The 72,089-nt window shown below is 40.9% G+C and overlaps 3 protein-coding genes and 3 long non-coding RNA genes across 8 annotated transcripts; 3 read left to right on the plus strand and 3 right to left on the minus strand.

The window, feature by feature from the left end:
• Positions 1-5,333: 5,333 nt before the first annotated feature.
• On the minus strand, positions 5,334-16,350 carry LOC143175328 (uncharacterized). Its single transcript, XR_013000146.1, has 3 exons — positions 15,675-16,350; positions 7,547-7,708; positions 5,334-5,452 (listed from the first exon to the last, which is right to left on the minus strand). It is a non-coding gene; the product is annotated as an uncharacterized LOC143175328 (long non-coding RNA).
• On the plus strand, positions 12,047-13,506 carry LOC143175325 (uncharacterized). Of its 2 annotated transcripts, XM_076374065.1 has the most exons (4): positions 12,047-12,247; positions 12,316-12,678; positions 13,028-13,216; positions 13,435-13,506. In XM_076374065.1, exons 1-4 carry the CDS (start codon positions 12,232-12,234, stop codon positions 13,479-13,481), a joined length of 615 nt encoding a protein of 204 aa, XP_076230180.1. In that variant the 5' UTR covers positions 12,047-12,231; the 3' UTR covers positions 13,482-13,506. The 2 variants fall into 2 exon arrangements, with proteins under 2 accessions (XP_076230180.1, XP_076230179.1); XM_076374064.1 differs by having other exon boundaries at positions 13,028-13,438.
• A 17,110-nt stretch (positions 16,351-33,460) lies between the features above and the next one.
• On the plus strand, positions 33,461-34,848 carry LOC143175329 (uncharacterized). Its single transcript, XR_013000147.1, has 3 exons — positions 33,461-33,516; positions 34,417-34,661; positions 34,761-34,848. It is a non-coding gene; the product is annotated as an uncharacterized LOC143175329 (long non-coding RNA).
• Positions 34,849-43,464: 8,616 nt separating this feature from the next.
• LOC143175327 (uncharacterized) lies at positions 43,465-54,542 on the plus strand. Its single transcript, XR_013000145.1, has 3 exons — positions 43,465-44,140; positions 52,107-52,268; positions 54,363-54,542. It is a non-coding gene; the product is annotated as an uncharacterized LOC143175327 (long non-coding RNA).
• LOC143175326 (uncharacterized) lies at positions 46,309-47,768 on the minus strand. Of its 2 annotated transcripts, XM_076374067.1 has the most exons (4): positions 47,568-47,768; positions 47,137-47,499; positions 46,599-46,787; positions 46,309-46,380 (listed from the first exon to the last, which is right to left on the minus strand). In XM_076374067.1, exons 1-4 carry the CDS (start codon positions 47,581-47,583, stop codon positions 46,334-46,336), a joined length of 615 nt encoding a protein of 204 aa, XP_076230182.1. In that variant the 5' UTR covers positions 47,584-47,768; the 3' UTR covers positions 46,309-46,333. The 2 variants fall into 2 exon arrangements, with proteins under 2 accessions (XP_076230182.1, XP_076230181.1); XM_076374066.1 differs by having other exon boundaries at positions 46,377-46,787.
• Positions 54,543-67,003: 12,461 nt separating the features above from the next.
• Positions 67,004-69,862, minus strand: LOC143175331 (uncharacterized). Its single transcript, XM_076374069.1, has one exon. It carries the CDS (start codon positions 69,860-69,862, stop codon positions 67,004-67,006), a length of 2,859 nt encoding a protein of 952 aa, XP_076230184.1.
• Positions 69,863-72,089: the final 2,227 nt, after the last annotated feature.

Raw genomic sequence — 72,089 nt, forward strand, 5'->3', positions numbered from 1 at the left:
ACCGCTGGTCAGGAGGACGGTGAAGATAGGGGAAGCGACACTTATATCACCCCGCAGCTTCAGGAGGCGATATTCTGAAAACCCGTAAGAGCAGCTGTAGTTCTCAAGGGTACGGAAGATCTCACGTTTAACAACGAAGACAAACCAGGGAACAACGGGCTTACGCGCATACGTAGAAAGTCACCCAATATACGTGGTGGTACAGACGGTCAAGTGAAGCGTGCACCGAAACCGATGGTTTCAGGTGAGGCCGACAAAAATGTGAATGGTACCATCGCGCATCTGGTGGAAGAGATGCACAAAACGATTCGCTTGCTGGCCAACAAAATGGACAAGCAGGAGCAGGAAGCCATTGGAAGGCATTTTGAGACCATTAAGGGAATTGTTTCCGGAATCACCAGAAACAAGAGGAAGTTTGAATTGTCACCGTCCGCGGTGAATAATGAAGAGAAGGGAGCAAGAACTGAGGCAACGAGGGATGAAGAGGATACGTGAACAAAGGTGACTAGCAAGAGAAGAAAGACACGGCGGCAGCACCAGCGGTGGACGGGACGGAATTCCCTCCCTTACCTACAAAAAACGCGGCTAGGGGCACACACAATAACACCGAAAATCGAATGAAGAAGATAATTAATGTGGAAAAAAGCCCATGTGAGTAGGTAAAAAGACCGGCAGGCGAATCAAACACAAGTGTGAAGCGATTGTCATACCTTCTAAAGGTGATGAAAAAAGGTACGTTGAGATCCTTAGGAAATTAAGAGAGGGTAACACGACCTCTTCCCCCTTATACGGGATCAAGAAGATCCGAAAAAACAGAAACGACTCTGCATTACTGGAACTAGAGAAAGAGACCAATGCCGAAAAGGTACTTGAGACGATTAAGGAGAAAGTTGATGGGGTAAATACGAAGAGGCTGCAGCCCATGACCCTCGTGGAATACCGAGACGTGGACCCCACGGTGATTCTAGAGGAGGTCAAAGATGTCGTCAATGGAGTTATTGATCCCAACTCGAGCACAGACATCAGGATTAGGTACCTACCCAGAGGAACCAAGGTTATTAGGGTGATTACGACGACTGTAAATGAAAAAAGAACGCTTGGCTTTTGGATTGACTTCTTCCACACCAAGGAACTTACCAAGAGTGAACAGATGTGTCGGAGTGAACGGTGAAAGATTATGCCGGAGATGCGGTCTGGTCGAACACTACGCCAATGAGTATAGTGCAACGTAGAGTTGCTACATTTGTATGAAAGCTGGACTTGGAGAAAACAGGCTGGTACACCTTGCGGGTGGACCAAGATGTCCAGCCTATAAAGAAGAAATGAGAAGGGCACAAAATTCAAGATAGTCCAGATCAACTTAAATAGTGTAGAGTTGCACATGAGCTGTTGCAACAAGCGATGGTGGATATAGATAGTGACGTGGTGGCCATAAGCGAACCCCTATTCAACAGGAAACCCTAGTGGCACGATAATGGCAAGCACCAGTCGATATGGGCTCCAAACGAGCAATTCAGAAAGAGATGCTTTAAGGAATTTGCCATTGAAGGGGCGGTGGCTATGTTGACTGGAACATACACTACTGTATCGTGCTATCTGCGACCTAGCTTGTCCTTAGAGGTTTACGAGAGCAAGCTGGAGTGCATCGCCACGTGCGCTCCTGAGAGCCATATAATGAGTGACTTCAATACAAAGTCCACCGCCTCGGGATCCTCGCTTACAGACCCCAGGAGTAGGATAATGATGGAATGGGCGGAGCAAGTTGGTGTGATTCCCCTGATTGCTAAGGGTGGACCCACCTTCTCACGAAACGGGCGCTCCACTACAATCGATATCACTTTCACCACTGTTGCATTGTTGCGCAAATGAAAATCTAGCCAAGTCCTAGAGACTTACTCGAGATCAGACCATAAATATGTGGCCCACACGATCGATACCGACAAGATCGCAAACGAACTTGACAAGTGGACGGTGACTCCTCCTACCAACGTGGGACGTGACATGAGTGCATCGAAAATCTTCATTCGGGTTTCGATGCGGCGTTTATACCTGTCCTCAAAGGATTGTGTAACAAGGCGGGCGATCCTTGGTGGAATACAGAGATTGCACTATGAGAGCGAGGAATCTGTACTCTAACGCGAGAAAGAGGGGGATAGAACTGAACTATGACGGGCCGCTATACAGTGACTGTAGGAGAGAAGTTATGATCGTGATCCTTAGGGCCAAGGAGAGGTGGTGGAGGGCAATGTGTGACGATGTCGAGAAAGATAAATGGGGAAAACCACATAGGACGGTCATGAAAGGCATAAAGTCACCTATGCAAACCAAAGACCTCACCTGAGAGGAAGCGGAGGTCGAAATGAGTAAGCTCTTCCGCATTACTCCACCAGATGACGAACATCCTGAGGCAACGGTAGGCACCACTGAACTGAAACTTGAAGAGGACGCGCTGACAGTGATGAGACCGGAAAGTATAGAATTATATTAAAAATGCTTTCAAGTCGATAAGAAGAAAGCACATCTGCGACATTATCGACAGGAAACGTTTCCCTATCTGGCTGAGATGTTTACTCAGAAATTACCTTACAGATAGGGAGATCCTGATTAACACTTTAGACCGAGGGCAGATGCGTCTGGGCGTTTATGCAGGTGTCTCACAGGGGTCGGTCATCGGACCCCTGTTATGGATCATCTGGTACGACGACATACTAAGGCTGCCGATCCCCCGAGATATCACGCTCGATGGGTATGCCGATGATCTGATAGTCGTCATCACTGCCAGGGACGTTCAAGAGGCCATCGCCATAACCAAGAACACCGTGGGACGCATAAGGAACTCGATGACAGGTGCTGGGCTGCAGCTGGCAAGTGAGAAGACTGAGTTGACGCTTTTCACTGGCAGGAAAAGAAGAACTCCTGTATGCATCAGGGTCGGATGCCAAGAGATCGGAGAGGCAAAGGAAGGAAGTAAGCAGGAGCCTCGCCAACCCTAAGGCCAGTTCTACCGGCCTCTTTGCCTCTTTCCCTCTTCCTGACCGAGTGGCTGAGTAATCCGTTCGGCGAGAGGCGACTGAACTGTACTGCTTGAATAAGTGTAACAGTGAATAGTTGTGTGTGTGTGTGTGTGTGTGTGTGTGTGTGTGCGTGCGTGTGTGCGTGCGTGCGTGCGTGTGTGCGTGCGTGCGTGCGTGCGTGTGTGTTGGGGTTTGGTGTTGTGTTTGAACACTGGGACACCAGAAGACAAAGAAGGAACACGAGCAGTAGTGACAGAAGCCGTGTAGGAGGAGGGGGTATTGTTAATAATATCTCTTTCTTTTTCAGAGTTTTTTTCTTTTTCAGGTTCTTCCCGCGGACAGGGTACCAACAGAGCAGCCCAGAAGTAAAACTGGAGGGCAGTACGGGTCTGTCCTAAGGACCAAGGACCAGAGGGGAAAACGCGGAGGTGGTTTAGTGAGTAATACCGGTCTTGCACGTTTCAGCCTGCTCCCCCGCATCAGCGATGGAGGTGGAACCAAACACACCTGGTGAGCCCCACACTATGCCGGTAACCAAAAATTAAGAGGCTGCCAGGGTGTCAGTGCGTAAATGCATTCCTCCTCCGTGTAACAAATCAAAAAAAAAAAATTATAGCGGCGGTTCGACGTGCGGAAGGTGCTCTAACCACTCAAGGAAGGACACTCTTCCAACCTGAGGACCGCGACAGATACTGGACATCCCCACAACCATCAGTCCAGCGATGGATCCGAGACTACGTACAATACCATCATGTACGTATCAATGCCCAGTCCACCAGAATAAGAACATCAAGAGGCCTTCGTGGGAATGGGGCCCCTGTGTTGTGTCTTGCTGGTTGTTCCACCACCGAGACAGCAACGCAGGTAATACAGGAATGTCACCAGACACGCGGAGGTCGAATACTCCGACCCGATGCCATATGCCGGATAGCAGTGTCCGGGTTAAAGCAAAGTGGGTGGGTTGTCAGGGAAAATCCACACTATATCCTGCAATCTAGCTTACAAAAGCCAGATATGGTGGTCTTTAACGACAGTGCTGTCAATATCGTCGACAGCCAGGTCGTCAGCGGCACGACATCACTTAATGATGCGCACGCTTCGCACAAGAGTTTGGTGTCTTGGCAGATAATGTCAAAGTAACACCGATCACCATCTCTTGCGCGGCATGTGGTCGTCGCTATCGGCTGAAACGATCTCCGAATTAGGACTCAGAGGACTCTTGACCTCCATCACAACAAGAGTCCTTCAAGAATCACATACGAACTGGACATGGTGGAACAAGATGACGAACACCATCAGTCATCGGGGTGGTAGAGAGGGCGTTGGGTAGGCGCCTGATCTTGGGGTCACTGTTTTCAGGGCAACCTGGGCCCCAGCATCTTAAAACGGCACCAGGCAATAGAGCCGCAGCTCACATGACCATCAATGTGGGTGATGATGGTCCGATGAAACCCACACACCCAGCCCGCGGATAGAGCGCAACGCGCAGGCCACCGCTATTTCGGCGGCCCGGCTGGTCTTCCGGAAGTCCGTTCCCCCGTTCAGAACCAGTATGTCATCGGCGCAACAAACCAGTTCCGAGTCCGGCGGAAGGGTCTTCCTTAACACTATATCGAACCCGATATTCCTACAAGCAACGTCCAGCGCTGTCCAGCGTGGACCACGTGGAGGTTGAGCCGTCAGTTTACGCTTGATCCCCAGCGGGTTGGCTTCAGCAAGTGCTTTCGCCGTCGAACCCTACAGCCACGGTGCCGAAGCACCGCCCACGCGGGCTGTCAGGACTTTTTTTCACGCCGCCTAGCAGCGTTTGGGGAAAAGGGAAATGTACGAGTGGCCGTGATAACGCCGAGCGCCGGGTTCACGGGGGCTGGGGGGGGGGGCGAATTTTTCCCCGACCGATCCGACCCTTCTTTTAGCTGAAGGATCCCACGGATTACTTCAGCCACGATCAGGAATGCGGTTTTGCATATCATCGTGCCTGGGACTGGGGGCCAATGTTGGTCGTCATGTTTAGGGGATACTTTCCGGAGTTTAGTGCGCTCTGTTCGAGGCAGAACACTGGAAGGTGTGCCTCGGAGTATCTCCCTCCTGCTTGCCGCACCGGCAGTCCGGTCTATTAGTCAAGCCCGCACTATGAAGCTTGTCCGCGAAGTCACCGTGTCCCGTAATGAACTAAGATATGTAGTAGTTCAATGAGTACCATCCCATGTTGTTCACCCGTTTCTGAACGTCCGGCAGGAGGCGGCGAGTATATCTCCCGTAGGGGGAGTTGTTCCGCCGCTCCTGCCACTCTCGCAGCAGGAGCACGGAAATTTGTTCCTCGACAAAATCACCTCCAAGGTTCTGCTGCGCTCCGGTACAAGTTGTGGGTAGCTGGTCCTTCCGCGTTATGTACAGCAGAGTTGCGCGCCTGACGTAGAGGTCAATGAGGAGAGTGCCTGCAAGCATAAGAAGTGCCTCAGAGGAAACAGTGCCGTAGACCTTGATTACACGCAGGAGAGCGTGCCTTTGAGCTGTTAACAGCAGGGAGGTTTCCGAATTCATTAAGGACTACTAGATCTTCCTGGGCAATTGCCCATTCTAATTTTTCGCCTCGCTGGCCAGCTGCGGCGCAATGTCATAGGGTAGACTTCGCTTTGTCGTCGGCCGCGATAATGATTCTACGTCCGCGGAGGGAGCGGCTTATCTGGGTTATTCTCTCAAGGTATCTTTCGATATCATGAGAGTATTTGAAATATACGCTGACGAGGTACAGTTTGCCGACCGCTTGCAGAAACTTAATCGCGAGGAAAATTCTTCAGCGAGGATTACCTGGTGGCGCGGATGATTCAGACTATGAGACCATGTCTGATATCGAAATGCCGCTACCTGGGCTCAGGCCCACCCGGATCCAAAAGTTGACGCGTGAGGTCGTCAATCTCGAGCGTTGTGCGCTGAATATCTGTGCGCACTTGAATAAGAGTCTTCGTGATTGGAGAAGTGGCGTGCGATTGCACTACTCTTCTATTCTTGAAGCGTCTAAACGCTTTAAATCACCTGAGAAAAGGACGATAGTTGAGCTGACTCTGCAGCGGGAGTATCTGCTGCGCTATTTGAAGGAGTCAGAGCTAACACTATGCGTGGAGAATCCAACTGCCGCCACCACAACCTCTGACCTCAATAGGGGCATAGACCCTGTTGAGTCGCTTCGCTACAAAGGTCCTTCTACTCTAGACTCTATGCTCGTGATGCTATTCAGTGAAGACCCTGGGATGGTATTGAGAGCTAAACTTGATTTAGCCTCAACCGAAGAAACGCGATTCCAGTACTCAGCCGATCAGGTTGAGAAGACGCTCGTAAGATTATTACATCTTGTCGGAGCTACAGGCGAGGAGTTTGTACACTTCGCCTCCGGAACATTATCGCGCGTTGGAAGAGCCTCCACCGGCTCACGCTGCCTATGCGGGCTCGGGTTATCAGAGCTTCCTTTCATCCCTATGCATGCCTGTCGCTTTAGAGCGTGGCTGGATGATATTGGACTGTTGTCCAACGGGGCTAGGCCATCATACGTGAGAGGTTCTTTCTCTTGGAAGAACGTGGCTCTTCTCGGAATAACAACATCCCTAGATACGAGGGCTAGATCCCTCGCTTTACCTGCTTCAAGCACCATTACTTCTGGCGTGCGTGAGACTTCTACGTCACAACACGCCGAGCGGCCCTCGTACAATGGTCCTCGCTGAGATGCGACAATTCAAGAGTCGCGAGGTTGGGGTCGCGGATCGCGATTCCTGCAATGGCACGGTTGCCAAGCTTTGCTCCGGTGACCGCCGTAAATTTCGTGAGGCAGATAAATTTGCCCTTCACGTTGTGCGGCTCCTTCGCAGTGCATACTTTGGCTCATTTCGATCGAAGCGATCCGAGAGTCACGGAGATTCGATTGTACGATGCGAAGGGATCGGTTAAGGGTAGTCGAGGGGCGTTTATCAAAGACAGTCGTGAGACTTCCGGGTATGTCGTCCACCGACTAATGGAAGTACACGGTCGCTGAAAGAGAAGGTGTGGGTGGGGCCGGGGAACTTTTCTCGCTAGGACGTGACGATGGCACGGGTGGTGGGGGAGTATCGGCCACTGTGACTTCTTCCTTGCCGGGTCGGGCGAGGAAGTGCTCCTCGCACGCTTCCGGTTATCGGTTCCGACCGACATTCCATCACAGACGGATGTTAAAAAATGAAGATATGTGAAAAAATGAAAATATGCGAAAAAAATTAAACGTGTGAAAAATAATTGAATCATTAAAAATAAATAAATTAATAATTAAAGGAAAAAATAAATAAATTGCCAATAAATAAATTAAATTAACTAAACAAATAATCAATTAATCAATCTATCAATCAATAAATTAATAAATTAATAAATTAATAAATAAATGAATAAGTAAAATACAAGAAAGAAAAAGGCTGAGGTACTCGGAGTTCGAACCCAAACTGGAAGCAAACGCGTAGCATCGCGTCCCCTGTAAATAATAAAAATTCCTATAAAAGTTTGCCACTTACCTTTGCTGTCTTCTTCGCGTACGACACTGCCGCTGGCTCCGGCTGACGCTCCTTCCCGTCAACCGGTATGTCCGGTCCAAGATGGCTGCGCGGGTGTGACAGCCTAAATTCCCAAAAATCGTCGACGAATCATCGATCTATAAGTAAACACCTACATCCGCCCTGATAAGATATGTATTGGTATATATGTCCAACCGAAACCGCGCCTCGCCAGTCTTAAATTCTACCTCGGACCGTGCGCGAGAACTACGCATCAAGTAATATTAACACTATTCCTACCGACACTCCACGTATACCTATTCCTACCGCGACCAGTCAAATGACTGCTCTTTAGCAAAACTTATATTTTTTAATATAGAATGACAATAATAGCCAATTTGACAGTATACAAATATAGTTTCTTCTATTTAGAAGTGTATAATTTACATTTTATTCGTTTTCACCGCATTTTTTACAAATAGGTTTGCCGATTGTACATTTCCCACACACGTACTTTTTACATTTTAGACAGATTTTATTAGACTTATTGTTTGTGCAATATTTTATTTGGCATGGTTTCCGTTCGCGTGAACCTGTACTTGTATTTGTGACGGGTGTTGCTTGATTTTCTTTGCCTAACTCTAGTTCTTTTTGATATTCAATGACAAGTTCTTCTGCAAGTTGAAATAAAAATTCCTGCCTCGAAATTTCTTCTCCCGTGGATTCTTCATATAAAATCCATGCATTTATCCCGGCTAAATCCAGGATATTGAAAAATACCTGTAAAGGCCATATCTCCGACATTTAGATTTTACCGATTTTACCGAGGCCGATAGGCGAGCGAGAACTGTAAACACTTGAAAGTACCGTAAAGCAGTCCCTGAAAGGCACTGTTTGGCTAAAATCATGCCACAACTGCATTACCTTTCGTTTGTAACGACTTTATAATATCGGAATTGAGTCTTTGAGAGAATACTATTACAAAAAGTCAAATGACCGGTCGTGGTAGGTAAGACAGACTACAAATTTTTCTCAGAAAATAAATAATAAAAAAAGATGTGAATATTGAAAAATGATTTATACATATATTTTAGGAAAAGTCGTGAAGTATAAAGGCGAATCAATTACGTTGTCTATAGGAAATTCTAATCGAAATTTTAAAAACAGTCATTTGACTGCTCGCGGTGGGAAGATTACATTATAATCTTGTGGAATAAATAACAGTCGCTTAAACTACGGTTCAACGACTGACATTTTTTTTTATATTTGTCTTGAATATTTTACGCGACATTTTTGGCGATCCTGCCAGGATACTGTTGATCGCTCTTCGGAAAACTGACCAAAATTATCTTACTACGTGTGAAGATTGGAAAATCAGGGCTACGGCTACACCTGAAGACAAAGGACAGTATCATGAACCTAGAGATTACCGGAACTCAGAGCCAATTCTACGGAAAAGTTTACTACGGAGAGTTTACAAGGTAAATACTGGATTCTTTCGTAACATATAGAACGAAAAGAGTAAGCTTCCCTAGTCAAGACTCAAGTTCGACCGAGGGTTCTATTATATCGATACCTATGGTGCAACATAGTAAGAAAGAGATTACCGATTCAGCAAATACTATTGGAGCATCTATGGACAACAATCTGCAAGCTATTCTAAATGCTATGCAAAAGCAGAATGAGAGACACGAAAACAGCATGACAGAAATCCATCGCATGCCACATATGGCTAACGAGGGAAACCACAAAAGGGCAAACGAGATCGAAATACTAGGAAAGAGCCTAGTAAAATTACACGTAGCTGGGAGCCTATCCGCTTTAGATTTCAGTGCTCTCATGACCTAAGATGACAGCGTTCATACGGCACAGACCACTAGAACGACACTACCGCCTAAACCGAAAAAACAACCAGGCCCATTAAAACGAGAGACCTCAGAAGGTGAAGATTCGGAAGAAGAATTACAAAGACCAGAAGACTATACTAATCTACGCCATTCAGCCAAGTACGCTATACAGTTTGTACCAATACTAAAGGGACGTGATGATGGGGGAGTAGAAGGTTTTATCAAGAAAATGCGTAAAATTCGGGCAAAGTGTAGAGAACCAGGGGAACTATTGGATTTAACCACTTGCACTAAAAAGACGTGCCACGCACGTCGAGATGCTTTTATTTTAAAACCGCGAGCGATGTGTACACCACGTCGATAGTCATCGCAGAAATGAAAATAACGTGGTCCACGCGTCGCATAACAACCAGATTGTTTATTTCTCGAGCTACAGCTCCAAAGTGCACGGTGTCTCATAGTAATAGATTTATAGTTTTTTCATCGTATCAACCCATATTGTAAAATGGAGAATAATAGTAAACTCAGTGATATTGTTTCGACAAGTGCAAAGAGAAAGCGATTAGTTATTACATTTGATACTGATACAGATAGCGACTACAAGGAAATTGTTTGTCCTGTTGGGAAGCGGCGTAGAATTATAGTATCTGATAGTGAAGAAGAAAGTAGCAGTGAAGATCGTGAACTTAATTTTACATCTGAAGAATGGATATGGGAAAACAAGGAAAACAATAGCAAAATTTGGTAGTACTCACGGATTCCTGGAATGAACATAGAAATGGCAGAAGGAACCATAGCTTTGCAAATGCTAAACCAAATTTTACCAAAAGACTTTTGGAATATCATTGTTACAGAAAGCAATCGTTACGTGAGTCAAACAATAGGAGATACAGCCCGAAAAATAAAACAATCTGAGGAAAATTGGAGGGATACGAATATTGATGAAATTCATGCTTATTTTGCGTTATGCATCTTGATAGCATAAGTGAAAAAGTCGAATGTCCAATCCTATTGGTCAGGAGGAAGTATTATTGAAACTCCCATTTTTCGAAAAACAATGCCATTACGGAGATTTATGCAACTCTCCCATTTTTTACATTTTTCCAATAATGAAGTTGTGGATAAAGATGATCGTTTGTGCAAATTACGAGATATAATCAGGTCAAGATACAGTGAAAAATTCAATCACCAGTGATTCCGAAAATGTTACCATGTTTATGTGCACACCAATATCCAATTTTGGACACACCTTGTTTTTGGATAATTGGTATTCTTCGCCAAATCTGTTTCAAAAATTACAATCCATAAAAACTAATGCCATAGGAACAGTTAGATGTAACAAAAAAAATTTGCCGAAAGATCTCGCAACAATAAAGCTGAAACGATTAGAAGCTATATCAAGATCGTGCAAGTGTATTTTAGCTGCAAAGTGGAAGGACAAAAAAGATATATATTTCTTGTCCACAAAACATAAAAAAATTCAAATGATGGAAGTGGAAAAGAAGAGATGGAAAACTAATAACATCGTTACAAAGCCCATCATCGTTTTGGAGTATAATGATGGCATGGGTGGGGTAGATCTCCAAGATAGCTACTTATCTTCTTTTTCACTTATGAGAAAATACGTGAAAAGTTATAAAAAAATATTTTTTTACTTAATGGATATTGCACTTTTCAATGCTTATGTTTTATTTTCAAAGAAATTGAATGTATCAAAAAGTAAAAAATACGCATTTTCCAAATATCGATTAGATGTGGCGCAACAAATTTTAGAAAGTCTATGTATGCCTGAATACACAAAACGTGAAAGATTGTCTACTGGTGACATACCACTGCGTTTACAATCAAAACACTGGGGCCATTTTCCAAGGAATATTCCACTCGCAGAAGCTAAAAAAAATCCCCAAAAAAGGTGTAAAGTGTGTGCCAAACATAAAAAACGCAGCGAGACTACTTGGGAGTGCAAAAAATGCCTTGTGGCATTACATATTCCAAAATGTTTTGAAATTTATCATACAGAAGTAGATTATTAATTAATAAAATGCTATTGTTGTCGTGAGTATTCATTCATATCCGTGTAAAGTTCTTTATGCACAAAATTGAATTAATTTAAATGAAAAAAATCGAAAAATATTTCATTCCCACAGGGAACCGAACACCCTGGTCTACAGAGTTCAATTCCAGAACGTTACCCTCACGCCATTATTCAACTTGGTGATTAGTCTGATTAATACTCTACTTATTGACGTGATAAATATTTAATAACGAATATCTAAAAAACTATTGAGTATCTGGCCTTATAATGGTATATATTCATAAACAGGAAAACCAAATCTACCAATATGCAAAGTTTCAACGAAATCAGTGACCCAAAGGCCTTGCACACTCCTTGTTAGGTGCTATCTTGTCACAAGAAAGACATCCTTGCTGTTATATCTTGAGAACACTCAATCCTCCAGAGAAAAATTACTCCACGACAGAGAAAGAGTTATTAGCTATAGTATGGGCAATCAAGAGACTTAGGCAATATTTATTGGGTAGAAAGTTTATTATTCGTACTGACCACCAAGCTTTAAAATGATTGCATAATTGTAAAGACGCATCTTCACGGTTGATGCGATGGAGACCTAAGTTAGAAGAATACAAATACAAAATAGAATATATCAAAGGAAAAGATAATACCGCGGCTCATGCATTATCTAGGATTCACGCGATAATTAAAAATGAAGAATTTAAAGACAAAGTAGTGATTAGTCACGAAATTAAATTTGCAGAATGGAAAGAAAAACATAAAGTACTAAGCATTAAACCAAACGATAAGAATTTTTGTCCAATTAACATCAGAAATTTTAGGTCCTTATGACGAAAATAAATGGTTAGCTAAACTTATAGAATTAACGCAGGAAAATAATAAAATAGGTTTAACGAATTCCTTTTGTGCAGCAGAGAAATTCTTGCTCAAAAGAATACTAACTTACATCAACGATCAAGTTAGAGAAATAACTTTTGCCGATGAACCAATTTATGAATTAACCAACGAAGAAATAGATAGGGTATTAGAAGAAAATCACGACTTAGCAGCTTACCCAGGTATTCAGAAAACATATAACAAGATTAAAGAGCAATTTAAGATTCCCAAACTAATGGAGAAGGTAGAACAGAAGGTTAAAGAATGCGATACATGTCAGACAGAAAAATTAACTAGAGTCAGGAGCAAAGAAGAACCAGTAATCTCAGATACTCCAGAACAACCTAATGACAAAATTGCTATGGACATTTTGGGGCCACTTCCAAAGACTAAACGAGGTAACCAATACATCCTTTCAATCCATGATGAATTAACCAAATACCTTATACTAGTCCCTTTGAAAACTCAGCAAACAGAATCAATTTGAAACGCATTACTAAATAAACTATATTTACATCTTTTCCGCTCCAAAGAAAGTTTTAACCGACCAAAGACAGAATTTTATTAGTGATTTGATGCAACAATATGAAAAAGCATTTAGTATTAAACACATAAAAACTACTAGCTTCCACCCACAGAGCAACGGTTTGTTAGAAAGAACCTATGCAATCACTAAAGACATGCTGAGAACATCTCAGAAAGAGAGGAACGAAGAATGGGATGAAATATTGAATTTCTGTTGTTTAGCATATAGCACAATTATACATGAAGCCACCGGTTTCACTCCATTCGAATTGACTTTCAGTCAGAAAGCCAATCTTGCTTCCTCCGTAACAGCTAACAGTCAACGGACGTATACAAAGTACAAGCTAGAAAAAGAGAATGGGATTCTGAACTGCAACATGCTAGGAAAACATTACAGAAAAGCAAACAAAGGTACAAACGTGATCAAGAGAGAAAAATTATTAAAACTCAAACGATATTCAGAGTGGGCGACAGTATGCTTTTACATAACGATCATAAAAGTAACAAATTGGGTACGGAATGGTTAGGGCCATACATTATTCAGAAAATTAAAACTCCTTATTATGAAGTTCTAATAGATAATAGTATAAAGAAAATCCATGAAAACAAGTTAAAATTGTATTTTCCAGGACAACCAGCTTTTTCGCCATCACCTGGCACGTCTCGTATGGACTAGAGGTGATACCGTTACAAACAAACTGAATATTCCATGAGAAAATTGAGAAAGCCTATCTATATAATAACAATGTTTTGGGTTAGATGTAAACGATATATTTACTAAGCATGAGAATTCAGAGAAATTAGTAGGAGTATAGGAGGAACACTGCAAAGGATCTTGTACATTATCAGATGAAGTAGAAGCAATCAAAAACAAAATGAAGAAATTAGAGAACTTACCGTTGCAGTTAAAAATCATTACACACAGCAGCCTTAGAAGAGGATTGTTAAATGCAATAGGTTCAATATCAAAATCACTGTTCGGTACATTATATGATGACGATTTAACATTAATTAATAAGAACATTGATAAATTATTCAATGAAGAAAATCAGATGAAGCTTATAATTTCCAATCAAACAGCTCTCATTAGGAAAATTGTGGATTCTAATAGCGTAAAACAGATAGATAACATGAGCATAGAATTGCGGACAATAGAGCAGAAAGCTAAACTAGATCAATTTTTGACAAAATATCTCATTAAAACCGAAGCAGCTATATGCGATCTATACTTTTCTTATGACGAACTCTTAAATACAATCACTTTAGCAAAGCAGGGAATTATTAACCCTCAAATCAGTGAACAAGAAATCTTGAATCTTGAATCAAAATCTTCAATACTGCAATTATCCCCAAGAGAGAAAACTTCTAATTCGTTTTAGACATTGCAGAGTTAAATGCGTTCACAGTACATAACAAATTATTCTTCAAAATTTCTATTCCATTGATTCCAAACTTGAAGTGGGATGTAGACCGCTTATGTCCAATCCCAAGCAAAAGGAACAACGTATTCATGATTCCTTTGATCGAGCACCAAGTTTACTTTCTTGCTGGATTAAATTACATTAATGTAGACAACGAATATTTGATACAACACTATAAAAGGAAAGCAGGTATCACTATGTGTAGACAAACCCAACCTATTCAAGCAATTACATGCATATAGGAGAAACACGATACAATGCTTCATTTGAAATCAAAACAAAAAAAATTCCAGTTTGAAATACCTCTGATTTTGGAGCAATATTAGACACTTTAGAAGGAACACCAAAGGTAATGAGTAATATAAATGGATACTAAAGTACTTTAGATCAGTTACAGGATAAAATAAATTCTCTGAATTTCTCGCATAGATAAACTAATATTAAGAACTGGTCTATTTCTATATTACAAGTTATAGGATATGTATCTTTGGCGGTAGTAACCATATGGGGATTATATAAATTAGGAATATTGAATTGTGTAAAGAATTGTATACCTTCAAAACTATGTGTGCGTTTACTTTGTTGTAAAATTAACAACAACACTATAGAAAACAAGATTGAAACCAGTCCGCAACCAATGGCATCAACCTCTATGAACATCTACGCAGAATTACCACAATATTCATCTACTTCCAGCGATACCAATGAAACCATATCGTGTTGGATGCCAGCCTGCTGTGACACATAGTCATACAAACATGTTCGCTTCTGTGACAGTCATCCTCGCAACAGTTGTCCTTTCCCTAAATATTTTCCATTTTTCCTGTTTCTATCTTATCTTCAGCTGCCAAAAACTCTCACCTCCTACTGACTCATCCATCTACCTTGATCCTCGAGTCATCCTCACCCTATCTCATCCCCACTACTCCTATTTTTTCTTTTAAAAAGGACTAAATCGACCCTGCGAGTAGACTTCATTCAATACCGTCAAACCGTAAACATCAAAATTAGATCTTGGTCGTATACACAGTGTAAAAGGCGACCTCACCACACGTCGAAAACCTTTATAATAAAACCTCCCTTGAAATAATGAAATGTTACACTCATTTCCACGACTGGGAATACAACAATTGTTCGAACCAAGGCATGTTAAACTCCCCGAATCTATTCTCAAGAGGAAATAATCAAAACTTGGAGGACCACGTTCAATCTACAAACGGGAGAGTGTGACAGCCTAAATTCCCAAGAATCGTCGATGAATCATCGTTCTATGAGTAAACACCTACATCCGCCCTGATAAGATATGTATTAGTATACATGCCCAACCGAAACCGCGCCTCGCCAGTCTTGAATTCTACCTCGGAACGTGCGCGAGAACTGCGCGTCAAGTAATATTAAATCACGAATGTAAAATTTTCTGTTACATTATAATCTTGTGGAATAAATACCTTTTTTTTATATTTGTCTTGAATATTTTACGTGACACGGGCTTGGCGCCAAAACTTCCCGCTGCAAAGATGGCCGCGGTGAACTGGCGCCGAGAGTTGCCGCCAACCAAGATGGCCGCGTCCTAGCTTCTATGCTGTGACGTCACACGCCTCGCACCTCGAAGTTTCTTCACTGAAAATAACTACAATCCCGCACTTTTGTCACGAAAATCCGTCAGCACTCTGTTACAGCACTTGAAACGAAGCACTGACAGCGATATTCCCGTGCTCGGACGCAAGACGCGAATGATATTCAACGAAAACCACACGACACGCGCGATCTACACGTGGCGTTCACGCTTCCGCACTTATTTCACTATCACTCCTCGGTTAATCCAGTAAATTGTTCTGTTCTTGCACCACAACACTCGCGAGCACTCCCGTAACGCGATTATACACGCAGATTATTTAATTTCGCGACCTTTACCGCTTTTCTTCAGGTCACGTTAGCACGGAGCGACGTACACGAGCACGTTCTTCCTCAATGGCCGCTTCCTTGCTACTGAGCTGTTACGACCCGCGTCGTGACGTCACACGCGCCCACCTCGAGTCTTTTTCACCGAAAGTAACAATAATCCCACACTTTTGTCACGAAAATCCGTCAGCACTCTGTTACAGCACTTGAAACGAAGCACTGACAACGATATTTCCACGCTCGGACACGAAACGCGAATGATATTTAACAAAAACCACGCAATGCGTACGATCTATATGTGGCGTTCACGCTTCTGCACTTATTTCACTATAACTCCTAGATTAATCTAGCAATTTGCACAATTCTTTGCAGGTGACAGTTGATGTATCAAATATAAACGTTTTAATTCACTGCTGAAGAACACGTGGTAAAAATAATATGCACTGCACCTATATAGTTCATTCCACAATTTCATGGAAATGCTACACAGTACCTTCATCGAAGATACCATTGATGAAAGCAATAACAAAAGTAAATGAGTAAACACCATCACATTTTATTAAACTAACGACAGTCACTCTAATGGCACATTATATTTTGAAATTGACTGGCAACGACGAAACGAGTTCTTACTTTCTCTCTAACCTTAGTCTATAGATGATACATAGAAAGGCAAAACTATTGCACAGCTTTTACGCGCGTATTTTCAAAGATAAAAAATATTTTGAAATCTAACAAAAACTTTCTTAAAAAATATAAATGCATACTTATTTTAAAATAAATTGTACTATAATTCGTGTATTAAATAATTGTTATATTAAATGCTAATTGTTAAATTAATGCTTTAGTTACTTTAAACTATATGCATAGAATGTACTTTATATTTATTAAGATTTCATTCGTATGAATCTATCTGTAACAACAGTAATAATGTTATTTAGATGATATGGATGTCAAAATAAATTATTGCTATTAAATATAATTTGTTGCAGTTATTCCGTATGCCAAAGAAGATACATTATAAATGTACTCATTTTAATTTCTTATTCATTAGAATATTACAATAAGAAAAGGACAACATGTTTATGATAAACACGGGTAAGTAGAAACTTCTTCAAAGTGGCTGGTACAACTCAAGAAATAAATTGCAATCTAAATTTAATAATAGGTTTATTTTGATAATAGATTTACCTCTTTTGACTGTGAATTGAACATAATTTAAAAAACTTTTAGAAAATACACATTTTTAAATTATTCAGTAGACTCAGAAAAAATATTAAGGGCTTGAAAACTATTATTATTTTAATGAATTAAAATTGTCTTACAATTTCTATGGAATATAAAAAAAGATACAAGTGATCGTATGATTAGATATCTCATACTACATGATAAAGTACTGACAATAACATTTTGTATAGTAATTCATTTGTTACCGTCTATTCGTTACACCTTGAAAGAATAAAATGAGGAGGCAAAATCATCTGAAATATGTTTTAATAGATTTAGAGCAGCGTGCATATGGTGTTAGCAAACATAATTATCAAAATATATATAAATGTGAAAACATGCAAGAGATTAATGGATAATAAAAAAAATCTACTTAAAACTCCAAATTAATTAAAATTCTTAAGATTCTCTTAAAGTAAAGTATATTAAACAAGTATTTATATTTATTTTAGCCAAAGTTTTATAGAAACTCAAGGCTACTTAAATATTAAACAACTAACAAGGGTAGGAATAACTTTGGTATTTTGACTAAACTATCATAAGGTATAAACAATTTTACAAAGTACTAGGTGCGCATAAGCTTTTTCTATATCATAAACATGTAAAAAGCCCTAGTTTTTAAAAGTTTTATTGCAGAAATCTTTTCCTAATAATAGGAAGTGGAAAGAATGTAATAAAGAAATAGCAATAATACATTATTGTGTATTTGAACTGAATAAATATTTCACCACCTAGGTTGCGATGCCTCGATGATAAGAATATATATGATTTAACTCCAATCATTGAATTCAGTAACTACAGTATATTTCTTGAAAAAAGTGAAAGAATTTCCTAAAATTATTTTAAATACCTTTTCTTACTCTTTAAAAAGGAATTAAAATATCAGGATTAAGACCAATATTGTTACTTATGATGTCTTTTCTTATAAATAGATATTATTTGTATGCGAATGACATTGAAATATGTTGTCGAGATCATCATTCCGAACAACTATTTTCAACACATGTTATTACCTCTAAGCCTTAGTTTGCGAGATATTTGCAAAAATATTGTTGAGACGTAGGACTGCGTTGTCTTCACACGAAGTTAACCCAAACCTAATTTAAGCTACTACAACCATATTCTACATATTATTATAACCTACATATAGGTATAACGTGGAATAATGAAACTATTTTTATAAATATTTTAGAAATTAAGCCTGAACGATGATAATATGTGCATACATGATAACATGATAACGTGGTAACATCTTTCTACGTTTCTACAACATATGACAATTGTATGAAAATTGATAACTTTATTCAGACATTACAATATTATCAAATATCTTAAGTAAATGTTGTTAGAATTGACAATAGTTATTGACATAACAAGAAATTAATGAACTCTTCTTAATCATCCCTACTATTTTTTGATATTAATGAAGCAAGTAACAATTTAGTGTTATTGATAATTTTGTATGACTTTGAAGTATTATGGACTTTTATAGGTACTTTTTAATCCTGGTGTGCAACTTAAAGTTTTGATTAAAATCCAAAATATTATTCATTTTTAATTGTTGTACAATCAAGGACATTGTCTTGAAGATAAAATTTTGGTAAAACTAAAATTTAGTTTACTTTGAAATTTAAGGTAAAACTAATTTCGTCAGGTATTAATTGTAAGAAGCAAATAATAGTATTGCGAATCAAAATGTTAATATCATGGTAAAATCAAATGAAATTTTTTGAATTATGCATAAAACTCTCAGTTAATAAGTTCATTCAGTACACCTTCCTAATTGGAAAATGTTTTACTATCTAAAAAATGCTGTAAAGATCTAAATAAATGAAAATCGGATGTGGCTAAATTAGGAGAGTACGGCGAATATACCAAAGATTCCCAGTCAAATTCTCTGATTTTTTGCTGCGTGATTTTTACGGTGTGCGGTCTTGCATTGCCGTGCGGCAATATGACACTCTTTCTGTTAACAGAAGCAAGATTTTTTTTTTACAATTGTACTGCTTAAATGTGTTAGTTGTTCTCAATAAAGGCTAGCAGTAACAGTATTTCTGGGTATTAAAGGTTTAAAATGAATAATTTCTTACAAATTCGACCATAAATGCAACATTTCATTCGCATGAATATTCAGTTTTTAAGTTGCCATTGGTGTATCGTTTGGATATAATCATTATGATTTCCGCTTTGGATTATTATATGTAACTTATTTTTCGTTCCCTATAATTAAACGATCAAGCAAGATCTCTGCTTTGTGTCTAAGGAGTAACAAATTGCATATAGTAACTCATTTTGCTTGATTGTCTGCACAAGGACATGCGGAAGGGATTTAGAATGCAGCGAGAAAGAAGAAGTCACTGCGGATATCTGAGGTCAGATTTCTTGTCAGAATGGCTGAGTCTGTAGGGTTCTTCCCAGATGAGTGAAGGTTGGAATGAGTCAGAGTGGATGTTGTACATCACTGAACGGATGAGGACGTATGCCTGCAAAACAGTTTGGGAAAACGTGGAGTGTGAATGAAGAGTGTTGGGGACAGAGTGGGTGTTTTCGGGTGACCTGGGTTTGTTGCCTAGAAATTTTGCGTGGCTAAGGGTAACGAGTGAGTAAGTGACTTAGTGTAAAAAGGGATGGAAGAAAAGGGAAAGACAACGAGGATGGGGACAGGGAAAACTTGAGGGAGTTGGCGAGTAACCCTGAGCGAGTGAGCGAGCGGCGTGTTTTCTTTTTAGCGAGTCAGCGAGTTATATTGAAGTAAAGTATTCTTCAGATACTTGTTATTGTTACCCAGTGAGTGTATTTTTTCTTTTTTTATTCCCTACCACGGCAACACGTGGGATTTTTAATAAAGAAATCCTGCCATATGCATATAATTACTATAAAAATTTGTAATATATGTACATCCTTAAGTAGTTAATATAAATTAATACTACTTACCTTTTACCCTTTACCTCCACTGTGGTAACCTTGTCCTAATGTTTTGATCAGGAGCAGTAGAATGACGATGTCGTCGAGGTGATTCTGAGAGTGTGGCTCAAGGGAGAAAGTCTCACTGGTTTTGTAGCACTGGTTTTTTATTTAGTTGAACTGAATATAATATTGGAGTACAGATGCCGAAGTGTCGCTCGTCTACGGAAAATTGCCTCTTTTCTTCCGTTCTTCCTCCGTATTTAAAGGATTTTGTAAAGGAGTGGGTGAAAGGAAATATGAGAGAACTGAGCGCTGCAGCGATTTGGTGAGGATGCAGTTTTGTAATGTTGGAATTTCATCGCGGCAGTCCCTGAATTTTGGAAAAGGTGAATTTTATCACCGGCTGCATAAATTTGGTATTTAAAAGAAAAACTGGACAGCTAAAAGGAAAAAGGGATTTGCAGGATACATAATTTAGGTGCATAGACAGGAGGTTGTTTTAGGTTCAGAGAAAAGACGAAAGATTAGAATGCAACCTCGGAAAGGACCTCCACTTAGTGATCTCTGAATGAGATAAAAAGAGTGTGTGGTGATGCCTATCACAACAACGACAAGCAAAAGTTTCGATTTTTTCATCCGACTGGTTTATTTAAAAGCTTGGGGTATTTTATACATAGGTTGGGCAGAGCAGTAGGGATTTCGTATCTTATCGGCAGAATATGACACTGACGTTGTCCTGCTGAAACGTAATGTCCCTTCTGTTGGCTAACTCAAACCGCTTGTGGTTGATTGTCTGCTTTGGTTCATTTAATTATGAACAGTATAATAAACAATTCTCCTTCAATCCCACTAAGTGCATAACAAAACCTTCTTCGGGTATAAATTGGCTTTCGCACTGGTTGTAGGGGCATCACCGCGCTTGGTCGATGATCTTTTACGCTTAACGTTGTTATAGACAATCCACTTTTTATCGTTTGTAACTATGCGCTTAAAAACTGGATCGATTTCGTTGCGCTTCAATAGAGAATCGCAAACAAACATTCGATCTGTTACATTTTCTTCCGTTACCTCTCGCGGCACTTATACGTCGTTCTTATTAACATTAACGTTTACATTGTTGACTGGTTGATTCTAAAAATTTATTTGATCTCTCAAGTTATTCTATGCATATCACATTCAATTAGCGCCAATATTTCATCGTTATCAGCCTTAATCGTCCAGAACGTGGTGCATCATTAAGATTAAAATTGTTTTCACGGAAATAAAAAATCATAAAACTTTATCCTTTACCATTTTTACTGTTTAACAAACTTTAAATAACCCAACTAAACCACACAATTTTCTTACAAATACTGTCTGGAGTTCCTTTTGTCAAACGCCATCACAACTTTACATGCGTGAAATTGATCTTATTTCGATTTCTCAACTATTATACAATGTATATTTGAATATTTAGTGTAAAGTATTATTTATTTTAACAAGATTTATTTAACTATCTGAAAATAAAATAATATATAATATAATCTAATCTTTTCTTGCAATATACGGTGGTTTTTCTTCCAACATTCATTTGCTATAGTTTCTCAACTATATGGATTTTCCTTTGCTTCTTATTTTCCGTGCTTGCTTTTCTCTTTTCTTCTCTGTCAATACTTCTATCAGCTTTTCATTTTTTATTCCTGTTTCTCATCTGCTTAGTCCTATTACCTCATAAAATGTATCTAAATGCTTCCCTAATTTGTTTCTTTCCATTCTTCCTTACCAGCCGCTTTTCTGCGTGCCTTTAAGATCAGATGCTCTTAATCCGGCTCCTTCATAGACCACCATTCTTTTTTTAATTTTAATTTTCTTTACGGAAAAAGTTCAACGTAAGCATCATTTAAATTACGACATTTTTAAAATCGTGGAAGTGATGATATCGATGAATCTCAAAATGGATAAAAGCTCTACTAAACGGGGTTTTATAATAGTGTGATTGCGTTTAGAAGATCTTGAGTGGTTGAAAGAATGCGAGGATGAGTGTCTGGAACGGAGCGACTGGACTGTGAGGAAAGCGTGTACGTGACTGCATGAATTATGGCTATGAACGAAATGTGCGAGTGAGAAGGGTGCAAGTGGAAGAAAGACAGAACAAATGGGGGTGTGCTTTAACAGTAAGTGGGAATGCGTGGATGAGAGACTATTGCGTGCAATTAGCGAGAGAGCGGGTGGGTGTGTGTTTCGGGAGAGACTTTTGTGCGATACTTCCAGCAGAGAACTTTTGGGCGAGAGTTTGGCGTGTGATTAGCGAGCGAGCGTTTAGATATTAGTCCAAATATATCCTACAAAATTGGGGTTCGTCTGTGATATTTCCCACAAGTACAGTATGGATATCATCGACAGAATAGCAGAAATATAATATTTCTTTTCACCTGTTTCGGTTCTGAATAGGTAAACATTCATAAATAAAAAAGCAAAGCTTTGTCCCAACTTTTGTACTCTTAATTTTCATTTCATTTTGTCTTTATCTTTAAAACTATTTCTTATTTCTTTAATAGAATTATGCAGTGTAATTTGTATTATAAGACATTTAATAAACTAAATATAAAATCCACAAAATTTAATACACACGCAAATCACGCACACGCCAAGTTCTTTCGCAACCCTGTATAGCGATTGTATTAATCGACTTGATTCATTCAGCACACTTGTACACAAATGTATGACAAAATGTAAAATTAATCTTATGTGATATGTAAGAAATTATATTAAAATAAATTTCGTTATTGCATATAATAAATACCTTATTATTGTATGTAATTTGTCTCTGTCAAGTGTGGAAATAGACAAAGATTCTCATTTTCTAACTGAGAAATGAACAATTCTAATTTCATTTTAAGTGAACTGATGTTGTTAACTAAGTTAGGAAACAATTTATTATTAGCTTGCAGTTTTGAATTTAGATCATTCAGATGGATAGTAACATCAACTAAAAATGCCAAATCAAATAGCCAGTTGTTGTTAAATAATAAGGTTCTTTCATCAGATAGTTCATTTTCTTGTTCTAAAAAATTAGAAACGACATTTTTCAATTTCCGAAATCTACACCGAACCTTTCCTGTAGAAAGCCAGTGCACCTTATAATGAAAAAGAAGTTCACCATATTTCAAATCTAACATTTCACAGTATTCTCTGAATTCTTGTCTGTTTAAAGTTCTTGCTCTAATTTTATTCGCACATTTCATTATCGATAACATAATATGCTGCATATTTAAAGTTCTTTCACACAGTGTCTCTTGGTGTATAATGCAGTGAAATTTTAGTACAGGACGATTCAACAATTTTTCAAGCAAAGTTGTAGTTCCATTGACTTTACCTATCATTGACTGCACTTTGTCACTACATACTCTGATGAGTTTTTCATCGTCAAGTCTTGGCTCGGTAGTTCCAGTGTTAATATTTTCCAAAATAATATAGTTTCCATCATTTCTAATGACCTCTTGTCAATATGATGGTAATGTGTGGATGCTATTGTTATATAATGATTCATCTTTGGAAACTTGAGGTAACATAAAAGAAAGCTTGGAAATAATTCTTGTCGGAGGACATAAGGCTGTTGTCGAAGGAACAGAATCAATTAAACCTCTGCCCTATAACTTGATCCAAATATTTTCCATTCTTTGATAATTAATGAATAATTGTTTAGGGATTTTTATGAATAAATCACATATTTTTCTATAACCCTATTATTATATCGATTACAATTAAATTCACTTCTTTCACTGAAATTTTGTCAAATTCAGCAGACGCAGCAAACTTTGTTTCAATATTTGCACAGGTTTTTCGTGATTCCAATATTTCAGAGTTATTTTCAATCGCAAAGGCATTGCGCCAAAGAATCTTTAGAGTCTATTGGATTTTCAGGAAGTTTATTCTATGGACTTTCTTCCGATAAACCTGTCTCTTTCCCATCTAAACATGATTTCTTGGCACTGTTAGAAAACTCCTCATCGAACTTCTTCAATGATTCAAGTTGGAAAATATTTTATCAAGATTGTCAACGTTCTCTTTGTTTCCCGGGTAGATTTCAACCAACTCAAAAGGACAACTGAAAAGAACATTTCCGATAGTTCTATCTCCTGTTATCATCCTGTTCACGAAAGATCTAGTTTTTCCTTACAATCGGTCGGACACGAAAACTTCGTCAAAGTTCAAGTAATTGGAAAGAGAAATTTCGTGTGTCCCCCTCAAAGAGCACCGACATAATGCATCTCACCGGAAATAAATATTTGTTTGGGTGGGCGTGCTCTTCGATGCCGTCTTCTTTAAATTTGTTTTCGAATGAACTTTTAGAAAACTAGTACTCATGGAAATGGCTTCTTGTAAATGAAAAATACTTTTCGATTTCATCGTGAAATTTACATCGTTTTCTTTATCCTTCGCTAAATTTGGCCGCGAGGAATAATCGGAAGCCGCGTCAAAATTCTTCTGACGTTCGTATTTCTGTTCTCTCTTATCGCATCTGTCGATGACTGAAAATTTGCTTTTGGAACGTGTCTTTGTGCACAAAGCTCAAATTGTAGATCAAATTGTTGGTGCTGGACTTAGCGAACGGAGAGGTTAACTGTATTGAATTTATTGTCACTATATTTTAATTCCGTAATATGAAGAATTAGCAAAGCGAAAGATAGAGTAGAAACCATTTTCTACTGATGGAATTTTCAAGCTCTAGGGTTAGAGAAATTTTTCTCATAAGCAGCAAACTTTCGATGGAACGGCACATCAATAAAATGAATGTAATTTATTGTAGCATAGATTGAGCCAAATTGCTTCAGTTCAGATTCAATAGCAAAAAAACTAATAGTTAAAACTTACAAACAACAATTTTTATTATAAATTCGTTATTAATACATATTCGGCTTCAATATCAGTAAAAAAATGTCTAAAAACTTAAAAATCTTCCTTTTATAACCGAGAAATTGCAAAATGAGAAATATCCGTTTCACCCCCATATTTGGAGCGAATCGGATTAGTTGACGCCAGAGTACGTGTTAACACCGCAATACGTCGGCCCTACCTTCAAGGCCATTTCTTTCATAAAACAGATAAAACTATGTAGTAACCTTAGCAGTCAACGCTTTCCCTTTCGCGGATAACTTAAATATTAGATACAAAGGAAAACCTGTAAACAATAGAATCAATCCTTAGGTAACACTAAACTAATTTGGAAAGAACATATGAAGCTATATATACATATATTTAGGAAAAAATTGAAAATAATATTTATATTTTTGTATAAGTAAACAATATTAAGTAGAACAGTCAACTCTTTTTTGATGTAACAAAATTTGTTATAAATTAAATAAGTAACAAAGTTAGTATTTTATAGTTAGTAAAATACTATTTATTAAATTTTCGGTCTGCTTGTGATGACTACGTCGCTCCATGCTATCGCAGATCGCCGAACTGGACCTAGTGCCTGCAATTGGCCGCGAACCGCATGGCCCTCTCACGGTTAAAATATGTGCGCAGTAATTATAATATAGCTGTGACGCGATACATTGGGGAGTCAAGCTAGCATACCATCCTTGCGGCTTACGCGAAGACGGCTGGTCTCCTTTTCCTTATATCTCCAATCGGTACGTGATCTCTTTCCGCGGTCAGGGGTGTCGACAATATCACCAGCACCTCCTCACGTGCCTTTAAGTCGTCGGCGAGAATACTACATCCTTCTCGACCGAATCACCAGTGTATCTTTGAGAACCTAGCGAAGTCTCTCTCCCGACCTGGCTCGATCGTGAGCTCCTCCGTCAAGCGCACACAAGCTCTATCGTATCGCCGCCAACCGTCATGAAGCAACTGTATCGAGAGCACCCGAGCTTCACCGAACGTATCAGAATGCTGCCGAACCGCGACCAACGCGGTAGCGCGTCTATCGAGACGTCCGAACATTTTCCCTGTTTATAGTCCCCCTTTCCTATTTGTTCGTAAGTCATTGGTGAGATTTCCATTGTTTCACTCAATGGAACGGAAACCGTCCTAAGCCGGCAACCTACCTTCACCTCGTCCCTCGAACTCGACAAAGAAAAAATATATTTGTAACGCGTAAAGCGTGAAATCGAAGCTCATATAAAACTCGCGAATAAAACACCTTGAACGAACGGTTACATACATTTGATTGATGTTTTCGAATTTTATTATTCCATTTATCCAGTGAAACTCTTGCATCTAAGAAACCCCCTAATGGAGGGATAGGGTTCAAGTTGGGATTTTGTGCTAGCCATTGGAGTAAATTTGAATCCTTCAAAAATTGCTTGATATCTTACGCAATATGTTTAGAATCGTTATATTATTGATAAACAAATCGCTCCCTGACCCCCATTTTTAAAATAGTTTGCTCCTAATATTCATTTAATATATTAATGTATTTGTCTACATTTATTATATCATCGATTTAAACTGACGTCTCAATCCCGTATTATTAAAAACACCCTTAAGCCATCAATGTTCTCCCGCAAACTTTTGCAGCTGGTGTAATAAACCGCTGTTTGTATGTTTCATTTCGTTTTATTCATACTCTCGTTGCTTCATATGAAATAATTCCAAAACAACAACGGCATATTTACGTATTCTTCAGCAAATGCAGATTGTTTCTTCATACCGATTTTTCCAATATACATATCTGCATTAGATCTCTTAAATTTTCGACAGTAATATGAATTAAATATTTTTTATAAATCTTTACTACGCGTTTAGATATGTGGTACTTCTCTTGGCAACAGTACGATAGCTCATGTTATTACAACAGTCCGAAACAGGTAATCCGCGAATACAATTTGCAATTTCTCCACTTTTCGAAATTATGTGACTATTTAACAAATGCTGTTAACTTTATACAGGCAGAATCGACACTAAGAAGATTGTGTGAAATTAGCCTTTGCAAGTGTTAGGAGTGGATTGCATTTGTTCACATTTTTCGCCTGGCAAGGAGTCCACTTATTTTTGTCCCTCTACAAGTAGATAAATTTCACGCTCAATATCGTTCTTTCAGACAAAAATGTAAATATGAATTTCCATTTTTCAATAAATAACTTCTGTATTGTGAAAGTAATAAATAAAATTTACACATATAACATAAATTTCAATGTGCTTAAAATTCATTAACAAATAATATCATCTTCAGTCCACATAATTTTGTTCCGGATTGTACATAAAAATAGTGAAAAATATAGCAGGAGATGAACATGTTCTTAGGTCTTTTGGCGGAATGCAGAAAATTGCCATCATAACATATAATAAAACTAAAAAAGGTCTGCTCCACCAGGCTAAGTATCCTAAGAGATACAGTAGCAAATATCTGTGAAGTGGACCAAACCGTACTTAGAAACACATATCTAGTACCTATTGAATCCAAACTAAATTATGGGGCAGTCATACATGATTTTGCATGCCGTTCGACTCACAAATTTTTAGATCGTATTCACTATGCAGCAATTCGAACAATCAAAGGCGTATTTAAAACCAGTTCTGTTCTAAGTACTCTTGAGTATTATTAAGCCAATGAAATACCACTCGCAATAAGAAAAAAAATCCTCTGTAGTACTCAAGCTTTAAAAATCTGCACACCTTCTACCAAACGTGCCTACCTAAACACTTTTTCCAAACGTTTCTAAAGAACATATAAACAACACAATATTCACCGAAAACCCTTCTACACCATAACGTCCAACACAGAACAGAAATAAAATATTAACTTCTGTAACACATACTACCATTATGGTTCTCTCAATTTATCCAAAATCTGACACAAAATATGAAACACAGACCTCATTAACTGACCTCACATATAATCTGGTGATTTCAGGAATTTAATGAGCACGGGATATGCAATAATTACACCAGAATTTACAATAAAAATTAAACTCTCAGAAGTTACTTTCATATTCACAGCGGAACTTAAAGCCATCAAACATGCAGTCAGTATAGTTCTAAAGCAGGAATACCAAAAGGTGGCAATAATGTCGGTTAAGAACCGGGGCAAAAGGAGTTCAGACCTTGAAACAAAAAGACGCGCCTGATCAGATATTAAGGAGCAGACACAATAACTGTATAGCTATGTACATATAGGTATAACATTCTTACTTATTTAAATTATTATTACTTATTCTGATAAATATCTCAAACTGTTTATCTTCCTCGTCAACATCGTCTGGAAACGAAAACTTACATGCTGTAAAATGATGTATACGGGAATTATTATTACATTGTTACCTATAAAAAATATGAATGAATAAACGGCTTGCTGTATTGAGCTTGTTGCAATAAAATTTATTAACATATTACATTCTAATACATATACTACGCCTATTACTAGGTAAATGTACCTTACCCTCAGTAAGGGATGGACGTTTTTGGGGAAATCTTTGAAACACTACATTAGCATCGATTCTAACGCGAGGTACAATTTTTTGCACCTGAGGAATATGAAAGAATTTATTCCTTCTTGCTGTCCTAGAGCCGGAAAAAGCAGTTCCTGAAAAGCATTCCTTTACTCTATTATCCACGTATTGTTTATGGTGTCTCGCAGTCCGTCTTAAGGTTCGATTGGAACCACAGACATCCAACCATCTTTGTGACACTTGAGCAGCACAGAGCAGCGACTTGGCATCCAACTTCTCCAGAATCAACCTTGAAACCTCTGGTGGAAGTTCAGAAATGAAGTCCACTTTCATTGGTTGCAACAGTCCGATCACACGGAGGAAAGATCTGAAGTACTCCATATTGTCTGTTTCAAAAGAAGAACTCGAATGAGACGTTATGGAAAAACTGGGAGTATATATACATCTGTGCATGCTTGAACCACCAATCACCGTTCCGGATCAATGGTTCGGCCAATCACGTCGAGGCGAAACGATTAGATACCACGTCTTTAACCCTTTGAGTGCTGTGGATGCACATGTGTCCGGTAAAAGTTATACTGTGTACAATGCGCTACTAGATTTTAATACATTTACCACGAATATTAGTATTTAAATTCACCTTATGCTCACTGTAACCTAGAAGGTCCCTCGTAGGAACGAATTACGTGGATATGGAAGATATCGTGTAAAACCCCTGCCTTAGTGACTCAACCAGTAGGTCGCGAAGGTCTGGTACCTCGGGAACCGGCGCCTGGTACCTAGTGCTGTCTTTGGGGAAGGGTAGGGGGGAACTTTGGAAAGCGAGCCTGGCGCTATGGACAGTCTACCTCCACGGAACTCGTCACCCAGAAGTGGCAATTCTGGTAAAGCTTCGGCCTCGGTTGATTGCACCTCATTTCAATCACTCACGTATGGGGCCGTCTGGTGAAGACCTCTGGATATATACTGGATGCAAAACTCAGACATCCTTTTCCTTTCTCTCTATCTACTTTCTTGCGAAACTACTACCAAGGGAACGGGCTTGGAAAAATTAGAGGAGGAAGAAGATTCTGTTAAATTTGACTCTAGTCTGGTGTGGCGGCCATGAAATACATTTGCGGCGGCGTACAATCAAATCCGCGTGAATTTGTATATAAGATCCCTTAAATACCACTTCAATACACTCATTCTATCTCTCGCAAACTTTTCCAGTTTCATCCATTCTTAGTCCACTCTTAATCTATCTGCAGCTGCTTTACTGGTATTGTAAGGAAACATGAGATGCGTAGAATAGAACTGAGAGATGGTTACATCACCGGTGAAATGCCACTACTTTCATCGTTACGTTACTGATTCAGTTGGGCGGAACGCGTGCACAGAGGTCTTATAACCCGGTTGTCAGGGTATTCTAGAGCCAATAGTGTAAGAGTGGTGTGAAACCAGGCGGCTGGTCGCCGACAATACTCCTGCGTGATCTTATTCGAGAACATTACAAGACGGAGAGTTTGACTGGGACGATAAATCTGTCAAAGAATAACGTAGGTGTACTATGGCAAGCTGAGCGAAGACAGAAACCTCGCATAAAGCAAAAGGGCAACAGCTAGCTTGATCTCGATGTTCAGCACGCATAGTGACTGCGAAAGTATGGCCTATCGATTCTTTTGGCTTGAAGAGTTTTCAGCAAGCGGTGTTAGAAAAGTTACCACAGGGATATCTGGTTTGTGGCGGCTAAGCGTGTATAGCGACATCGATTTTTGATCCTTCGATGTCATCTTCAAACTGCTCTGTTCCACGCTAATCCCCTCTGTCCTGCTCCTCCCAACTCGCGAAACTACGCTCTCTTAAAAAGTCCTTATAATCGTTGTAAGAGAGCGTAGAAAGGCCGTTATGCACATCTTTTGATCGACCCTACGAAAAACCCGAGTTTATGACCTGTTCGGTTATTAAGATGAACGAAATGAAATTCTAAAGCCATTGTATAAAATTCCAAATTACTAAAATAAACCTTACTATCGCGAAGGATAAATGCCGGTTGTAGAAAATAAAACTCTAAAATATTGACGAAGGATAAACACTAAAATAAACTGTCTGTCCCGTTCATGACATAAACCAAACTTCGAGAATCTCTAATTACGATGTTCCGTATAAGACTGAACATTCGTCTTAAATACTAATCCCATCAACACGGGGCATGATTCTGCGAGCTGCCTGCGAACCATCTGAGTTCAAGTGGCCTGGTCGTAACGGTCCGAGTATACTTGTGGTATCCGGCCTTACGCGTCGCATCCCACAATATCATATCAATTGGTGATTCCATATCTTATGTTGTGTTCACCCGTGACGGTATTGAACATTCTCGAAGGTGACGAACCTTGTCGATCAGTATATGGACGATAACTTTTTATTTGAATAGTCGGTTGCGCGTTTTTCAGGATGAGTGTAAAAATTATACAACAAATACTATACCTTTTTAAACGTATGGCAACGATGATACGAACCGTAAACGAATATCGCAATTGGCACAAGCGTTACATCGAATGTTTGAATGAGAAGGAATGAGAAGGAACTTGCACCTGGATACGAAAGTTCATTTAATATCGCTCATGTGTCGTATGAAAATTTTAAACGTACATTTGAACAAATACGTCTCGCATACCGGTGGCAGTCTATACGATACAAATCAAGGTGTAAGAGCATCATCATTCGTTGGGGAAGATATTGAACCGGCATTTAAAAAAGGCATCATGCTCTTATAAATATTTTGCAAAACGACTTGTGAACAGACATATCAGTGACGGTGTCGATGGGTCAGGTAGCGATTCGTTGATATTCGATCTTTCATTGGTAAACATTACTTCTGTATTTTGAACCAGTTGTTTCAGCGGTTCCACGATTGGTCGTAAATTCGACTGCAAGCCTGCCTCGGTACCAATTTCTCCTAGTTTTAATATCAAATACTTCTTATGTATGGCAGCCAAATAGACAGATGAACAGAAAAGTAGACAGATGAACAGTAAAAAAAACTAAATATGCGTTTCCCACCGCTCTCGGCAAGCAACTGTACAGGTTACAACAAGACGAACTCGTTAAATCCACGCCTGAAACGACGTAACTTATGGGGCTGTCTTTATCAACTACGAGGAATCCATGTTTTTGTTGCCAACATTTGGAGCACAACACATTAAATGTTTCAAACGTCATATCGGTGTTTACATGATCGTCGTACATATCGGAGATTTATAGCATCCTGTTTGAAAAGAATCAACAGATTAACGTTATCGCGAATCATATGTTTCGGTATTCTCGCGTACGACTGCAAAAGGTAGAAGCAATCTGTGAAAAGCAATCCCAAAATGTGAATGCCTGCCCATCGCAAAGTATTCTTCATAACATCCTTTTTGTGAGAGGCTACATCGTCGAATATGAATATCGAATTGGGTCGAGTCTCTACGGTCGAGATCACGTCCGTGTTATCCGAGAAGGCGAAATATCCCACATCCTCTCCCAGGGATGCGAACAATTTGCTCAAGTATTGATATTCAGGTTGATACAATGACTTTGAGTTCACGCAAACGTTTTCAAATCGTAAGCCGTTCGCACTCTCCAATATGCTGACCATGACATTCGTCTTCGGACATGCAGATGGTCCTTTTATCATACAACGTACGCTGTTTGGTAACAACGAACCGTGTTTCCTGATCATCTTATAATTATTGAAGCTTCGGGACGTTGGAATGGAAATGTTTAATAACTGTTCCACGAATCGCATTTTCTTTTTATCTTCTCACCGTAAATTGTGGAGAAAACAACCGTGTTTCCGATATCAGTCTGGATCGAGATTTCCAGTTTTGTTGTTTTGCGACCAGAGAATTAATACTTTGGACAAGGTTTGTTGAGAGTACGATACCGAGTATTGGAAACACACTGATATCGAAGAAGATCATAAAGCAGATAAGATTTTAGCTGATCGGGCACTCCAAAGCATAACGTCTAAGGACACTTCAATTGGCGAGAAATTATCAGCAGGTGCTGTATGGGCAATCATGAAAGCCGAAACGAAATTAAGTATGGGACCGAGAAAGAAGCAACAACAACATGAAAAGAAGAGAAATAGTACAAGGATCCTACCGATCGCTAAACGCGGCGGTTTTCCACCGGTCCTCTTGCCTGTTTTGTCAACCATAGGAACGTTGTCGGGCGGTGTCTCATATGTGATTGAAACGATAAACGATGCGAAGTCGGCAAGGAAGGAATTGAAAGAATTGCAACGACGCAACCGTTTTATGGAGAGTCACAAGTCGTATCTATCTCCGTATAAAAGTGGAAAATGTTTGAAAAAGAAGAAAAAAACAAACTTCGATAACGAAAAAAATTAATCAATGACGAACATCGAATTAGAAGCTATGTGTAAGAAGTTACCGCATTTTCGCCGTGTTTTCATGCGACTTGAATTGCCGAAGAAACCATGGACGAATGAACTTGCTATAGTTAATCTGGATAGTAATTGTGGTCGGGGAACACATTGGGTACCGTATGTAAAAATGAATCGCGTGTAAAATATTTCGCAAGTTTCGGAAACCTTCGTCTGCCGGTCGAACTGATTCGTTATTTCGGACCGAATACCGAATTCTCATATAATTCTTACATAAAACTACCGTATTGCATGTATCTTGCGAAGAAAATAAGGAAAACAGAGAATAATATCAAGCACGTTCAGATTAACAAGCAGGGGAGCTGTATTGTCGACCATGTAGTCCTATTTATAGATTTGAGCAATAGCGAATGAGCTATTACGCGATACCGAACATCAGTTAGAATGTGTAAGACAACAAGTTCTATTTCGGCGGCAAGGACGAGGAGAAAACCATTCCAAACGGTACGTAAGAACTGGAAGCGATCGAGACAAATTTGAAAAGTGAAATTTCAAAGCGATATCCACGCAACGATACGATTAACTTTCTCCATAACGATGAATATCCCATAATTTTAAGAGCAAATAACAGCAATATGAAAAGCGAACTTAGATGCGTGTTCAGAATAAACTTTACAAAACCCGATAATGTTGGTTCCATTTTGGGATTTTTTGCGAATCGCGTGTTATTACCGAACACATGGTGCGTGTCGGATATACCTGTGAATATTATTAACATGAACATTATTTGGGTAGAATGCAATGACGCCAACAACGTCTATGATGACATTAAACGAGTTCATTCGATTCACGAATTCTCACCCAAGGTTCCGCCAGGATATAAAATCTTGGAAACGCCGGCGAGAGTCATTTACAGTCTGGATATCCAATCGATTTTCGGGGGGAAGAAATGACGATACGACTACATGTTCGACGAAGAATTTTATAATCCGATGTGTTGTAAAACCTTATTTACAGTATCTGTTGATACATTATAATACGAATACCACTACTATTACTACTACTACTACTACTACTACTGCATCGAGCAACGACAATCCTCATTACATTTGAAATTAGAGTCATAAGTTCGTCGCATCCATTCCTAAGAAGAGGTCTATAAAGCTAATCTCAGAAATCCAAAAATATTTACAATCCTTGGGATTTATCGTTAAATATTTTTCTTCCTCTCAAATACTTTCTCTCACATTCATTCCATTCACCGCAGTATACTGTTTCAACTCACTCATATATCCTTCCCACTCAACACTCTTGCTGGTCCACCTCTTCCCAACCGTCATATCGTTCACATTCTCATTCATACACTTCACACGAGCATTTATCACATTGTGATATTTCCAGTAGCTGCTGGTGTGAAAGCGACACCTAGTAGAGTCGAAGTGCGCCCATTAAGAGGTATACAAATGTGGAATGTAAGACACATCGAATGGAGTGTATCCTTCTTCCTATACGTACAACTGTATTTTGCACTGGGTGGACTTCTTTAATATGCGAAGCTGCTTTGTACACCGTTTCCGGTGTCAGTTTCAGAGAGAAAGTCACCCAGTAGCGTCCACGTACGGCCATTGAGAAGTATACAAATGTATAATGTACGACACATCGTATGGATTGTATCCATCTGCCTATACGTAAAACTGTATTTTGTTCCACGTGGACATATTTAATATGAGAAACTACTTTGTGTACAGATTCCAGTGTCTGTTTGAGGGAAAATGTCACCTAGTAGCGCCAACGAACGGCCGTTAAGAGGTATATGGGCGTACAATATAAGACACGTCGAATGGGATATATCCATCTTCCTATAGGTAAAACTTTATTTAGCTCTAGTTACACTTATTTAATATGATAAACTGCTTTATATACCATTTCCAGTGTCGGTTTGTGTAAAAACGTCACACAGCGTCGTCCACATACGCTGATTACGATGTATACAAACGTACAATATAGGACACATCCAATGAAGTGTACCATTCTACCTATATTTAATACTGTATTTTGCCCTTGATAGAGCTATTTACTATGACAAACAGCTTTGTATACGGTATCTAGTGTAGCGCCCACGTACGTCCATTAAGGGCTAAACAAATGAACAATATAAGACACGTTGAATCGAGTGTATCCTTCTTCCTACATGTAAAACTGTATTTTGATCTAGGTTGACTGACTTGATATGGGAAGCTACTTTGTATACTGTTTGCTGTGTCAGTTTGAGAGAAATCGTCACCCAGTAACGTACGCGTAAGGACACCAAGAGGTATACAAGCGTACGACATTTTACCCATCGAATGGAGCGGACCGTACTTGCTATATGTAAAACTGCATTTTGCCCTAGGTAGACTTAGTTAATACGAGAAAGTGCTTTGTATACCTTTCTTGTGTCAGATTGAGTTAAAATGTCACCCAGTGGGGTCCACGTACGTCCATTAAGAGGTATACGAACGTACAATATAAGACACATCACCCAGTAGCGTCCTCTTACGGCCATTAAGACGTATACAATCGTTGAATATAAGACACATTGGATGGAGTGTAACCTACTTCCTGTACATGAAAATCTATTTTGGTCTAGTTATATTTATTTAAGATGAGAAACTGCTTCGTCTAAGCTTTTATATAGTTTTACTATATACTTTTATATAGTTTTGTATAATTTTGTATAGTTTTATATTATTTTGAACAGTTTTATATAGTATTACACATTTTTAAACAGTTTTATACAGTTTTATACAGTTTTATATAGTTTTATATAGTTTTATATAGTATTTCAGCTTTTTACAGTGTTTTATACAGTTTTATACTGTTTATACAGTTTTATATAGTTGTATATAGTATTACACCTTTTCATGTAGGGTAATACAGTTTTATATAGTTTTATAAATTTTTATATTTTTATATAGTACTACACCTTTTCATATTGTAGGATTAATTTTATTACAATCCCACGTGTTGCCGTGATGAGGAATAAAAAGAAAGAATTAGACTCGCTAGATAACAATAACAAATACTTTATTCTGTTATAACTCGCTGACTCGCTAACTGTTACTCGCTAATGCAAAACGTCCCACTCTATGTCTCGCTCAAAATATCACGCTCAACTGGGCCGGGCACGCATTTCTACTCGCTTTTCATACGCATCCCCATTCGCTCTGTCTTTTTTCCACTTGCACCCTTCTCACTCGCACCTTTCGTTCACAGCCAAAATTCATGCCGTCACGTACACGCTTTCCTCACGGTCCAGTCGCTCCGTACCAGACACTCTTCCTCGCATTCTTTCAGCCACTCAAGATCTACACGCAGTCACACTATTATAAAACCCAGTTTAGTAGAGCTTTTATCCATTTTAAGATTCATCGATATCATCACTTTCGCGATTTTAAAAATGTCGTAATTTAAATTATGCTTATGTTGAACTTTTTTCGTAAAGCAAATTAAAATTAAAGAAAAGAATGGTGGTCTATGAAGGAGCAGGTTTAAGAACATCGGATCTTAAAGGCATGCACAAAAGAGGCTGGTAAGGAAGAATGGCAAGAAACAAATTGGGGGAAGGATTTAGATAAACTTTATGAGGTAATACGACTGAGCAGATGAAAAGCAGGAATGAAAAATGAAAAGCTGATAGAAGTATAGACAGAGAAGAAAAGAGAAAAGCAAGCATGGCAAATAAGAAACAAAGGAAAATCCATATAGTTGAGAGACTATAGCAAATGAATGTTGGAAGAAAGACCAACGTATATTGCAAGAAAAGATTAGATTGTATTACATATTCTTTTATTTTCAAATAGTTAAATAAATCTTGCTAAAATAAACAATACTTTACACTGAATATTCAAATATATATTGTATAATAGTTGTGAAATCGAAATAAGATCAATTTCACGCATGTAAAGTTGTGATGGCGTTTGACAAAAGGAACTGCAGATGGTATTTGTAAGAAAATTGTGTGGTTTGGTTGGGTTATTTAAAGTTTGTTAAACAGTAAAAATGGTAAAAGATAAATGATTATGATTTTTTATTTCCGTGTATCATGTGCTGTAAGTGGTTCAGACAGTTTCGTGAAAACAATTTTAATGTTAGTGATGCACCACGTTCTTGACGATTAAGGCTGATAACGATGAAATATTGGCGCTAATTGAAAACGACCTGCGTAGAATAACTTGAGAGGTCAAATAAATTCTTAGAATCAACCAGTCAACAATGCAAACGTGAAATGGTTAGTAAGAACGACATATAAGTGCCGCCTGAGATAACGGAAGAAATTGTAATAGATCGAATTTTTGTTTGCGATTCTCTATTGAAGCGCAACGAAATCGATCCATTTTTTAAACGCATAGTTACAGACAATAAAAAATGGATTGTCTATAACAACGTTAAGCGTAAAAGATCATGGACCAAGCGCAGTGATGCCCCTACAACCAGTGCGAAAGCCAATTTACACCCGAAGAAGGATTTGGTATGCATTTAGTGGGATTGAAGGAGAATTGTTTTTTATACTGTTCATAATTAAATGAACCAAAGCAAACAATCAACCACAAACAGTGTTGACGCTCGGTGTCCCAAACTGAAACACCGTTACGTCAACGTTCCTCTAAATCTTGCAAGGGATCGTAGCTCAAATAACTTTATGAAGCCATCGACCATTACCTTCAACAACCATCCTCAGCTGTTCGAGGATTAGCATTTTTACATTTCAGATATTTACTCTTTGCATGTTTATTAGGGTTAAGGCGCTTCATACAGGTTTTTACCTGCTACGGTCGAGGCACGCGGAATGTCCATGACGTCACGCGAAGGTACTCTCGTTACCTGCAGGTGACCGATGGACTTGGAGGCGGTCAACTTTCCAACTGTCACCAACCAGGAAAAACGGCCTCCTCCCTGTCCAAAACGTAGAACTCCAGGAAACAACCAATCCGCGTGTCTCATCCCCCGACGCTACCCTTCCAGCCACCTATTTAAGGGTAGATCTTAACACATATCAGCGAATTTCTAAACAAGAGTTCCACAACAACACATATCGACGGAATTTCTCATCAAGAATTCCACAACTTAACATATCGACATCGATCCAGTTACAACAACAACGAAAATCTCATTATTTATCATATTTCATTCAGGCTCAGCATCACTAATCTGAAACTGAGCCAGAGCATCGTCGTAACGAACTGCAAAGCTCAACAAACAGTTTGAGTTAACTAACAGAGGGGCATTATGTTTCAGCAGGACAACGTCAGTATCATATTCTGCTGGTAAGATACGAAATCCCTACTGCTCTGCCCAACCTATGTATAAAATACCCCAAGCTTTTAAATAAACCAGTCGGATGCCAAAATTGAAACTTTTGCTTGTCGTTGTTGTGATAGGCATCACCACACACCCTTTTTATCTCATTCGGGGATCATTAAGTGGAAGTCCTTTCCGAGGTTGCATTCTAATCTTCTGCCTTTTCTCTGAACCTAAAGCAACCTCCTGTCTGTGCACCTAAATTATGTATCCTGCAAATCCCTGTTTCCTTTTAGCTGTCCAGTTTTTCTTTTAAATACCAAATTTATGCATTCCGGTGACAAAATTCACCTTTTCCAAAATTCAGGGACTGCTGCGATGAAATTCCAAGATTACAAAACTGCATCCCCACCATATCGCTGCAGCCCTCAGTTCTCCCAGACTCCCTTTCACCCACTCCTTTACAAAATCCTTTAAGTACGGAGGAAGAACGGAAGAAAGGAGGCAATTTTCCTTAAACGAGCGACACTTCGGCATCTGTACTCCAATATTGTATTCAGTTCAACTAAATAAAAAACCGGTGCTACAAAACCAGTGAGACTTTCTCCCTTGAGCCACACTCTCAGAATCACCTCGACGACATCGTCATTCTACTGCTCCTGATCAAAACATTAGGGCAAGACTACCATAGTGGAAGTAAAAGAGTAAAAGGTAAGTAGTATTAATTTATATTAACTACTTAAGAATGTACATATATGTAGGGTCTATCCCGTACAAGCCCCCAATATTATAGGAACTATCCTGGACGAGCCCCCAATGTTATAGGAATTATCCTGTGAGAGTCCTCAATGTAATGGGATATTCCCTTACAAGTCGCAAGATCTTTAGACATCACTAAACGCTCGCTGGCTGATTACGCAAAGTTTCGCTCACAAAGTCTCGCTCTAACGTCTCTCTCCACTACCTCGCACAAAATGTTCCTCGCGCACGCATTCCCACTCGCTTTTAACACACACCCCCATTCGCTCTGTCTTTCTCACCCTTGCATCCTTCTCACTCGCATCTTTCGTCCATGGTCAAAATTCACGCAGTCACGTACACGCTTTTCTCATGGTCCAGTCGCTCGATTCCAGACACTCTTCCTCGTATTCCTTCAGCTACTCAAGATTTTCCAAACGCAGTCACGCTATTTACCAAACATCCCGGTGCCAGTCCGTCGCACTATGACCTGGTCGCCCTTACGCACGCCCGCACAACGAACCATTCATCCAACATATATTACATATTTTTATAGTAATTACATGCATATTGTAGGATTTATTTATTAAAAATCCCACGTGTTGCCGTGGTAGGGAATAAAAAAAGAAAAAATACACTCACTGGGTAACAATAACAAGTATCTGAAGAATACTTTACTTCAATATAACTCGCTGACTCGCTAAAAAGAAAACACGCCGCTCGCTCACTCGCTCAGGGTTACTCGCCAACTCCCTCAAGTTTTCCCTGTCCCCATCCTCGTTGTCTTTCCCTTTTCTTCCATCCCTTTTTACACTAAGTCACTTACTCACTCGTTACCCTTAGCCACGCAAAATTTCTAGGCAACAAACCCAGGTCACCCGAAAACACCCACTCTGTCCCCAACACTCTTCATTCACACTCCACGTTTTCCCAAACTGTTTTGCAGGCATACGTCCTCATCCGTTCAGTGATGTACAACATCCACTCTGACTCATTCCAACCTTCACTCATCTGGGAAGAACCCTACAGACTCAGCCATTCTGACAAGAAATCTGACCTCAGATATCCGCAGTGACTTCTTCTTTCTCGCTGCATTCTAAATCCCTTCCGCATGTCCTTGTGCAGACAATCAAGCAAAATGAGTTACTATATGCAATTTGTTACTCCTTAGACACAAAGCAGAGATCTTGCTTGATCGTTTAATTATAGGGAACGAAAAATAAGTTACATATAATAATCCAAAGCGGAAATCATAATGATTATATCCAAACGATACACCAATGGCAACTTAAAAACTGAATATTCATGCGAATGAAATGTTGCATTTATGGTCGAATTTGTAAGAAATTATTCATTTTAAACCTTTAATACCCAGAAATACTGTTACTGCTAGCCTTTATTGAGAACAACTAACACATTTAAGCAGTACAATTGTAAAAAAAAAATCTTGCTTCTGTTAACAGAAAGAGTGTCATATTGCCGCACGGCAATGCAAGACCGCACACCGTAAAAATCACGCAGCAAAAAATCAGAGAATTTGACTGGGAATCTTTGGTATATTCGCCGTACTCTCCTAATTTAGCCACATCCGATTTTCATTTATTTAGATCTTTACAGCATTTTTTAGATAGTAAAACATTTTCCAATTAGGAAGGTGTACTGAATGAACTTATTAACTGAGAGTTTTATGCATAATTCAAAAAATTTCATTTGATTTTACCATGATATTAACATTTTGATTCGCAATACTATTATTTGCTTCTTACAATTAATACCTGACGAAATTAGTTTTACCTTAAATTTCAAAGTAAACTAAATTTTAGTTTTACCAAAATTTTATCTTCAAGACAATGTCCTTGATTGTACAACAATTAAAAATGAATAATATTTTGGATTTTAATCAAAACTTTAAGTTGCACACCAGGATTAAAAAGTACCTATAAAAGTCCATAATACTTCAAAGTCATACAAAATTATCAATAACACTAAATTGTTACTTGCTTCATTAATATCAAAAAATAGTAGGGATGATTAAGAAGAGTTCATTAATTTCTTGTTATGTCAATAACTATTGTCAATTCTAACAACATTTACTTAAGATATTTGATAATATTGTAATGTCTGAATAAAGTTATCAATTTTCATACAATTGTCATATGTTGTAGAAACGTAGAAAGATGTTACCACGTTATCATGTTATCATGTATGCACATATTATCATCGTTCAGGCTTAATTTCTAAAATATTTATAAAAATAGTTTCATTATTCCACGTTATACCTATATGTAGGTTATAATAATATGTAGAATATGGTTGTAGTAGCTTAAATTAGGTTTGGGTTAACTTCGTGTGAAGACAACGCAGTCCTACGTCTCAACAATATTTTTGCAAATATCTCGCAAACTAAGGCTTAGAGGTAATAACATGTGTTGAAAATAGTTGTTCGGAATGATGATCTCGACAACATATTTCAATGTCATTCGCATACAAATAATATCTATTTATAAGAAAAGACATCATAAGTAACAATATTGGTCTTAATCCTGATATTTTAATTCCTTTTTAAAGAGTAAGAAAAGGTATTTAAAATAATTTTAGGAAATTCTTTCACTTTTTTCAAGAAATATACTGTAGTTACTGAATTCAATGATTGGAGTTAAATCATATATATTCTTATCATCGAGGCATCGCAACCTAGGTGGTGAAATATTTATTCAGTTCAAATACACAATAATGTATTATTGCTATTTCTTTATTACATTCTTTCCACTTCCTATTATTAGGAAAAGATTTCTGCAATAAAACTTTTAAAAACTAGGGCTTTTTACATGTTTATGATATAGAAAAAGCTTATGCGCACCTAGTACTTTGTAAAATTGTTTATACCTTATGATAGTTTAGTCAAAATACCAAAGTTATTCCTACCCTTGTTAGTTGTTTAATATTTAAGTAGCCTTGAGTTTCTATAAAACTTTGGCTAAAATAAATATAAATACTTGTTTAATATACTTTACTTTAAGAGAATCTTAAGAATTTTAATTAATTTGGAGTTTTAAGTAGATTTTTTTTATTATCCATTAATCTCTTGCATGTTTTCACATTTATATATATTTTGATAATTATGTTTGCTAACACCATATGCACGCTGCTCTAAATCTATTAAAACATATTTCAGATGATTTTGCCTCCTCATTTTATTCTTTCAAGGTGTAACGAATAGACGGTAACAAATGAATTACTATACAAAATGTTATTGTCAGTACTTTATCATGTAGTATGAGATATCTAATCATACGATCACTTGTATCTTTTTTTATATTCCATAGAAATTGTAAGACAATTTTAATTCATTAAAATAATAATAGTTTTCAAGCCCTTAATATTTTTTCTGAGTCTACTGAATAATTTAAAAATGTGTATTTTCTAAAAGTTTTTTAAATTATGTTCAATTCACAGTCAAAAGAGGTAAATCTATTATCAAAATAAACCTATTATTAAATTTAGATTGCAATTTATTTCTTGAGTTGTACCAGCCACTTTGAAGAAGTTTCTACTTACCCGTGTTTATCATAAACATGTTGTCCTTTTCTTATTGTAATATTCTAATGAATAAGAAATTAAAATGAGTACATTTATAATGTATCTTCTTTGGCATACGGAATAACTGCAACAAATTATATTTAATAGCAATAATTTATTTTGACATCCATATCATCTAAATAACATTATTACTGTTGTTACAGATAGATTCATACGAATGAAATCTTAATAAATATAAAGTACATTCTATGCATATAGTTTAAAGTAACTAAAGCATTAATTTAACAATTAGCATTTAATATAACAATTATTTAATACACGAATTATAGTACAATTTATTTTAAAATAAGTATGCATTTATATTTTTTAAGAAAGTTTTTGTTAGATTTCAAAATATTTTTTATCTTTGAAAATACGCGCGTAAAAGCTGTGCAATAGTTTTGCCTTTCTATGTATCATCTATAGACTAAGGTTAGAGAGAAAGTAAGAACTCGTTTCGTCGTTGCCAGTCAATTTCAAAATATAATGTGCCATTAGAGTGACTGTCGTTAGTTTAATAAAATGTGATGGTGTTTACTCATTTACTTTTGTTATTGCTTTCATCAATGGTATCTTCGATGAAGGTACTGTGTAGCATTTCCATGAAATTGTGGAATGAACTATATAGGTGCAGTGCATATTATTTTTACCACGTGTTCTTCAGCAGTGAATTAAAACGTTTATATTTGATACATCAACTGTCACCTGCAAAGAATTGTGCAAATTGCTAGATTAATCTAGGAGTTATAGTGAAATAAGTGCAGAAGCGTGAACGCCACATATAGATCGTACGCATTGCGTGGTTTTTGTTAAATATCATTCGCGTTTCGTGTCCGAGCGTGGAAATATCGTTGTCAGTGCTTCGTTTCAAGTGCTGTAACAGAGTGCTGACGGATTTTCGTGACAAAAGTGTGGGATTATTGTTACTTTCGGTGAAAAAGACTCGAGGTGGGCGCGTGTGACGTCACGACGCGGGTCGTAACAGCTCAGTAGCAAGGAAGCGGCCATTGAGGAAGAACGTGCTCGTGTACGTCGCTCCGTGCTAACGTGACCTGAAGAAAAGCGGTAAAGGTCGCGAAATTAAATAATCTGCGTGTATAATCGCGTTACGGGAGTGCTCGCGAGTGTTGTGGTGCAAGAACAGAACAATTTACTGGATTAACCGAGGAGTGATAGTGAAATAAGTGCGGAAGCGTGAACGCCACGTGTAGATCGCGCGTGTCGTGTGGTTTTCGTTGAATATCATTCGCGTCTTGCGTCCGAGCACGGGAATATCGCTGTCAGTGCTTCGTTTCAAGTGCTGTAACAGAGTGCTGACGGATTTTCGTGACAAAAGTGCGGGATTGTAGTTATTTTCAGTGAAGAAACTTCGAGGTGCGAGGCGTGTGACGTCACAGCATAGAAGCTAGGACGCGGCCATCTTGGTTGGCGGCAACTCTCGGCGCCAGTTCACCGCGGCCATCTTTGCAGCGGGAAGTTTTGGCGCCAAGCCCGTGTCACGTAAAATATTCAAGACAAATATAAAAAAAAGGTATTTATTCCACAAGATTATAATGTAACAGAAAATTTTACATTCGTGATTTAATATTACTTGACGCGCAGTTCTCGCGCACGTTCCGAGGTAGAATTCAAGACTGGCGAGGCGCGGTTTCGGTTGGGCATGTATACTAATACATATCTTATCAGGGCGGATGTAGGTGTTTACTCATAGAACGATGATTCATCGACGATTCTTGGGAATTTAGGCTGTCACACTCTCCCGTTTGTAGATTGAACGTGGTCCTCCAAGTTTTGATTATTTCCTCTTGAGAATAGATTCGGGGAGTTTAACATGCCTTGGTTCGAACAATTGTTGTATTCCCAGTCGTGGAAATGAGTGTAACATTTCATTATTTCAAGGGAGGTTTTATTATAAAGGTTTTCGACGTGTGGTGAGGTCGCCTTTTACACTGTGTATACGACCAAGATCTAATTTTGATGTTTACGGTTTGACGGTATTGAATGAAGTCTACTCGCAGGGTCGATTTAGTCCTTTTTAAAAGAAAAAATAGGAGTAGTGGGGATGAGATAGGGTGAGGATGACTCGAGGATCAAGGTAGATGGATGAGTCAGTAGGAGGTGAGAGTTTTTGGCAGCTGAAGATAAGATAGAAACAGGAAAAATGGAAAATATTTAGGGAAAGGACAACTGTTGCGAGGATGACTGTCACAGAAGCGAACATGTTTGTATGACTATGTGTCACAGCAGGCTGGCATCCAACACGATATGGTTTCATTGGTATCGCTGGAAGTAGATGAATATTGTGGTACTTCTGCGTAGATGTTCATAGAGGTTGATGCCATTGGTTGCGGACTGGTTTCAATCTTGTTTTCTACAGTGTTGTTCTTAATTTTACAACAAAGTAAACGCACACATAGTTTTGAAGGTATACAATTCTTTACACAATTCAATATTCCTAATTTATATAATCCCCATATGGTTACTACCGCCATAGATACATATCCTATAACTTGTAATATAGAAATAGACCAGTTCTTAATATTAGTTTATCTATGCGAGAAATTCAGAGAATTTATTTTATCCTGTAACTAATCTAAAGTACTTCAGTATCCATTTATATTACTCATTACCTTTGGTGTTCCTTCTAAAGTGTCTAATATTGCTCCAAAATCAGAGGTATTTCAAACTGGAATTTTTTTTGTTTTGATTTCAAATGAAGCATTGTATCGTGTTTCTCCTATACGCATGTAATTGCTTGAATAGGTTGGGTTTGTCTACACATAGTGATACCTGCTTTCCTTTTACAGTGTTGTATCAAATATTCGTTGTCTACATTAATGTAATTTAATCCAGCAAGAAAGTAAACTTGGTGCTCGATCAAAGGAATCATGAATACGTTGTTCCTTTTGCTTGGGATTGGACATAAGCGGTCTACATCCCACTTCAAGTTTGGAATCAATGGAATAGAAATTTTGAAGAATAATTTGTTATGTACTGTGAACGCATTTAACTCTGCAATGTCTAAAACGAATTAGAAGTTTTCTCTCTTGGGGATAATTGCAGTATTGAAGATTTTGATTCAAGATTCAAGATTTCTTGTTCACTGATTTGAGGGTTAATAATTCCCTGCTTTGCTAAAGTGATTGTATTTAAGAGTTCGTCATAAGAAAAGTATAGATCGCATATAGCTGCTTCGGTTTTAATGAGATATTTTGTCAAAAATTGATCTAGTTTAGCTTTCTGCTCTATTGTCCGCAATTCTATGCTCATGTTATCTATCTGTTTTACGCTATTAGAATCCACAATTTTCCTAATGAGAGCTGTTTGATTGGAAATTATAAGCTTCATCTGATTTTCTTCATTGAATAATTTATCAATGTTCTTATTAATTAATGTTAAATCGTCATCATATAATGTACCGAACAGTGATTTTGATATTGAACCTATTGCATTTAACAATCCTCTTCTAAGGCTGCTGTGTGTAATGATTTTTAACTGCAACGGTAAGTTCTCTAATTTCTTCATTTTGTTTTTGATTGCTTCTACTTCATCTGATAATGTACAAGATCCTTTGCAGTGTTCCTCCTATACTCCTACTAATTTCTCTGAATTCTCATGCTTAGTAAATATATCGTTTACATCTAACCCAAAACATTGTTATTATATAGATAGGCTTTCTCAATTTTCTCATGGAATATTCAGTTTGTTTGTAACGGTATCACCTCTAGTCCATACGAGACGTGCCAGGTGATGGCGAAAAAGCTGGTTGTCCTGGAAAATACAATTTTAACTTGTTTTCATGGATTTTCTTTATACTATTATCTATTAGAACTTCATAATAAGGAGTTTTAATTTTCTGAATAATGTATGGCCCTAACCATTCCGTACCCAATTTGTTACTTTTATGATCGTTATGTAAAAGCATACTGTCGCCCACTCTGAATATCGTTTGAGTTTTAATAATTTTTCTCTCTTGATCACGTTTGTACCTTTGTTTGCTTTTCTGTAATGTTTTCCTAGCATGTTGCAGTTCAGAATCCCATTCTCTTTTTCTAGCTTGTACTTTGTATACGTCCGTTGACTGTTAGCTGTTACGGAGGAAGCAAGATTGGCTTTCTGACTGAAAGTCAATTCGAATGGAGTGAAACCGGTGGCTTCATGTATAATTGTGCTATATGCTAAACAACAGAAATTCAATATTTCATCCCATTCTTCGTTCCTCTCTTTCTGAGATGTTCTCAGCATGTCTTTAGTGATTGCATAGGTTCTTTCTAACAAACCGTTGCTCTGTGGGTGGAAGCTAGTAGTTTTTATGTGTTTAATACTAAATGCTTTTTCATATTGTTGCATCAAATCACTAATAAAATTCTGTCTTTGGTCGGTTAAAACTTTCTTTGGAGCGGAAAAGATGTAAATATAGTTTATTTAGTAATGCGTTTCAAATTGATTCTGTTTGCTGAGTTTTCAAAGGGACTAGTATAAGGTATTTGGTTAATTCATCATGGATTGAAAGGATGTATTGGTTACCTCGTTTAGTCTTTGGAAGTGGCCCCAAAATGTCCATAGCAATTTTGTCATTAGGTTGTTCTGGAGTATCTGAGATTACTGGTTCTTCTTTGCTCCTGACTCTAGTTAATTTTTCTGTCTGACATGTATCGCATTCTTTAACCTTCTGTTCTACCTTCTCCATTAGTTTGGGAATCTTAAATTGCTCTTTAATCTTGTTATATGTTTTCTGAATACCTGGGTAAGCTGCTAAGTCGTGATTTTCTTCTAATACCCTATCTATTTCTTCGTTGGTTAATTCATAAATTGGTTCATCGGCAAAAGTTATTTCTCTAACTTGATCGTTGATGTAAGTTAGTATTCTTTTGAGCAAGAATTTCTCTGCTGCACAAAAGGAATTCGTTAAACCTATTTTATTATTTTCCTGCGTTAATTCTATAAGTTTAGCTAACCATTTATTTTCGTCATAAGGACCTAAAATTTCTGATGTTAATTGGACAAAAATTCTTATCGTTTGGTTTAATGCTTAGTACTTTATGTTTTTCTTTCCATTCTGCAAATTTAATTTCGTGACTAATCACTACTTTGTCTTTAAATTCTTCATTTTTAATTATCGCGTGAATCCTAGATAATGCATGAGCCGCGGTATTATCTTTTCCTTTGATATATTCTATTTTGTATTTGTATTCTTCTAACTTAGGTCTCCATCGCATCAACCGTGAAGATGCGTCTTTACAATTATGCAATCATTTTAAAGCTTGGTGGTCAGTACGAATAATAAACTTTCTACCCAATAAATATTGCCTAAGTCTCTTGATTGCCCATACTATAGCTAATAACTCTTTCTCTGTCGTGGAGTAATTTTTCTCTGGAGGATTGAGTGTTCTCAAGATATAACAGCAAGGATGTCTTTCTTGTGACAAGATAGCACCTAACAAGGAGTGTGCAAGGCCTTTGGGTCACTGATTTCGTTGAAACTTTGCATATTGGTAGATTTGGTTTTCCTGTTTATGAATATATACCATTATAAGGCCAGATACTCAATAGTTTTTTAGATATTCGTTATTAAATATTTATCACGTCAATAAGTAGAGTATTAATCAGACTAATCACCAAGTTGAATAATGGCGTGAGGGTAACGTTCTGGAATTGAACTCTGTAGACCAGGGTGTTCGGTTCCCTGTGGGAATGAAATATTTTTCGATTTTTTTCATTTAAATTAATTCAATTTTGTGCATAAAGAACTTTACACGGATATGAATGAATACTCACGACAACAATAGCATTTTATTAATTAATAATCTACTTCTGTATGATAAATTTCAAAACATTTTGGAATATGTAATGCCACAAGGCATTTTTTGCACTCCCAAGTAGTCTCGCTGCGTTTTTTATGTTTGGCACACACTTTACACCTTTTTTGGGGATTTTTTTTAGCTTCTGCGAGTGGAATATTCCTTGGAAAATGGCCCCAGTGTTTTGATTGTAAACGCAGTGGTATGTCACCAGTAGACAATCTTTCACGTTTTGTGTATTCAGGCATACATAGACTTTCTAAAATTTGTTGCGCCACATCTAATCGATATTTGGAAAATGCGTATTTTTTACTTTTTGATACATTCAATTTCTTTGAAAATAAAACATAAGCATTGAAAAGTGCAATATCCATTAAGTAAAAAAATATTTTTTTATAACTTTTCACGTATTTTCTCATAAGTGAAAAAGAAGATAAGTAGCTATCTTGGAGATCTACCCCACCCATGCCATCATTATACTCCAAAACGATGATGGGCTTTGTAACGATGTTATTAGTTTTCCATCTCTTCTTTTCCACTTCCATCATTTGAATTTTTTTATGTTTTGTGGACAAGAAATATATATCTTTTTTGTCCTTCCACTTTGCAGCTAAAATACACTTGCACGATCTTGATATAGCTTCTAATCGTTTCAGCTTTATTGTTGCGAGATCTTTCGGCAAATTTTTTTTGTTACATCTAACTGTTCCTATGGCATTAGTTTTTATGGATTGTAATTTTTGAAACAGATTTGGCGAAGAATACCAATTATCCAAAAACAAGGTGTGTCCAAAATTGGATATTGGTGTGCACATAAACATGGTAACATTTTCGGAATCACTGGTGATTGAATTTTTCACTGTATCTTGACCTGATTATATCTCGTAATTTGCACAAACGATCATCTTTATCCACAACTTCATTATTGGAAAAATGTAAAAAATGGGAGAGTTGCATAAATCTCCGTAATGGCATTGTTTTTCGAAAAATGGGAGTTTCAATAATACTTCCTCCTGACCAATAGGATTGGACATTCGACTTTTTCACTTATGCTATCAAGATGCATAACGCAAAATAAGCATGAATTTCATCAATATTCGTATCCCTCCAATTTTCCTCAGATTGTTTTATTTTTCGGGCTGTATCTCCTATTGTTTGACTCACGTAACGATTGCTTTCTGTAACAATGATATTCCAAAAGTCTTTTGGTAAAATTTGGTTTAGCATTTGCAAAGCTATGGTTCCTTCTGCCATTTCTATGTTCATTCCAGGAATCCGTGAGTACTACCAAATTTTGCTATTGTTTTCCTTGTTTTCCCATATCCATTCTTCAGATGTAAAATTAAGTTCACGATCTTCACTGCTACTTTCTTCTTCACTATCAGATACTATAATTCTACGCCGCTTCCCAACAGGACAAACAATTTCCTTGTAGTCGCTATCTGTATCAGTATCAAATGTAATAACTAATCGCTTTCTCTTTGCACTTGTCGAAACAATATCACTGAGTTTACTATTATTCTCCATTTTACAATATGGGTTGATACGATGAAAAAACTATAAATCTATTACTATGAGACACCGTGCACTTTGGAGCTGTAGCTCGAGAAATAAACAATCTGGTTGTTATGCGACGCGTGGACCACGTTATTTTCATTTCTGCGATGACTATCGACGTGGTGTACACATCGCTCGCGGTTTTAAAATAAAAGCATCTCGACGTGCGTGGCACGTCTTTTTAGTGCAAGTGGTTAAATCCAATAGTTCCCCTGGTTCTCTACACTTTGCCCGAATTTTACGCATTTTCTTGATAAAACCTTCTACTCCCCCATCATCACGTCCCTTTAGTATTGGTACAAACTGTATAGCGTACTTGGCTGAATGGCGTAGATTAGTATAGTCTTCTGGTCTTTGTAATTCTTCTTCCGAATCTTCACCTTCTGAGGTCTCTCGTTTTAATGGGCCTGGTTGTTTTTTCGGTTTAGGCGGTAGTGTCGTTCTAGTGGTCTGTGCCGTATGAACGCTGTCATCTTAGGTCATGAGAGCACTGAAATCTAAAGCGGATAGGCTCCCAGCTACGTGTAATTTTACTAGGCTCTTTCCTAGTATTTCGATCTCGTTTGCCCTTTTGTGGTTTCCCTCGTTAGCCATATGTGGCATGCGATGGATTTCTGTCATGCTGTTTTCGTGTCTCTCATTCTGCTTTTGCATAGCATTTAGAATAGCTTGCAGATTGTTGTCCATAGATGCTCCAATAGTATTTGCTGAATCGGTAATCTCTTTCTTACTATGTTGCACCATAGGTATCGATATAATAGAACCCTCGGTCGAACTTGAGTCTTGACTAGGGAAGCTTACTCTTTTCGTTCTATATGTTACGAAAGAATCCAGTATTTACCTTGTAAACTCTCCGTAGTAAACTTTTCCGTAGAATTGGCTCTGAGTTCCGGTAATCTCTAGGTTCATGATACTGTCCTTTGTCTTCAGGTGTAGCCGTAGCCCTGATTTTCCAATCTTCACACGTAGTAAGATAATTTTGGTCAGTTTTCCGAAGAGCGATCAACAGTATCCTGGCAGGATCGCCAAAAATGTCGCGTAAAATATTCAAGACAAATATAAAAAAAAATGTCAGTCGTTGAACCGTAGTTTAAGCGACTGTTATTTATTCCACAAGATTATAATGTAATCTTCCCACCGCGAGCAGTCAAATGACTGTTTTTAAAATTTCGATTAGAATTTCCTATAGACAACGTAATTGATTCGCCTTTATACTTCACGACTTTTCCTAAAATATATGTATAAATCATTTTTCAATATTCACATCTTTTTTTATTATTTATTTTCTGAGAAAAATTTGTAGTCTGTCTTACCTACCACGACCGGTCATTTGACTTTTTGTAATAGTATTCTCTCAAAGACTCAATTCCGATATTATAAAGTCGTTACAAACGAAAGGTAATGCAGTTGTGGCATGATTTTAGCCAAACAGTGCCTTTCAGGGACTGCTTTACGGTACTTTCAAGTGTTTACAGTTCTCGCTCGCCTATCGGCCTCGGTAAAATCGGTAAAATCTAAATGTCGGAGATATGGCCTTTACAGGTATTTTTCAATATCCTGGATTTAGCCGGGATAAATGCATGGATTTTATATGAAGAATCCACGGGAGAAGAAATTTCGAGGCAGGAATTTTTATTTCAACTTGCAGAAGAACTTGTCATTGAATATCAAAAAGAACTAGAGTTAGGCAAAGAAAATCAAGCAACACCCGTCACAAATACAAGTACAGGTTCACGCGAACGGAAACCATGCCAAATAAAATATTGCACAAACAATAAGTCTAATAAAATCTGTCTAAAATGTAAAAAGTACGTGTGTGGGAAATGTACAATCGGCAAACCTATTTGTAAAAAATGCGGTGAAAACGAATAAAATGTAAATTATACACTTCTAAATAGAAGAAACTATATTTGTATACTGTCAAATTGGCTATTATTGTCATTCTATATTAAAAAATATAAGTTTTGCTAAAGAGCAGTCATTTGACTGGTCGCGGTAGGAATAGGTATACGTGGAGTGTCGGTAGGAATAGTGTTAATATTACTTGATGCGTAGTTCTCGCGCACGGTCCGAGGTAGAATTTAAGACTGGCGAGGCGCGGTTTCGGTTGGACATATATACCAATACATATCTTATCAGGGCGGATGTAGGTGTTTACTTATAGATCGATGATTCGTCGACGATTTTTGGGAATTTAGGCTGTCACACCCGCGCAGCCATCTTGGACCGGACATACCGGTTGACGGGAAGGAGCGTCAGCCGGAGCCAGCGGCAGTGTCGTACGCGAAGAAGACAGCAAAGGTAAGTGGCAAACTTTTATAGGAATTTTTATTATTTACAGGGGACGCGATGCTACGCGTTTGCTTCCAGTTTGGGTTCGAACTCCGAGTACCTCAGCCTTTTTCTTTCTTGTATTTTACTTATTCATTTATTTATTAATTTATTAATTTATTAATTTATTGATTGATAGATTGATTAATTGATTATTTGTTTAGTTAATTTAATTTATTTATTGGCAATTTATTTATTTTTTCCTTTAATTATTAATTTATTTATTTTTAATGATTCAATTATTTTTCACACGTTTAATTTTTTTCGCATATTTTCATTTTTTCACATATCTTCATTTTTTAACATCCGTCTGTGATGGAATGTCGGTCGGAACCGATAACCGGAAGCGTGCGAGGAGCACTTCCTCGCCCGACCCGGCAAGGAAGAAGTCACAGTGGCCGATACTCCCCCACCACCCGTGCCATCGTCACGTCCTAGCGAGAAAAGTTCCCCGGCCCCACCCACACCTTCTCTTTCAGCGACCGTGTACTTCCATTAGTCGGTGGACGACATACCCGGAAGTCTCACGACTGTCTTTGATAAACGCCCCTCGACTACCCTTAACCGATCCCTTCGCATCGTACAATCGAATCTCCGTGACTCTCGGATCGCTTCGATCGAAATGAGCCAAAGTATGCACTGCGAAGGAGCCGCACAACGTGAAGGGCAAATTTATCTGCCTCACGAAATTTACGGCGGTCACCGGAGCAAAGCTTGGCAACCGTGCCATTGCAGGAATCGCGATCCGCGACCCCAACCTCGCGACTCTTGAATTGTCGCATCTCAGCGAGGACCATTGTACGAGGGCCGCTCGGCGTGTTGTGACGTAGAAGCCTCACGCACGCCAGAAGTAATGGTGCTTGAAGCAGGTAAAGCGAGGGATCTAGCCCTCGTATCTAGGGATGTTGTTATTCCGAGAAGAGCCACGTTCTTCCAAGAGAAAGAACCTCTCACGTATGATGGCCTAGCCCCGTTGGACAACAGTCCAATATCATCCAGCCACGCTCTAAAGCGACAGGCATGCATAGGGATGAAAGGAAGCTCTGATAACCCGAGCCCGCATAGGCAGCGTGAGCCGGTGGAGGCTCTTCCAACGCGCGATAATGTTCCGGAGGCGAAGTGTACAAACTCCTCGCCTGTAGCTCCGACAAGATGTAATAATCTTACGAGCGTCTTCTCAACCTGATCGGCTGAGTACTGGAATCGCGTTTCTTCGGTTGAGGCTAAATCAAGTTTAGCTCTCAATACCATCCCAGGGTCTTCACTGAATAGCATCACGAGCATAGAGTCTAGAGTAGAAGGACCTTTGTAGCGAAGCGACTCAACAGGGTCTATGCCCCTATTGAGGTCAGAGGTTGTGGTGGCGGCAGTTGGATTCTCCACGCATAGTGTTAGCTCTGACTCCTTCAAATAGCGCAGCAGATACTCCCGCTGCAGAGTCAGCTCAACTATCGTCCTTTTCTCAGGTGATTTAAAGCGTTTAGACGCTTCAAGAATAGAAGAGTAGTGCAATCGCACGCCACTTCTCCAATCACGAAGACTCTTATTCAAGTGCGCACAGATATTCAGCGCACAACGCTCGAGATTGACGACCTCACGCGTCAACTTTTGGATCCGGGTGGGCCTGAGCCCAGGCAGCGGCATTTCGATATCAGACAAGGTCTCATAGTCTGAATCATCCGCGCCACCAGGTAATCCTCGCTGAAGAATTTTCCTCGCGATTAAGTTTCTGCAAGCGGTCGGCAAACTGTACCTCGTCAGCGTATATTTCAAATACTCTCATGATATCGAAAGATACCTTGAGAGAATAACCCAGATAAGCCGCTCCCTCCGCGGACGTAGAATCATTATCGCGGCCGACGACAAAGCGAAGTCTACCCTATGACATTGCGCCGCAGCTGGCCAGCGAGGCGAAAAATTAGAATGGGCAATTGCCCAGGAAGATCTAGTAGTCCTTAATGAATTCGGAAACCTCCCTGCTGTTAACAGCTCAAAGGCACGCTCTCCTGCGTGTAATCAAGGTCTACGGCACTGTTTCCTCTGAGGCACTTCTTATGCTTGCAGGCACTCTCCTCATTGACCTCTACGTCAGGCGCGCAACTCTGCTGTACATAACGCGGAAGGACCAGCTACCCACAACTTGTACCGGAGCGCAGCAGAACCTTGGAGGTGATTTTGTCGAGGAACAAATTTCCGTGCTCCTGCTGCGAGAGTGGCAGGAGCGGCGGAACAACTCCCCCTACGGGAGATATACTCGCCGCCTCCTACCGGACGTTCAGAAACGGGTGAACAACATGGGATGGTACTCATTGAACTACTACATATCTTAGTTCATTACGGGACACGGTGACTTCGCGGACAAGCTTCATAGTGCGGGCTTGACTAATAGACCGGACTGCCGGTGCGGCAAGCAGGAGGGAGATACTCCGAGGCACACCTTCCAGTGTTCTGCCTCGAACAGAGCGCACTAAACTCCGGAAAGTATCCCCTAAACATGACGACCAACATTGGCCCCCAGTCCCAGGCACGATGATATGCAAAACCGCATTCCTGATCGTGGCTGAAGTAATCCGTGGGATCCTTCAGCTAAAAGAAGGGTCGGATCGGTCGGGGAAAAATTCGCCCCCCCCCCCCCCAGCCCCCGTGAACCCGGCGCTCGGCGTCATCACGGCCACTCGTACATTTCCCTTTTCCCCAAACGCTGCTAGGCGGCGTGAAAAAAAGTCCTGACAGCCCGCGTGGGCGGTGCTTCGGCACCGTGGCTGTAGGGTTCGACGGCGAAAGCACTTGCTGAAGCCAACCCGCTGGGGATCAAGCGTAAACTGACGGCTCAACCTCCACGTGGTCCACGCTGGACAGCGCTGGACGTTGCTTGTAGGAATATCGGGTTCGATATAGTGTTAAGGAAGACCCTTCCGCCGGACTCGGAACTGGTTTGTTGCGCCGATGACATACTGGTTCTGAACGGGGGAACGGACTTCCGGAAGACCAGCCGGGCCGCCGAAATAGCGGTGGCCTGCGCGTTGCGCTCTATCCGCGGGCTGGGTGTGTGGGTTTCATCGGACCATCATCACCCACATTGATGGTCATGTGAGCTGCGGCTCTATTGCCTGGTGCCGTTTTAAGATGCTGGGGCCCAGGTTGCCCTGAAAACAGTGACCCCAAGATCAGGCGCCTACCCAACGCCCTCTCTACCACCCCGATGACTGATGGTGTTCGTCATCTTGTTCCACCATGTCCAGTTCGTATGTGATTCTTGAAGGACTCTTGTTGTGATGGAGGTCAAGAGTCCTCTGAGTCCTAATTCGGAGATCGTTTCAGCCGATAGCGACGACCACATGCCGCGCAAGAGATGGTGATCGGTGTTACTTTGACATTATCTGCCAAGACACCAAACTCTTGTGCGAAGCGTGCGCATCATTAAGTGATGTCGTGCCGCTGACGACCTGGCTGTCGACGATATTGACAGCACTGTCGTTAAAGACCACCATATCTGGCTTTTGTAAGCTAGATTGCAGGATATAGTGTGGATTTTCCCTGACAACCCACCCACTTTGCTTTAACCCGGACACTGCTATCCGGCATATGGCATCGGGTCGGAGTATTCGACCTCCGCGTGTCTGGTGACATTCCTGTATTACCTGCGTTGCTGTCTCGGTGGTGGAACAACCAGCAAGACACAACACAGGGGCCCCATTCCCACGAAGGCCTCTTGATGTTCTTATTCTGGTGGACTGGGCATTGATACGTACATGATGGTATTGTACGTAGTCTCGGATCCATCGCTGGACTGATGGTTGTGGGGATGTCCAGTATCTGTCGCGGTCCTCAGGTTGGAAGAGTGTCCTTCCTTGAGTGGTTAGAGCACCTTCCGCACGTCGAACCGCCGCTATAATTTTTTTTTTTTGATTTGTTACACGGAGGAGGAATGCATTTACGCACTGACACCCTGGCAGCCTCTTAATTTTTGGTTACCGGCATAGTGTGGGGCTCACCAGGTGTGTTTGGTTCCACCTCCATCGCTGATGCGGGGGAGCAGGCTGAAACGTGCAAGACCGGTATTACTCACTAAACCACCTCCGCGTTTTCCCCTCTGGTCCTTGGTCCTTAGGGCAGACCCGTACTGCCCTCCAGTTTTACTTCTGGGCTGCTCTGTTGGTACCCTGTCCGCGGGAAGAACCTGAAAAAGAAAAAAACTCTGAAAAAGAAAGAGATATTATTAACAATACCCCCTCCTCCTACACGGCTTCTGTCACTACTGCTCGTGTTCCTTCTTTGTCTTCTGGTGTCCCAGTGTTCAAACACAACACCAAACCCCAACACACACGCACGCACGCACGCACGCACACACGCACGCACGCACGCACACACGCACGCACACACACACACACACACACACACACACACACAACTATTCACTGTTACACTTATTCAAGCAGTACAGTTCAGTCGCCTCTCGCCGAACGGATTACTCAGCCACTCGGTCAGGAAGAGGGAAAGAGGCAAAGAGGCCGGTAGAACTGGCCTTAGGGTTGGCGAGGCTCCTGCTTACTTCCTTCCTTTGCCTCTCCGATCTCTTGGCATCCGACCCTGATGCATACAGGAGTTCTTCTTTTCCTGCCAGTGAAAAGCGTCAACTCAGTCTTCTCACTTGCCAGCTGCAGCCCAGCACCTGTCATCGAGTTCCTTATGCGTCCCACGGTGTTCTTGGTTATGGCGATGGCCTCTTGAACGTCCCTGGCAGTGATGACGACTATCAGATCATCGGCATACCCATCGAGCGTGATATCTCGGGGGATCGGCAGCCTTAGTATGTCGTCGTACCAGATGATCCATAACAGGGGTCCGATGACCGACCCCTGTGAGACACCTGCATAAACGCCCAGACGCATCTGCCCTCGGTCTAAAGTGTTAATCAGGATCTCCCTATCTGTAAGGTAATTTCTGAGTAAACATCTCAGCCAGATAGGGAAACGTTTCCTGTCGATAATGTCGCAGATGTGCTTTCTTCTTATCGACTTGAAAGCATTTTTAATATAATTCTATACTTTCCGGTCTCATCACTGTCAGCGCGTCCTCTTCAAGTTTCAGTTCAGTGGTGCCTACCGTTGCCTCAGGATGTTCGTCATCTGGTGGAGTAATGCGGAAGAGCTTACTCATTTCGACCTCCGCTTCCTCTCAGGTGAGGTCTTTGGTTTGCATAGGTGACTTTATGCCTTTCATGACCGTCCTATGTGGTTTTCCCCATTTATCTTTCTCGACATCGTCACACATTGCCCTCCACCACCTCTCCTTGGCCCTAAGGATCACGATCATAACTTCTCTCCTACAGTCACTGTATAGCGGCCCGTCATAGTTCAGTTCTATCCCCCTCTTTCTCGCGTTAGAGTACAGATTCCTCGCTCTCATAGTGCAATCTCTGTATTCCACCAAGGATCGCCCGCCTTGTTACACAATCCTTTGAGGACAGGTATAAACGCCGCATCGAAACCCGAATGAAGATTTTCGATGCACTCATGTCACGTCCCACGTTGGTAGGAGGAGTCACCGTCCACTTGTCAAGTTCGTTTGCGATCTTGTCGGTATCGATCGTGTGGGCCACATATTTATGGTCTGATCTCGAGTAAGTCTCTAGGACTTGGCTAGATTTTCATTTGCGCAACAATGCAACAGTGGTGAAAGTGATATCGATTGTAGTGGAGCGCCCGTTTCGTGAGAAGGTGGGTCCACCCTTAGCAATCAGGGGAATCACACCAACTTGCTCCGCCCATTCCATCATTATCCTACTCCTGGGGTCTGTAAGCGAGGATCCCGAGGCGGTGGACTTTGTATTGAAGTCACTCATTATATGGCTCTCAGGAGCGCACGTGGCGATGCACTCCAGCTTGCTCTCGTAAACCTCTAAGGACAAGCTAGGTCGCAGATAGCACGATACAGTAGTGTATGTTCCAGTCAACATAGCCACCGCCCCTTCAATGGCAAATTCCTTAAAGCATCTCTTTCTGAATTGCTCGTTTGGAGCCCATATCGACTGGTGCTTGCCATTATCGTGCCACTAGGGTTTCCTGTTGAATAGGGGTTCGCTTATGGCCACCACGTCACTATCTATATCCACCATCGCTTGTTGCAACAGCTCATGTGCAACTCTACACTATTTAAGTTGATCTGGACTATCTTGAATTTTGTGCCCTTCTCATTTCTTCTTTATAGGCTGGACATCTTGGTCCACCCGCAAGGTGTACCAGCCTGTTTTCTCCAAGTCCAGCTTTCATACAAATGTAGCAACTCTACGTTGCACTATACTCATTGGCGTAGTGTTCGACCAGACCGCATCTCCGGCATAATCTTTCACCGTTCACTCCGACACATCTGTTCACTCTTGGTAAGTTCCTTGGTGTGGAAGAAGTCAATCCAAAAGCCAAGCGTTCTTTTTTCATTTACAGTCGTCGTAATCACCCTAATAACCTTGGTTCCTCTGGGTAGGTACCTAATCCTGATGTCTGTGCTCGAGTTGGGATCAATAACTCCATTGACGACATCTTTGACCTCCTCTAGAATCACCGTGGGGTCCACGTCTCGGTATTCCACGAGGGTCATGGGCTGCAGCCTCTTCGTATTTACCCCATCAACTTTCTCCTTAATCGTCTCAAGTACCTTTTCGGCATTGGTCTCTTTCTCTAGTTCCAGTAATGCAGAGTCGTTTCTGTTTTTTCGGATCTTCTTGATCCCGTATAAGGGGGAAGAGGTCGTGTTACCCTCTCTTAATTTCCTAAGGATCTCAACGTACCTTTTTTCATCACCTTTAGAAGGTATGACAATCGCTTCACACTTGTGTTTGATTCGCCTGCCGGTCTTTTTACCTACTCACATGGGCTTTTTTCCACATTAATTATCTTCTTCATTCGATTTTCGGTGTTATTGTGTGTGCCCCTAGCCGCGTTTTTTGTAGGTAAGGGAGGGAATTCCGTCCCGTCCACCGCTGGTGCTGCCGCCGTGTCTTTCTTCTCTTGCTAGTCACCTTTGTTCACGTATCCTCTTCATCCCTCGTTGCCTCAGTTCTTGCTCCCTTCTCTTCATTATTCACCGCGGACGGTGACAATTCAAACTTCCTCTTGTTTCTGGTGATTCCGGAAACAATTCCCTTAATGGTCTCAAAATGCCTTCCAATGGCTTCCTGCTCCTGCTTGTCCATTTTGTTGGCCAGCAAGCGAATCGTTTTGTGCATCTCTTCCACCAGATGCGCGATGGTACCATTCACATTTTTGTCGGCCTCACCTGAAACCATCGGTTTCGGTGCACGCTTCACTTGACCGTCTGTACCACCACGTATATTGGGTGACTTTCTACGTATGCGCGTAAGCCCGTTGTTCCCTGGTTTGTCTTCGTTGTTAAACGTGAGATCTTCCGTACCCTTGAGAACTACAGCTGCTCTTACGGGTTTTCAGAATATCGCCTCCTGAAGCTGCGGGGTGATATAAGTGTCGCTTCCCCTATCTTCACCGTCCTCCTGACCAGCGGTAACTACATCGGTTTGCTTCCCGTCTATCAATGTATGGTCGAGCTCTAAGGTTAACGTCGGGGCTTTCATCCTCTTCGCGTGTTCCGTCCTTTCTTGCTTTTCCCTCGCCATCTCGGTCCTGTGGAATTCTTCTATTCTCTTCGTCGCCAACCTTCTTTCCGCCAGCACCCTCCGTTTTGGGATTACGGAGTTACTCCGTTCTCTCCTCTCTAGCACCTTTACGCATGACGGGTCTAACTCCGCGGGGTGGCGTCCTGTTGAGACGCGCGGAGTAAAAATCTCCACCCTTTCCTCTTTCTTGTCCGATCCAGTCGGAGCGTGAGCTTTGTTCCTGGTCTTCATACCAGAGCCTTCCACCATAGTAATGGTCACCTCCTTTATAGGCCGCCCTACACAGTCCGTCTTCTTGTCCTCTTCGTCTCCCATTTTCGTGTCCTTTTTCGTTGCCATGTTTCATTCCTTTTTTTCGGTATCCGTATTTTTCCTCGTTAAAGGTGCTTTATTCATCATTTCATATACGGCCCCCATTCCCCGAAGGATCCGGTGGCCTATCAATATTAGTGGGGGGAGAACAGGACCCTGCACTTTACCCCTCCTCAATGCGGACGGCTCCACATCAACCGGGGGCGCCACGCCCCGGAGGTTGGTCATTCATCACCGGCGCTCCCGCTGGCCACCCCCTGGCGAGTAGTGTAATATCTGGAACAGCTCCATTGACACGAATCGGAACTTGAGGCAGAGATTTTTTATAGAGGTTGTCATTCTCACTGCCCAGCCGATTAAGGCAAGACCCCCGTTCCGGTAAAACATGACCACCGGTTTACGTTATACGCCCCCTCTTTCGAGGAAGTTGGTCGACCATCTCACCCCGTTCGCACTCTGTTTCAGATAGCCGAAGCCACCGGAACAGAGTCCCAGGGAGCCCCACGAGGAGGTGGAGTGAGTGGACCTTTTTCCGTCGATGAGGGTTCCGAACTTCTCCGAAGAAACTCGTTCCTCCAGGTAAGTACCCGAAGGTAAGTACCATAAGGTTCAGAGAATCATCAGATTCATTCGGGTTTTTGACCCCTCCGAAGAGACAATGTACCGGGCCGCGTCCCGGGGTGCGTCTCCGAAGAGAACACACACCGATGGGCAAGCCTGGCCATCATCCCCAAGGAAAGGAAAACCCTCACCGACACGCCCCCCCGTACTGGTCTGCCTGTCGTGGAACTTATCCACTTCCCATTGGGACTCTTGCAAGCCCCGACTTGGGTGAAGCCAACTCGGATACGTGGAGTCGTTACTCCCCAAAGGCCTCCGGGTTACAGCCCGGCAGCCCTCCTGCGCCCTCGGCACATCATTCACACGTTTACTCTAACAAGCGCTCTTCTTCTTTCAAACATCATTTTCGCAAACATACTGAAATATTCATACGTTGCCTTACACGCTGACACTCCACTCACACTCACACTACCGTCAACATTTTACAATCACTCCACATTCACTCAGGTCTCTCATATCCTCATACACACTACATTCAGTCAACACATGCTTCCAATCCTCATACTCACAACCACACACACATCTTGCACTCTCGCTTAACCCTCTCCTATGCAGAAATCCATTCATGCCTCCATGTCCAGTCATCAAGAAACATACATACACACTCGGATCAAACCAGATATATTCACCAAATCTCACATCCTTAATAAACTCATAAAACACTCTGCCATTCACGCATTCATTCCATCTGGCTTGCCATCCAGCATATACTCTTTCATTCACGAGGTCCACTCTTTCATCCACGATTTTCCCATTCAAATCTTCCATGCACACCAAGTCATTCTCACATACATCCCATCCATTTTTAATCATACATACCAGACCTTGTTTCATACACTCAAGGTCCCAAGGTAGGGCCCCTATGAGGACCTGCATACTTTCTGTCGCCACGGTACGACAGACATTCAAACAGGCATACATCATCATTCGCTGACATTTGTTCAACGTATCACGCGCATACGTAAATTTCATACATTCTCACCACACGCTCGATCCATACAATGCACACGCGACAAACATTCCTTTGTAAACCATTCTCACCTCTCGCCTTTTCATTCCCCATTCACACTTTAGCACACGTCTCATTTGCCCAACTACATTCATCACTTTCATCCTAAGGTGCTCCAGGTGAGGGTTAAAACTCATTCTCTCTCCCATCCACACACCCAAATACTTTATACGTGCTGCATACTTTATCATCCTTCCAATTCATCTTCACACTCGGACACCTCGTCAAACTCACGCGGCCTTTTAAGAGAGTGACTGAGGTTTTACCCTCAGACACCCTCACGCCTACATTCATACCCCACTCACATACAATATTCATACATTCACACCCCTTTCGCTCAATGTCCACCCGGCTTTGCCCCTCCACAATCAACAGTAAATCATCAGCGTACGCCACATACTTACAATTACATTCGCTCAGCTTCCACAGGAGTCCATCTATCATTATGTTCCAGATGAACGGACCACAGATGGACCCGTGTGGACAGCCCCTTTCAACATTCTTCCATACTATATCATTCTCACTTATCATACATACTTTGCGGTCTCGGAAGTAGCTCTTCCATAAAGCTACTTCCTCGCACCCAAGTTCATTCAATCTATCAAGCACACACATCCATTCCAAACAGTCAAAAGCGCTCTTAAAATCGACAAACACACCAAGTATATACTTACTATCACTCTCTCTCACATACCTCTTCACATTCATCCACGCACTTTCCGTCAATCGGCCCCCGCGAAATCCGTGCTGGGCTTCATTCATTCTTGCATTCACTCTTCCTTCCACACGTGCTATCATCATTCTCTCTAAAGTTTTCCCCAACACGGACAGCAAGTTAATCGGCCTATATGACGCGGGGTCCGATCGCGGTTTTTCAGGAGATTTCGGAATAACAACCACTCGCGCTTCCTTACATACCTTCGGAAAACATCCACTCTTCACGCATTCATTATACACATGCACCATTCATCCAGGAATCGCTCTCCATATCGCTCTCAGCATTTCTCCGTTTATTCCATCCTGACCGAGTGCTTTACGCAATCTCGCTTTCCTAACAGCCTCATTCACTTCGTCCTATTCAAAACACCTCGCTGACTCGTTCAGTCTCTCTTCTTGTACATTTGTTCTATTATCAGGTATACTCGTCGCTGGGAAGAACCATTCCATGTCGCACATTCATTCCACGTAGAGTACGTCACATCGTTCACTCTCAGCGCACTCATACCTTGCCTCACATACTTCCCACGGCACACTTTATATATTGGGCCCCATGGATCCAGATTAGACGACACACTGGAAAACTGTCGCCAGTTTTCCTCTTTCACTCTTCTCATTCGGAATTTATATTCACTCAGCATTCTTTTATACTCTCTTTTTCTCATCTCCACATTCTCTCCTTCTCTCTTTCTCTCTCCTTCCCAAGCACGTTTATTCTTTCGCACTTTACCCTTGAGGGCACTCAATTCGTTCGTCCACCACACAGTCCTTCTATCGCTCTTACGTACACTCTCTCTCATGTATTTCTCATTCACTCCCTGGATCCAGCCCATCAGTATATCATCCATTCTCTCAACATTCGTCTCATTCATCAATTGCATTCCATTCTGTTCTGCCACACATGCCAATTCATCTATATAATCTTCCCAGCAGACATCCTTGCATACCCACTTCCTATATACATTGACATTTTCTCTCTCATTCGCGCCATACAATATCCGTATAAGGACCACATTGTGGTCACTTCTACCCCAGTCATACTTCACTTCCCATTCAAATCGGCACCTGGCCAGCATTCCATTTATCAATGTCAGATCAATGTCGCTCACACCATTCACGCTCGAGAAAGTATAATACTCACTCGGCTCATTCAGAACAATCATCCTATTCACTAAAATCCACTCTTCCAAAATTCTTCCACGCATTTCATTTTCTCTGCTGCGACCCCCTCCCTTGCTGTACCACAAGGGGGAGGTCGCATTCGCATCCATACCGAACAAAATATGCTTACCACGCACATATGTACGCCAGGTACGGTTCGATATCTCGTCCGTACCGGCAGTACATGGATACCACAACCATCTCTCCGAAATCTCCCTTTAACCACACACACACTCCAAATTCATTTGTACATTCATTCACACACACACAGCATCTATACATTCATACCTTACGACCACCGCAGCCCTCCGGGTTCCTCCGAACTGGAGAACATCCGCCAGGCCGACGGCAGTCCTCTCACGCATCCCTCATTCACATACAACTCTTGCGACAATGCCAAACTCACGCCCCTTTCACACATGACATTTCCTAAATCACACAGAACCACATACGCATGCTGCCAATTTAACTACAATACATTCACATAACACTCAGTCATCGCATACACGCATCCTCTCTCTCTCTACTATCCTCACATATTCGGGGCACTCCGTGGACATAACCGGGTGGTCACCCTTTCTCCCCTTCAGCTTGCAATTCCTGCAAACACTCTCACTCCGGCACTTATCCCTTAAGTGCCCACTCTCTCCGTATTTCTCACACAAACGCTCTTTTACACTGCACGCTCTCATCATGTGCCGGAATGCAAAACACCTGAAGCACCTCATTACACTCACGAAATCTTTAACTTTACATGCACGCCAGTTGATGTACACGCGTTCTTCATTCATCAATACATCCCTCATCCTTTTACTTATTTCCACAATCACATTCCCTACATTCATTCCATTCCTATTCGTTCGATTCACCACTCGCACTCTCTCACTGAATTCTTTCTCATTTACCCCCTCATTCTTAAAATTCTTCACATACAATTCGTTCAGCAGGCCCTCATTAGTCATCTCATTCTCTACGTCAAAGATGATGACTTTCGGTCCCATCTTTCTTGGGGCCTCTACCTTGAATCCCAAGTTAGCAAACTTTTTACACTCAATCAACATGTTCACTTCATTCTCACTGGCCCCCTCAATGGCAAGCCCTCCACTTCTCGTTTTCCGCACAGCACGCACACGTATATTTAACTCACCACTCACATTTTCAACACTTTCTGCTTTACTTCCTCATTCGTCAATTTCACACTTTCGTCCTTCGCTTTCACAACGACCGCGTACGATTTAGCACGCGGCCTTACACTCATACTCTGGCTTGATCCACTTGTCATCGCACTCACACTACTAGTTACTCTCTCTGCCACTCCTGCATAGGAGACCGGTCGCGCCTCACTCACACGCTGCACACACTCACTCACTCTCTGATCCAAATACTTCTCGCATTCACTCAGTCTACCACTCAGTCTCTCATTCTTTCTTATCATGCTTACCATTGCTTTCTCGTACTCAGCAGCGCATCCCAAGAAGAACTCGATACACTGCTTTGTGACTCGGTTGCTCTCCGCAAACGAAAACTTCCTCATTTTACTCGTTGTCTCACGCATTCTCTCTAGTTCACTCACACACTTCTTAGCACACGCACTCGCACTCACACCACCACTCGTGCCAGGAACAACCCCAACCTCTCCCAAGCCGGAAGCCGTCCTTTTTACCCGTTTGACCAGGCTTGCACTCCTGGGCACTAATGTCCTTCCCTTTGCGGAAGGTGGACGCATCATCACCACCTCCTGCACCTCCCCCTCCTTCTGCTACCACCCCAAAATATCCCCAAGTTTTATTTTCGATTTATCCATATAAATCCCACGAGATGGGTCAATAATATGTCCCTCCGTGGGGTGACGCCCATTCCCACGGAGAAGGCTTCTACGTTCGGGAGGAGCCAGGTGTCCCGAGGGTGACTGCTAAATACCGGTGCTCCCACCAGCCACGTATCCACAGTGTTAGTGCAAGGCGGATACGCGCCCTTCGCCGCGCGCCATACCTTCAGCAAGGGATTTATTATAGAGGTTTATCTCCTCGCGGCCCAGCCGGTTAAGGCAAGACCCCCGGCTGGTCTGTCGCGCGTACCACCGGGACAGAGGGTTATTAGGCCCCCTGGCCCGGTGAGTCGTTGCTAACGACAGCCGGTTACGGTATTCTAGTGCTCGGGAACCCCGGGAGCGCAAAGTCCCGAACCGCCATCTACCGGTGGCCCCTGGGGGGAGTAAATAGGGACAGAGGGAATCTCGTTAATCCATTCATGCGCGTCACTAATTAGATGACGAGGCATTTGGCTAAACTCTGCGCCTTCTTGTAAATTACAAGAAGGCGGATTTCCGGGGTATTGCCCCCCCCCCCCATTGGGTTTCAAACTTAACAACTTTAGAATAAATAACAACTATATAACAATATTATATCAAAAAGGAAAAAAAATTTTGAGGGTAGTGTGGGGTATCTATGTCCTTCTAGCGAAACCACCTAGAAACGGATTCGGAATAATTAGTCTTAACAGAGTCCTCTCTAAAGGAAGGCGAAAGTTGGCCATGCTTCCCGAAGCGTGTTACCGGGGAAAGCCACGTGGAGGCATCTGCCCCGAGCGGCGTCTTCTCCCGCTCGGCTCTGCCGCCGTGACAGTTTTCCTGCTCGGAAAACGTCATACGACTCGCATCGTGTTTACACATGGGCTTACTAAGCAGTGCCTTCATTGGGTTTAATTTTATTTCTTTGGATCTACTTTAATATGTTCTAGTATATTACTTTCTCGGTATTTTGCGGTTATAGCGTATTATCTACGCTTCTTTGCTATCTTCTAATGTAAATTTAGATGATATTGTCGTAATCAATGAAGGCATTTGCTATCTCGATTGACGACCTCAATGCTATCATTGAGACCGTCATCAAGTCTTTTTCCTGAAATTTTAACATTTTTAGATTCTTCACCGTTTTAGTCGGCATGGCTCCTCTTGCCCCTACTACAATCGGTAGGACTTCCGCAGTGTTGCATCCCAATCTTTCCTTTATGCTTTGTGCTGCTTCTTTGTATTTTTCCACCTTTTCCGTATATGCTCGTCTTAAGCTTCCTCCCACCTCGTAGCGGACCGTAACGTCGACTACGATTAGCTTTTCCTGGTCTTTGATTATCAGGTCCGGCTTTAGGAGGTTGCCGCCGACTCGCACTGTCGGTTCTGGGAATACTGCACATGATCGCCCTGCTATTTTCGTGATTAAGTTCTTTATTTCATCATGTCTTCTAATCCTCATCGGTTTAACGCTGATGCACCCTCCAATGATATGTCCTAGCGTTTCCAACATCTTCATTCAATTTCGCTCTATGTAACGTTGTTCTGTTCCCGAAAGTATTGGTCCTTAGTTTCAGTGCATCTATGTATCTTGATGGCTTTAGTAAGTTTAGGTTTGCAAGCCATGAATTTCCTATCTTGTCTTCTCTGAAGTATTCTACTCCTTGTCCTTGTGATATTAGTTGCTGCCATCTGTCCGTATTTTCTCTTCTTAGCCTCTTTTTCGCGACCTGTAGTTCTTGTAAGGAGGTGGGCCAATTTATTCTTAAGGAGTTTTCATATCCTTTTAATTTCTTCTGTACATTCTCTTCCAGTATTGCTTCTTTCAGAGCTGCGTCGTTGTACTCTTCTGCTTTTAACGCGTGTTTGATGACAGCCAGTTTAACCAGATGTTCTAATCTGGGAAGTCCGAGGCCTCCGTGTAACTTCGTTGTGTAAATTAGGCCGTCTGTTGTGGAGGGTGTTAGGTGTAAGATCTTCTTTACTTCCTGCTTTATGTTGTGGTCTAATCCCTTTAGTATTGTACTCTGTGGAGCCGATGCAATTAGTTTGTGCAGAAAGTGGGGCAGTAGAAACCTTTGAATAAGGTCCATCTTTTGGTGCGGTTTCAGTTTCATCTTGGCGATATTTCTTATTGATTGTAGTATCTTCTGCGTGGTCCCCTCGCAGTGGACGTTGTTCCATGGAGTTATGTCCACTCCTAAGTATCTGATCGCATGTTCTGGACTGGCGCATAGTAGTTCCTTATTTTTTATTTTCAGCTCCGGGTTCTTGGCGTACCACGTTTTCTTCTTTCCTACGATTTCAAAGGTGAGGCATTTATCAGTTGCCAGTTCCATACCCAGTTCTGTTAGTTTCTGGTCCAGTATCTGTAGCTGTTCCTGTGCGTCTTCTCTATCCCTTCCTATGATGATTAGGTCATCTGCAAACGCTAGAACTGCTATTCCTTTGCCATTTATTTCGATCCTCTTAGTGTTTCTGCTTTTGTCTTCGATTATTTCGTCCATCATTATATTAAAGAGTAGGGGTGATAGAGGGTCTCCTTGTTTAACTCCACGTTGGATCTCTATTTCAATTCCCTGGTTGCTTTTCGTTTTGATTACTGTTCTGCAATCAGTGTACACGTTGTTTATTAATTGTATAATATGTGCAGGTATACCCTTTTCTCTAAGCCTGGGTTCCAGCGCTGAGTGCGGTATGGTGTCAAAAGCCTTGGATATGTCTATTACACTTATGATTCCTCCTTTTTCTACTTTCATCCTCGAAGCTATCGTTTCCACCATCCTTATGTTATTCTTACATCCATCTTCTTGTATAAATCCCTTTTGCCTCTCTGATAGGGTTGTGATTCTTCTCATTCTTTGATCTAAGGTTCCTGAGAAGATCCTTGCCACAAGGGAGCCTATAGTTGTAGGCCTCCAATTCCTTGCATCCTTTGGGTCTTTGTTAGGTTTTGGCAGTAGTGTGGTTCTATTCATTTTCAACGGTGTTGGGTAGTGACCTGTGAGCACTAGCATGTTAAATAGTTTTGCCAGCGTTTTTCCTATGCTTTTCTTCCTTAGATGAGTCTTTCGTATTTTGTCTGGTCCGCCTGCTGTGTTGTTTTTAATTTTCCTAATTCTTTTTAGGATTTCCTCTTCTGTATATGGTGGGCAGGCTGAGAGTAAGGAAGTGGCTTCAGGATGCTCTTTTTTGCTGGTTACTTTTGGTCCCTTTTGTCCCCACACTTGTTCGTAAAGTGTCTTAATTTCCACTTCTGCCGGGAGTTCCTTCTTTTTGTCTAGCACGGAGAAATCACCGCTTATCGCCATATCTATTAGTTTTTTAGGGCACTTCTCGTATAGCCCTTGGCATCTGGCGAATCTAAATTTCGCTCTTCGGTTGTGGTTGTTCTTTTTTGTGTTTATCCGACCTGCTTTCTTTCCTATTTTCTTTGGGTCTTGCCTTTTTTCTATCTCTTCGTTCTTTTCTTCTCCCAATATGATAGGGTTGAACGAATTATTGATCCACTGGTCTATTAGTGATGGTGCATCTTCACCTTCTTCTATCTTGTTGAATATCTCGTCCAGTTCTTTTGTTATTTCGTGCAATTCATCCTTCCTGCGCAGGGACACTCTTTTAATGGCCCTCGATATTTGTTCTCGCCACGTTTGGTCCACTATATCGTCTAAATCTTCTATTTCAAGGTTTAGAAGGAGAGTTGTTGAGTTTTGCTGTTGGTGTTCCTCTTCTTGTTCCCGGGATTCTTCTTCTACATTTTCATTCGTAGCTATCTGTCCTTCTTCTTCTATGACACTCTCCTGCTGTACTCCTCTGGCCTGATTATTTAATTCTCTTCTGTTGTCACTAATTTGTTTCACTGTTTTACTTGGCATTCTCTTCCTTATCTCCACGTTAGGTCTTTTTTCTCCTGCGAATTCCTGGTTGAGTGCTATTAGCTCTTCTATTTCTTTTTCCGTCCATACATAATTTCTTCTACCCGGTCTCCCTTTCTGGCGATCGTTTTCTTCTTGCCTTTTTCTGTTCCGCATCTCTGGGTGTCTGTGCCTCTCGTGTGTTGCTAATCCTCTGGCAGTGTGGAATTGTTGCGAACATTTTTCACATATGTGTGGTAATTCTTGTGTCTCCACTTGCTGTCTGCATTTTGGGATATGGCATCTACAATTGTGTAGACCGGGGAACTCCTTGCCGCATTTTCTACATTGCCACGCAATGTCATTACTGCTATGTTGGCCTTTATAATGTCTGTTCAGGTCCGTAAGGTTGAGGAAATCCACGTTCCTTTGCTGGCATCTTTGGAATCTGCAGTATTGCACTTCCTCCATCGGTACCTTGATTACGATCTTATTTTCTTCTTCTGTTGTTTCCTCTTCTATTTCTTCTTCTTGTTCTTTTCTTATTCTCTTCTTATTGTTTCGGTGGTTTGGATTAGTCCTATGTTATGTCCAGCTTCATTTTCCACCGACACGCCAATTTCGGAATTTGGTTGGTGCCTGTACACTTCTAACATGGTATTTTCTACTCGCAACCTTGCGGAATTTGTGCCGGTCCTTTCGATCGTTGACAGCCTCCCACGCCCTCTATTGGTGTCGCTGGGGACTCTTTGGGTAGCCCTGGGTGTGTCCCATCCATTGCCTGAAACGTTATCCGTTGAGGTGCAAACTTCTGAAATTCGTTGGTATTCGAAAACTTCAAGACTTGTAAAAATTCTTCTCAGTCTTCCAGTATTTGAACTGGTTCGTTTTTCGGTTGATACACCCTCGCGCCCTCTCTCGGTGTCGCTAGGAACGTCTAAGGTAGTCCAGGGGGTGTTAATTTCAACGCCTGAAGCGTTTTCGGTTGCTCGGCCAACTTTCATTTCGACTTGGCACTCGCATGTTTCGGAAAAACGGTTGCCCTGTCGTTGTCCTTCGAGGTACGATGTTGTGCTATTGGTGGCTGATACGTCACAATGTCCACTTTCTGCCACGTACAAGTTTTTCTCGCCAACTCGTTGAGTGTCCACTCCACGGTCCGAAACATTTTTCACTGACGTGCCAACTTTCGATTACACTTGGCACTTTCGTTTTCTTTTAGATTCTGCATCCTCAGCTGCTTCTATGTCTTTCTCTATGGTCCTTGCCGTCCTTGGTCGGTCAGTATGGACAGTATCTTCGTTATTAGTGGACACTTAGACATTGTCCATTTCGTGATCCATCTCGTTTTCCATTGTCCTGCCTGGTCCATTATAAGATAGCCCCCCTGCCGATGCAGGTCTCCCTGCCATGGACCCGCGGGGGCTGTTGGGGTCCACGTTATTTTGCCTCGCGTCCGTTGTCATGGTAGATTCACACGGGAGCGTTCACTCCACGATGTTGACACCGCCACGGTCAGGTCGAGACTGATCGTGTTACGGTATTCTAGTGCTCGGGAACCCCGGCAGCGCAAAGTCCCGAACCGCCATCTACCGGCGGCCCCTCGGGGAAGTAGATAGGGACATGTAGTCTAGGCGTTGCTCAGGAGAGCATACTGCACCTCGAGGTTATTCTCATATCGGTAGCGCCGGCCTGGTGTTATTCGGCCCTACTTTCTAGTTCAACAGTTACGAGGGGAAGTCCGAAGATGTTGTGACGAATATGGCTTGGAACAACCCTGCCCTCTTGCCCCTTTCGGGGAGGTCATCGGACAAGTTGGATCTACCCCTAGAAGAGGGGAAGCGGCTCATTTCGTCAGCCCTGGACGCTGCAAGCAACGTCCAGCGCTGTCCAGTGGGGACCACGTGGAGGTAGATTCGCTAGCTTTCGCTTGATCCCGAGCGGGTTGGCTACGGCTATTGCCTTCGCCGTTGAACCCTACAGTCACGGTGCCGAAGCGCCGCCCGCATGGACTGTCAGGGTTTTGATAAGCGGAGTGGGGTGAAGACAAGGGGTGAGAGAGATAGAAAGAGAAAAGGGGTTGAGTGCGAGGGGGTTGAGGGGAAGCGTAAAGGAGGGGAGAAAGAGAGGAAAAGAATAGAAGGGAAAAGAAATGAAAAGAAAAGAAAAGGTTCGCGGGGGGGGGGTCACGGTTTTTTTCGCAGGTGGGTGGGGGTGGTGTCGCTCGTCCGCGGGTATCCCGACATCGCCGGGTATAATGGTTCCGCGACGGGTTCGCGAGGGCGCGTGGCGGGGCGGCCGCGGTCGGCGTCGGGTGGGGCGTTGCTGCTGGAGATGGTCTCGCAGATTGATCGCGGCGTGGGGGGCGATCTTCCCGGATCTTTTCCCTCGCGCGGAGGATGTCGCGCGCGGCTTGTGCCAGTGCCGGGAAGATCGATTCCCTAATCAGGTCCGGTGGGGGCGGGGGCCAATCCATGTTCCCGGTGGTCCGCAAGGCGTTTCGAAGGGGCTCGCGTTCTGCGTTATGCAGAGGGCATTCAAATAATAGGTGGCTCGGAATTTCGTTGGGGGCACTGCAGCGACAGCGGGGGCTATCGGCTAGCCTTCTGCTGTGGAGTTTGTCCGCGAAGTCACCGTGACCCGTGATGAACTGAGATATGTAATGGTCCTAAGAGAACCATCCCATGCTCATCCGTTG

This window comes from Nomia melanderi, unplaced genomic scaffold (assembly GCF_051020985.1).
Source record: "Nomia melanderi isolate GNS246 unplaced genomic scaffold, iyNomMela1 scaffold0064, whole genome shotgun sequence".
Classification (NCBI taxonomy): Eukaryota; Metazoa; Arthropoda; class Insecta; order Hymenoptera; family Halictidae; genus Nomia; species Nomia melanderi.

Bases quoted from the DNA above. Each gene is read 5' to 3' on its own strand.
- LOC143175325 (XM_076374064.1), top strand. The intron at 12,679-13,027 runs GTAACCAATACA...TCTGTTGTTTAG, and splicing joins ACTTCCAAAGACTAAACGAG to CATATAGCACAATTATACAT.
- LOC143175326 (XM_076374066.1), bottom strand. The intron at 46,788-47,136 runs GTAACCAATACA...TCTGTTGTTTAG, and splicing joins ACTTCCAAAGACTAAACGAG to CATATAGCACAATTATACAT.
- LOC143175331 (XM_076374069.1), bottom strand. From the start codon at position 69,862: ATGGAGGAAGTGCAATACTGCAGATTCCAAAGATGCCAGCAAAGGAAC.